General features: G+C 40.8%; 2 protein-coding genes and 1 long non-coding RNA gene across 7 annotated transcripts in view; 2 read left to right on the top strand and 1 right to left on the bottom strand.

Annotated features, from left to right (window-relative positions):
- Positions 1-4,057, top strand: part of LOC112231741 (SLAM family member 5) — a 12,526-nt gene extending 8,469 nt beyond the window's left edge. Inside the window, exons 2-6 of one of the 4 annotated variants that reach the window (XM_024398496.2) lie at positions 499-816; positions 904-1,185; positions 1,306-1,419; positions 1,820-1,890; positions 2,856-4,057. In XM_024398496.2, the coding sequence (XP_024254264.1) occupies positions 499-816; positions 904-1,185; positions 1,306-1,419; positions 1,820-1,890; positions 2,856-2,975 (905 nt within the window). In that variant the 3' untranslated portion in view covers positions 2,976-4,057. Of the gene's footprint in view, positions 1-498; positions 817-903; positions 1,186-1,305; positions 1,424-1,819; positions 1,891-2,855 lie in introns of all 4 variants that reach the window. The other 3 variants (XM_042311841.1, XM_024398498.2, XM_024398497.2) reach the window with 3 other exon arrangements.
- Positions 4,058-4,325: 268 nt separating this feature from the next.
- On the top strand, positions 4,326-8,192 carry LOC112231767. 2 transcript variants are annotated; one of them, XR_002950514.2, is made up of 3 exons: positions 4,326-4,367; positions 5,994-6,167; positions 6,445-8,192. It is a non-coding gene; the product is annotated as an uncharacterized LOC112231767 (long non-coding RNA). The 2 variants fall into 2 exon arrangements; XR_002950513.2 differs by having other exon boundaries at positions 4,329-4,367; positions 5,966-6,167.
- A 10,558-nt stretch (positions 8,193-18,750) lies between these two features.
- On the bottom strand, positions 18,751-54,568 carry LOC112231755 (leucine-rich repeats and immunoglobulin-like domains protein 1). Its single transcript, XM_024398517.2, has 4 exons — positions 54,257-54,568; positions 20,359-20,679; positions 19,689-19,964; positions 18,751-19,557 (listed from the first exon to the last, which is right to left on the bottom strand). The coding sequence occupies exons 1-4, from the start codon at positions 54,300-54,302 to the stop codon at positions 19,433-19,435; spliced, it is 768 nt and encodes a 255-aa protein (XP_024254285.1). The 5' UTR covers positions 54,303-54,568; the 3' UTR covers positions 18,751-19,432.
- Positions 54,569-72,089: the final 17,521 nt, after the last annotated feature.

The following is a 72,089-nucleotide window of genomic DNA, read 5'->3' as shown; positions in this document are numbered from 1 at the left end:
TTGAAATGTTCCTCTGACCCTGAAATTCAAAGGATTCCATCTTGGCTATTTGAGAGGCTGTAGTGGAACGTTATGTTACTTGGTAATGAAATATCTCTGTAAAGTCATGTGCTTTTTCAGTGATATCCTTGACTTTTATTTGGGGGGGGGGGAACTTTCCTCAATCAGAGAATGCATTTCCATGTGAACTTAATTTCGGACAAATATTCAACTACTATTAATTATTTCCTGACCCCAACGATCACATTAGACCTGTAAATAACTAAGAAGGACTTTGATACTCAAGTCAGTAGTGTCATTCCAGATGACTACCATATAGACGTGCAGAAAACATGAACTAATGATTGAATGCCATTGTCATCTTCAGTGCAGTCTGACATCAGATCACTATATCATATGGATGCAGTTACTGACATGTTAAACACTTATCCAGGTATTGTGAGATTTAGTGTGCGACTGCAGTCATTGTGTTAATATTTAGTCTCTCTCTTTCCACAGTTCTCTGTGCTTCCCAGCAAACAGTCCAGTCTGAGATTCAGCAGGTGAAAGGCATCGTGGGACAGTCTTTCTCTTTTCAAGAGAGGGTGATCAAGTCTGGCAATTTACTTTATGGAGAACTTGGCAGTATTGCAAATGTGTACCCTGGTAAACGAAGCAAAATCACCCTTGAGAAGAGATTTGAAAACCGCCTCCGCTTGAACAATGTTACAAGATACTTCACTCTGTCAGCCCTTCAGATTGACGATGCTGGGGTTTATACTGTGGAGAATACAGATGAAGGGAAAAAAATAAAAACATTTGAGCTCACTGTATACAGTAAGTGTTTTTGTATCTGTGTGTTGTATATTTCGAAAACATTTAATATAGGTTCCAATTTCAATTTATTTGTATTTTTTCTTCTAGATGTTGTTTCCAAACCTCAGGTGACAGAGTGTAACAGCAGCTCCTGTAGTGTGGTGTGTTCTGTGGACAATGAAAAAGAGGTGACCTTGACCTTGTACAGGGGAGAGGAAATACTAAACCAAACCAGCAGTCCTGACCTCACCACCGATCTCTCTCTCCGTTTGGAGGTAGAGGGAAAGAACTACAACTCCGCCTACAGCTGTGTGGCTTCCAACCCTGTCAGCAATGAGACAGTTCTTGTCCCAAAATGTTGCAGTGAAGATGGTCGTGCTAATGATGCAGGTAAGACACATTTTGAATTAAAACCATCCAGAAAATAGCAATTACCAAGTGAAAGTGAAGTGTAGTTGAGCTCATTCAAAACATATTTTACAAAAATAATTTCCTTGTGCTTTATTTCAGACAGTGATGGGATGACTCTGGGTATGGTTATTGCTGTAATCTGCGTTTTGGTTGCCTCTGGGCTGGTTGGACTTGCAATCTATCTAAAGAAGAGTAGAAATGAACACTCACAAGGCAGGTATTTATCTTTTACAGGCGTGAGGTCCCTCCCCAAAGTCAAAACATGCATAGCCTTTAAAAAATGTTTTTTACAATCAAGGGTAGTGTTTTGGAAAAGGTAGGAAATGTTTGCTTGAACCCAGGATGCAGGTCAAATAAAGTGTCGTATCTTCCACACTTCCTCTGCTTGGTCAGACAGTGTCATTATCCCAGACAACTTCTCGAAATGTTGAAAAAGCAGAAGGCACACACACTCTCTGACAATGATCACTTGAATAGCTTGGCTTATCTGACACCAAAATAGCTCCTGAGTGTTTACAGAACCTGTCCAGGGGGGTGAGCATATGTATGTCTCTGTCAGTTAGTCACACCTCCCCTTAGGCCTATATTTACTTTCCTTAATTTGTCTTCTTAGATTCAGCTGGAAGAGTGCAGGTTGACATTGAGTATACAGAGATAACTCCTAAAAAACGAACAGATAACCAGGTTAGTAAAAATGTTACAGGCTGATTGACAATACAGCAGCCCTCATGTCTACAACTGTTGGCTTTATCTCTGTGTCAGTGGGTTAATGTGGTCTTGAGTTGCACAGACCACCTGAGTTTGATACCCGGCCTGATTTCGTTGCAACCAGTATTGCCCATTTGGTTGCACAATGAGAAGCCACACGGCGCATATGGTGTACCGGAGCGCCAAGTCTAGGTCCAAAAGACTTCTTAACAGCTTCTACCCCCAAGCCATAAAACTCCTGAACAGCTAATCAAATGCCGACCCAGACTATTTGCATTGCCCCCCACACCCCTCCCCTATTTTACACAGCTGCTACTCCCTGTTTATTATCTATGCATAGTCACTTTAACTCTACCTACATATACTGTACATACTACCTCAATCCTCGACTAATCAGCACATTGACTCTGTACCGGTACACCCCCTGTTTATAGCCCCGCTATTGTTATTTCACTGCTGCTCTTTAATTATTTGTAACTTTTTTACTTAACACTTATTTTTCTTAAAACTGCATTGTTGGTTAAGGGCTTGTACAGTAAGTAAGCATTTCACTGTAAGGTCTACTACACCTGTCGTATTCGGCGCATGTGACAAATAACATTTGATTTGATTAGCAATTCCTTTGATCTTCATGTAGTCTTCTACAGTATTTGCAAAGTCTGTAGAATTTTAAAGTTAGGCTTAGTGATTCCTTCCACTAGCTTTAGGAAAGGTTCTAGATGTGTTGTGTTGACTGTTGAGTTCCGTACTGCAGAACAATGAGAGTAGACCTAGAGATCGTCAGGCTTGTCCCGTTTCCTTCCTCTGGCACAAAGTTTATAATAAAGAAGCATAAGATCCTTTTTTAAACATTTTTACTTTCCTAACCTCTTATCTCCCCACTCTCTGCCCCTTCTTTCCCTGTCCCTCCCTCCCCTACCTACCCCCTTCTCCTTGCCTAGGAGGAGCGAACAGATATACCAGAATTGGAGTGGCGTAGAGACAACCCTAAGCTGACATCAGTTTATGATACACTCCTGTTACATCGCATGGCTGCCAGCGGGGATGTTGACACAGCATGAAAGAGACAAATGTGAAGTCAATAGGATAACTCACATCATGTAGGGGACAGTATATCATGAAGAGGACATTGAAACAAAACTAAAGTAAAAAATGATTCACCCAGAAAACCTTTTAGAGGCACAGTTGTTATGGGAGAAAAATCCCCTGGAACTGTTGTTCTGATATTAGAATTTCAGGCTTCCTTTGTAGGTCATTCTCACAAACCTGTCAAATAGAGACCTCGATGACATTCACTGATAAGGACCAATTCAATAGCTATCCATTGAGTTAGTAGCAGGATATCCTTCTTTTCAAGTGCCTTTTTCCCCAAATCTCAATGTATAGGTTAAAACAAATGAAACATATCTTTGAATACAATTCACTAGTGTGTTTGCTATGCTACTGCTGGACCAACGCTTATTTTCAGTATGGTCTGTTCTGTTGATTAAAATGTAGGTGCCTCCCCTGTATCTTTTTATAGCTGGTCATTGTTTAGCTTGCCAGTGGATAGCAGCTGTGTACATCATATAAAAAGAGCAGGCGTTTGAGATAAAGCCACCTACTCCTTAGAAGCTAAGGCTGTTAGGCTGCTTTAGAAACAAAAGGTCCATAGATAAAATGTTTTCTTTTCACCGTGTATGTTGTATTGAAATATTTCTGAGGGATAGATCTTGATTTAATTAAATTGTAGCTCTTAATTAGCTTGTTTAGTTTATTATGATGGACCATTTATTGGTTGTCCTTATCTATGAAGCACATCCTTCCTTAAGAATACAATAACTCCCTCCTGCAGACTCTGTAGACTCTCCTTCTATCAGAGCATGTTGTGCTCCACCTACATTATTGCAGCCTTTGTATATATCTGTGCGAGCACAGGTTACTGTGACCCGAAAATACCAAATCTGTTGATACCATAGTGAGTTGTTGCACTGTAGGCATTGTTATACTTCTCTATTTCAGAGTAGTTACTGAGACTGAATATGAATATGTAATTCACGTTTCACTATTTTAAAATAATCTCTTCACTTATTCAAACTGATGAAAATAAACATGTTGTACTGAGCTTCAATATATTAAATCAAAAACTTACCAATACATTTCATTTATAGTCATAAAATGTGTATATTTCCTGATGTTTTTCAGTCATCAATACATCAATGCCCATGCTTGAAATATATTAATGTTTTACATACTCTAGCACAACTCAAAATATGATGGTAGATTACTCCATTCCCCATTTATGTTTTTGTTGTCATTTAAATCTATGTAAACAAATAATGTATTGCTTCAGAAACTACCTGCCCTCCAGGACACCTACACCACCCGATGTCACAGAAAGGCCAAAAAGATCATCAAGGACAACAACCACCTGAGCCACTGCCTGTTCACCCCGCTATCATCCAGAAGGCGAGGTCAGTACAGGTACATCAAAGCTGGGACCAAGAGACTGGTTAAACAGCTTCTATCTCAAAGACATCAGACTGTTAAACAGCCATCACTAACATTGAGTAGCTGCTGCCAACATACTGACTCAAATCTCTAACCACTTTAATAATAAAAAATTGGATGTAATAAATGTATCGCTAGTCACTTTAAACAATGCCACTTCATACAATGTTTACATACCCTACATTACTCATCTCATATGTATATACTGTACTCTATACCATCTACTGCAACTTGTCTATGCCGTTTGGCCATCGCTCATCCATATATTTATATGTACATATTCTAATTCATTCCTTTACTCTTGTGTGTATTAGGTAGTTGGTGTGAAATTGTTAGATATTACTGCATGGTTGGAACTAGAAGCACAAGCATTTCGCTACACTCGCATTAACATCTGCTAACCATATGTATGTGAGCAATAACATTAGATTTGATTGACAAGATGGTCAAGTGACCACTTTTCTTCTTCATTGGCTGATTGCTTCAATCTCATAGGAATCCTCACCCAGTTGACTACCCTAAAGTGGTTGAAGCCATCATTGGCAATGTCCATGCTGAAACAGGTTATATCAATGATGAGTCCTCTATCTCTATGACAACAGGCACAACTTGGATAAACTCATTTTTTTTCAAAGTTGCTCAAATGCCACGTGTGTCCACTTCTGTGCATTCATAACAACTTAACCATTCTAAACTTAACCAAACTTCTATTGAATCAAGTAAGTCTCACGTAGCAAATTAGCAATTACGTTTTTTGTTGACCCTCATGAACCTCAATACAAAATGTTCTCACTTCATGGGCTTATTTTTGTGGAGAGATTTTGCGGGCAGAGTAAATCCTCTAGTGCAATTAAAATAAATTCCACTCAGTTATAAAACATGAGAGTTTCATTGAATCTGACAGGTCACACTTCCAAATACCAAAAAAATATGTAACTTTTCTCTGGAAACAATGTTCATATACTCTTTTAACCTCAGTGCTTGGAATAGCCAATTATATTTCCACCAAATTTGATCTCTTCTTTTTGAAGCCCTCAAGCCAGGATCAACTTGTGGGTTAAACTAATGTATTCTGGGAAATGTAATATTTCCCCCATATTGAACGAAATGTAAGTGATTAGTTAAGTTATTGGAATATTCACATGCTGGTTTTGTTAACCTTGATCATAAATTTTATTGTTTCAACAAAATTTTATGTGCATGTCTATAACAACACGTTTGATGTTTTGTGAACAAGTATACAGCTAATATAGAATAGAAGAGACATTTTCATTTCACTGAATTCAATTCTATTTCCTTAAATTTAATTCCATATCCTGTTTACTACTTCAATTGGAATTCAATTCAAATTCAATAATTTTATTGGAATTTATCAGACATTCTCAATTCAATTCTGAATTGAGCCCAACCCTGTTTCCTATGGAAGATTGACAGTATCATTTAAAACAACTGAAATTCCCATTAGGGTCAGCATTCTCTGATGTGACACTCCAACCATCTTTTGAGGTACCATTTGAAGGTTTGCATTTCTATTGTGTTCTCATTTTACTACATTTAACAGACAACATGACTCCCACCCTGTATTCAAGAGAATGCTGATTTGAGGCCAACCCCGCTGTGTATCTCTTCCGGGAGGAAATCACAAGTGTACCCCAGACCAACGCCACAGATTGTGACATCAGACTGCGAAGGAGAATTCTGGCCAACAGGGGGCGACCTTGCCACCGAGGGAGAACATACAGCCGTTACTCAGAGGAGCAAGTGTAAGTACTATCTCTTCATGATTTTCATATGCCTGGAATTATATACTGAATCTACTTCCTATTGACATTTATTCTGTAGCTCATCTCACTGTGCACACAACATTTAGAGCTAAGTTCACTAGATACTAGATACGATTTAGTTTGTCAGAATGTTTCTCTCTTGTAGGCATGCATACATAAATTCCTAAACAATCTAATCTGTATTTATTCTCTCTCTCTCTCTCTCTCTCTCTCTCTCTCTCTCTCTCTCTCTCTCTCTCTCTCTCTCTCTCAGCAGTAGGAGTCAGGGAGAAACTCCAATCAGAGCTGAGAGAGAAGTGCGCGTCATTGTGTGATGGAACCCCAGCAGGACAAGAGGTGCGGAGCCCACTCCTATGTGGAACTCCTCATCACCGAAGGCAACATCCAATGGCACAACGATATGCTGCCACGCGAACCGTAAGGTCACCATCAGATATGCCCACTGCTAATGAGGAAGCAACGATCAAGCTTGACAATATCTTCAAACCACTGATATCTCTGGATTGGCCTCAAGTAAAAAACGTCCTGATGAAGGGACCCGCAGGCTCAGGGAAGATGGCAATTGTCCAGAAGTTTGTCTTTAACTGGGCCGAGGACAGAGCCAATCAGGAAGTTGACTCCTTGTTTGTCTTTCCCTTCAGTGAACTCAATTGGCTAATGGACCGGAGCTTCAGTCTGAGTGGCCTCATCTGCCACTTTCACTCGTCCATGACGTCGAGAACGAGAACCCTGGTCTGGATCTGAGTCGGTCTAAAGTGGACTTCATCTTGGACGGTTTGGACCAATTCAACCTTCCCCTGGACTTTGAAAGCATATCAGTGGAGTCTGACATCAATAAGGAGATGCCTTTGCCCATCCTCCTAGCGAACCTCATCTGGTGTCAGCTGCTTCTTCCCTCCGCCTACGTCTGGGTGATCACCAGGACTCCCCATCGACGTCCTCCCCCAACAACAGTGCTTGACAGAGATAAGGGGCTTTGACAAAACCCAGAAGAGGGAGTTCTTTAGAAAGAGGTTTGGCGATCAGAGTCTGGTGCACAAAGCTATCTCCCTAGTCATGAAAGCTATTGCCCTAGAGTCATCACGGAACCTCTGCATCCTGTATCAAACACCGTTGTGCTGTGAGATGTTGGCGGCCATTTTGGAAAACACTGAGGCGGGAGTGTGTGTCGAGATAGACACTCTGACGCAACTATACACTCACTTTTTGCTTGTTCATATCGGTTTGAAGAACGATCGAAATGGTGAACACTCAGAATCAATCAGAGAGGTTGTTCGTAAGCTTGGGATGCTGGCTTTTCTACAACTGGAAAGAGGAAGCATCATATTCAGCGTGAGTGATGTGATGGAACATGGAATCGACGTCTCCAAAAGTTCCATATTCCACAGGTTGTGTAGGCTGCTCATAGCAGGGTGTGAGATGTACCTGGAGGAAATGTACCACTTTGCGTACACAGGCATTCAAGACTACCTAGCTGCCCTGCACGTGTTTCTCACCTACACAAATAAAAGGAGAAACCTACTACTCCAACCTACTACACTCTTTGATCAATTGAAAGGGACGTTCAGGAGAGCAACCCTTTTAGACCTCCACAGATGCTCCGTGGACAGGGTTTTACGGAACACGCACGGAACTTATGACCTCTTCCTCTGCTTCCTCCTTGGCCTTTCAACAACACCCAACCAGACTCTCTTAGATCTAGCATGTCTAGGGAAAGGTTTAAAGGTCACAGGCTATAAAGGTGATCACAGAGATCACGGCGGAATACATTAAGCAGGCGATCAAGTCTGAGCCTTACCTTCAGACCACTGTGGCACTTTTCCGCAGTCTGCGGGAGCTAGGGGACGCCTCACTGGGCAGGGAGGTCCGACGCTACCTGACCTCCGAGTCCCGGTGGGAGTCTCTCGATGTGCAAAACTGATAGAGACATACCCCAAGCAACTTACAGCTGTAATCGCAGCAAAAGGTGGCGCTACAAAGTATTAACTTAAGGGGGCTGAATAATTTTGCACGCCCAATTTTTCAGTTTTTGATTTGTTAAAAAAGTTTGAAATATCCAATAAATGTCGTTCCACTTCATGATTGTGTCCCACTTGTTGTTGATTCTTCACAAAAAATTACAGTTTTATATCTTTATGTTTGAAGCCTGAAATGTGGCAAAAGGTCGCAAAGTTCAAGGGGGCCGAATACTTTCGCAAGGCACTGTATATCCAAAATGTCCATTTATTTGGCGCGTTTCATCCAGAGAAAAACAGCTTCCAATTTGCGAAAAGTCACTACAAAATATCTCAAAAGTTACCTGTAAACTTTGCCAAAACATTTCAAAATACTTTTGGAATACAACTTTAGGTATTTTTAAATGTTAATAATCGATCAAATTGAAGACTGGTCTATCTGTTTTCAATAGAGGACGAGAGGAAACTAATGCTACTTTTCAAGTCTTGGCCAACTCTCAACAGCGTTACCCTTTTCCAGGATGGTTGTACTTCTTCATTGCACAAAGGAATAACCTCAACAAATTCCAAAGATTGGTGACATCCGGTGGAAGTGGTAGGACCTGCAAACAAGTGCCTAAGAAATATCGTTTCCCCATGAGAACTCGTTGAACAGACAGTGACCTCAAAAATAAATAATTCTGAATGGTTAGTCCTGCTACATAAGTTATGTTATACTCACAGACATGATTCAAACAGTTTTAGAAACTTCAGAGTGTTTTCTATCCAAATCTACTAATAATATGCATATCTTATGTTCTTGGCATGAGTAGCAGGAAGTTGAAATTGGGCACGCTATTTATCCAAAAGTGGAAATGCTGCCCCCTATCCCAAAGAGGTTTTAAAGAGATGTATAGGTACATTAGGAGGGTAGGTTTGGGTGTTTTATGTGTAGAGAGAGAAAAAGTGATGATTGCAATCCATGTTTATGCCTGAGTAGTGGGTAGTAGTGTCTACTGAAAAATCTTAAAATCAATCAATTAATCAATTCTTCAAACAAACAAACGTTATTTGCTTAGAGCAGGGCTGTCCAACCCTATTCCTAGAGTGCTACCGTCCTGTAGGTTCTCACTCCAACCCTCATCTAGCGCACCTGATTCTAATAATTAGCTGCTTGAACAGCTGAATCGGGTTGGTTACATCTGGGGTTGGAGTGAAAACCTACAGGAGGGTAGCTCTGTAGGAACAGGGTAGGACAGCCCTGGCTTAGACCTTTGTACAAACTGACTTGCCGTTCACATGGCAGAAGTCATAGCGCAGTTGAGATTGGACATAGTGCCAATAGACTCCAGGTAGAAGTGCCATGTCAGAGCCCCTCTCCATTTGTTAGGTACCTTCTTTACTGCCACCACCCTGAACAGCTCGTAGGGTGGGACCAGCACATTGAGGCCTGAAGAGGAGCAACAGTGGCGTGAGTGCGAGCGGGGCAGCAGGTGCCTGTGGCACGTCCGGATGGTCAGGTCAAAGCTGGAGCTGTACCGCCGCGTGGACGACAGGACAAAGTGCCCGGTGCGCACCTGATCCCCCACCTCCCCTCGCAAGTTGTCCCTGCGCCCGCTGTCAGCATACACCAGCAGGCAGCCTTTCCCATTGTGCTCCAACTCTGCCTCCGCCTCCTCCCGACCAATCAGGAGCCGGTCAGCAGGAAGTGGAGGGAGGGACTTGAACAGGAAGCACCAGCGGTAAACATTTGCATTAGGGCCCAGAGATCTGGCCTCCACGTCGAAGATCAAAGGGAAGGTGCGGTTGTTTGTGTAGAGGGTCAGCGCTGTGACATGGAGCTCAGTGAGGTTCGCCACAGTCATCTTGCAGTGTTCAGCTTGTGACTAGTTGGTGGAGAAAGAGGGGCTGGCCTGGCGTTCTCTTGTCAGCAGGTCGCCTGTGGTGATGTCCCCCCTCATCTCCTCCCTGCACGCTGGTTAGCTGCCGTCCACCGAGCTCGGTTCTACGTTCAACTGCTCCGCGTCACAGCGGCACTGGCACTGCTGAGGACAGCTATACAGTGTTAGAAGCATTCTGGCACTACTGAGGACAGCTATACAGTCTTACAATAATTCTGGTACTGCCGAGGAGAGCTATACAGTGTTAGAATTATTGTGCCACTGCTGAGGACAGCGATTCAGTGTTAGCATAAATACCATATGTGGCTACCTACATAAAGCTCTGGCTTCCTGTAAATTGTGTCACAAATATATTCAAATATTATGTACAACTGGGGTCCCCCACCTCTGCACTGTTGACTGTAGTGAACATTGTTGCCAAGAGCAACAGGACTCCTGCCAAGTATTTCATAGTAATGCAGGTTGACAGCAAAACAACCTGTTGATAGAATGTTGAAAAATAATCACTAAGTTCCTAATACTGGTATTTTTACAATTAAGCAACATGACTGATGAATCTTGGTCAGTCAGTCATAACTGCTAGAACCTGAAGTTGGTCATCTAATGTGGAGTTGAAACACAAACGAATGTGTACATAATTCAATTCACTTTCAAATTCATTTTTAAAAACATTGATAAAGATTGTGTTTTCTGATTGTTATCCATTGGGGTGGTTTGTGTCTGTGCCAGCAAGTGTGTGTTCTTACTGGATCTCTGTCCTCTCTTTGTCCAAACCTATTTCCAGATAGTTTTAGCTAACAGTCTAGGTCTATCCTGTTAAGTCCAGCTCTGAGACAAACAGCTTCACAGAAATCACCTTACAGTAAATTAATGATCTAAGCTTGTTCTGGGTCGAACTCTAGTGTAGAATACCCACAGATACAAACTCTGTCTTGAAGCTAACCTCCTTCACTGGGTGCATCTCAATAGTCCTCAGTGGCTTCCTCTCCTCTGCTTCAAATACACTGATCTGAAACATGGGACAGGTGAAAGCAATATTGTGGATGTATTTGCTCTCAGCAGTTCTGTTTTTTACCCACATTAATTCAGATTAAGGAAAGGAAACTATTGAGATTCAACTACTGTTTGACCCAGCGTGCACTGACCCTCAACTTCCACCCATGAATTGGCCAATATCACCCACACTCACTCTTTCCAAATCCTTGTGAGTTGGTTTTCAAAAGGCCATAACAAATACACTGTACATGCCATAACTTAATTGATATAACTTTTGAAATCATGGGGGTATTTTATATGGTGACAGACTTACAAATACATATATGCAACCCCCCCAAAATTGCAGCAGCAAATTAACAGTAAATGCATTAAACGAATGGGCCATTCTTGATACACCCTGGAAAATGTTGAGCGTGAAAAACCCAGCAGCGATGTACAAAAACACAATCCATTGTCTCAATTGTCTCAAGGCTTAAAAATCCTTCTTTAACCTGTCCACCCCCTTCATCTACACTGATTGAAATGGATTTAACAGGTGACATCAATAAGGGATCATAGCTTTCACCTGGATTTACCTGGTCAGGCTAAGTAATTTTTTGTACACTCAGTGTATGTGTGTAATATTATCACATCTGACATTAACTTAATTACTGTTTAAAGGTTGTGCATTTAACTTGTAGATACTACATTAGCTATAATATTTAAAAAATGCACTACTAATTGCCATTCTATTAAATCAATGAAATCAGAATTAAATGTACTGATGTTAATTATTGAAACTGTTAAAAACCTCTTGGAACTACCACTCCCGGATCCGGGAGAATTGTCATCAACTGACACTAATTAGCATAACGCAACAGACAAAAAATATTACTAGAAAATATTCATATTCATGAAATCACAAGTGAAATATATTGAAATGCAGCTTAGCCTTTTGTTAATCACCCTGTCATCTCAGATTTTGAAATGATGCTTTACAGCCAAAGCAAGACAAGCATTTGTGTAAGTTTATCGATAGCCTAGCATAGCATTATGCCTAGCTAGCAGCAGGCAGCTTGGTCACGAAAATCAGAAAAGCAATCAAGTTAAAGAGTTTACCTTTGATGAGCTTCGGATGGTTTCACTTACAAGACTCCCAGTTAGATAGCAAATGTTCCTTTTTTCCATAAAGATTATTTTTGTAGCCAAAATAGCTCCGTTTGTTCTTCACCTTTGGCTGAGAAATCGACCGGAAATTGCGATCACGACAACGCCGGAAAATATTCCAAATTAGATCCATAATATCGACAGAAACATGGCAAACGTTTTTTATAATCAATCCTCAAGGGGTTTTTCAAATATCTATTCGATTATATATCAACCGGGTCAGTTGGCTTCTTAGTAGGAGCGAGAGAAACAATGGCCACATTTGTCTATTACGCACAAATCACTCTGAGAGCCACCAGGTGACCACTTACGCAATGTTGTCGCTCACACTCATTTTTCAAAATAAAAGCCTGAAACTATGTCTTGTGACACTAGACACATTAGGGAAGCCATAGAAAAAGGAATCTGGTTGATATCCCTTTCACTGCTCAATAGGAACGCATAGGAATGCAGAGGTTTCTAAATAAGAGTCACTTCCTGATTGGATTTTTCTCAGGCTTTCGCCTGCAATATCAGTTCTGTTATACTCACAGACAATATTTTTACAGTTTTGGAAACTTTAGAGTGTTTTCTATCCTAAGCTGTCAATTATATCCACAATCATCTCCTTAGTTTTGTTGGCGTTGAGTGTGAGGTTATTTTCCTGACACCACACTCCGAGGGCCCTCACCTCCTCCCTGTAGGCCGTCTTGTCGTTGTTGGTAATCAAGCCTACCACTGTTGTGTCATTGTTACCTACCCTCACCACCTGGGGGCGGCCCGTCAGGAAGTCCAGAACCCAGTTGCACAGGGCGGGGTCGAGACCCAGGGTCTCAAGCTTGATGACGAATTTGGAGGGTACTATGGTGTTAAATGCTGAGCTGTAGTCGATGAACAGCATTCTCACATAGGTATTCCTCTTGTCCAGATGGGTTAGGGCAGTGTGCAGTGTGGTTGAGATTGCATCGTCTGTGGACCTATTTGGGCGGTAAGCAAATTGGAGTGAGTCTAGGGTGTCAGGTAGGGTGGAGGTGATATGGTCCATGACTAGTCTCTCAAAGCACTTCATGATGACGGAGGTGAGTGCTACGGGGCGGTAGTCATTTAGCTCAGTTACCTTAGCTTTCTTGGGAACAGGAACAATGGTGGCCCTTTTGAAGCATGTGGGAACAGCAGACTGGGATAGGGATCTGTCCTCCCCTACTCCCATTTCCATGAAATTATTTGGTTCCAATTCAAAAGGAATTTGTTTTGTGTGAAATGTGTCATTACTACGTAGAAAGACAACGTATAATGATTTTGAACATGATTCTGATTGATTTATAAAACTTTGCAGCATTTCATACATACTTAACAGGTCAACAAAAAACAGGACAACAAAGTCAAGGTATTGGAGTGGCTATCGCAAAGCCCTGACCTCAATCCCATAGAAAATATGTGGGCAGAACTGAAAAAGTGTGTGCGAGCATGGAGGCCTACAGATCTGACTCAGTTTCTCCAGCTCTGTCAGGAGGAATGGGCCAAAATTCACCCAACTTATTGTGTGAATCTTGTGGAAGGCTATCTGAAATGTTTGACCCAAGTTAAACCATTTAAAGGCAATGCTACCAAATACTATTTGAGTGTATGTAAACTTCTGACCCACTGGGAATGTGATGAAATAAGTAAAAGCTGAAATAAATCATTCTCTCTACCATTATTCTTTCATTTCACATTCTTTAAAAAAAGTGGAGAGCCTAACTGACCTAAGACAGGGAATATTTTACTCAGATTAAATGTCAGGAATTGTGAAAAACTGAGTTTAAATATTTTTGCCTAAGGTGTATGTAAACTTCCACCTTCAACTGTATATATATATATTTTTATTTTTATTCAGCAGGCTGTAACACAACATAATGTGGAATAGTCAAGGGGTTTTAGTACATTCTGAAGGCACTGTATGCTCTTCAGGAGGTGATGATATTACAACCAAACAATTCAATAAATGTTTACAATCCCTTAAAAGTTATGCAGTTGTCAACGGTTTTAGCAGAGCTGTGGTCTCCTCGCCCCGCAGCAGGGAAATCGAACACTCTGCACTCTATTGTGACGTCTTATTGATAACGACCTACAGAAAAATATAGAAATGAAATAGCATAGAGTGCAACAACTCACTATGGTGTCGACAGATTTCGTTTTTTCAGACCATAGCAATCTAAACCAAAGTATTGGCACCCTCGGCAAAGATGTAAAAAAAGAATCTGTATGAAATAAATAATACAAATATTGAGCTGTATTTGTATTTTATACAAATACAATTTCTCAGAGAAAGAGATTTTGTTTATCAAGTCAAAAACATTTTTCAAAAATGAAAATGGTCAAAACCCTTCAATATCTCACCTTGCAAGGATAACGGCCCTGATCCATTTTCTAAAATGTTTTGTCTGGAGACTGAGATGGCCATTGCACAATATTGATTGTGGTCAGTTTATCATTTCTTTGTGGATTTTGATGTGTGCTTGAGGTTATTGTCTTGCTGGAAGATCCACTTGTGGCCAAGTGTCAGCCTTATTGCAGACGCAAGCAGGTTTTTGGCAAAAATGTATTTGAACTGGGTAAAGTCCATGATGCCGTTGACCTTAGCAATGGCCACAGGTGCAGGGGAAGCAATTAATATCCCCATTACCAGGGCCGTAACCAGGGTCTGAGTTTTGGTGATGACAGGAATAAGGGAAATGTCCCCCCTGCCCCCGCAGGATTTTTTTTGGGAAAGTTAAAGCTCATTTACTGCATTTCTATACAATAAAATACACTTTAAAATGCTATTTGGAGAACAGCAAAAACAAGCAAAAGTGATCCTAGCCATTATCACCTTGGCTGCTGTGAATTCATTCACCTGAGTTGATCAACAGACCATAGGTGAAGGCAAGGATGGGCCTTGGTGGGCCAGGTCCACCCAATCAGATTGAGAGAAAAAAATAAAAACTATTGTCAGTGTTCCAAATGAGACATTATTTATCTTTTTACCTAAACACAATACTTAGGCAGGAGCTCACGGTAACTGAGTACCGGCACCTCACATTTTCCTCTACTTGACTTCCTGCACCTCTTCTCTGTCTGCATTAACAAAGACAACACACAGGTCTTTCCATCATTGTATGATTTTTGTGTTCAAATGAACTCAAGCTTACGGACCATGTCAAATGTGATATAGCGAAACATCTGAGTGAGTTGGGTGTGCAATTACGCAGCTACTTTCCCGAAATGGTTGACACAAACAACTGGATTCGTTATCCCTTTCATGCCCTGCCTCCAGTCCAGTTACCGATATCTGAACAAGAGAGCCTCATCGAAGTTGCAACAAGCGGTTCTGTGAACATTGAATTTAAATCAGAAGCCACTGCCAGATTTCTGGATTGGGCTGCGCTCAGAATATTCTACCTTGGCAAATCTCGCTGTTAAGACACTGATGCCCTTTGCAACCACATGCCTATGTGAGAGTGGATTCTTGGCCCTCACTAGCATGAAAACTAATTACAGGCACAGACTGTGTGTGGAAAATGATTTAAGACTGAGACTCTCCAATACAGCCCAACATTGCAGAATTATGTGCATCCTTTCAAGCACACCCTTCTCAGTTATTCACAATTTTCGATGAACAAATACAGTTTATGTAATATGGCTAAATAAAGAGCAAAATTATTGATTATTATTGTATGTTCCCTGGTCCTATGAGAGCTCTTTGTCACTTCCCACGAGGCGGGTTGCGACAAAAACTCACACTTTTTAATTTAAAAAAAATTAAACATATGTTTAATAAATGTATCGTATAGTTTGTGTGTGGCAGACTTACAATGATGGCAAAAAACAACATTTGCGAGTGCAAGAGTAGGTACCCAGCTGGAGGTTGAATGTTTGAAGGGGTACGGGGCTATAAAAAGTTTGGTAACCACTACAGTAGGGTATTCTGTATGCTATGCTTTTATGATAATTAAAATATGATTAGAGTGCCAACATTTTGGTCCACCTACATTTAATATAATGTTATACCTCTGAAAAGGGGGAAATATGAGAAATGATTCACACTGACAAGTAGCATCAACAGTGTATTACATTGTTAGAACTGTAATGTTTGCATTTTGACAGTGTTTTAATGTAAACCTATAGGGAAGATAAGTAATGTGGAGATGTACAGATCTTCATTTTTTAAGTTCCTAACTTGTACAGATTTTCTCAGGCCCCACGTAGAGCCCCAACCTCAAGTTTGGGAACCAATGTACTAACTTCTCTCTGCCTACTTCCTCTCTCTCTCCCTCTGTGTCCTCTGCTTCCTCCTGCATGCATTGCAGCCTGCCTCAGCCTCACCACTGAGCGCTACATCAATATTTGTATTCTACTCTCTGTACGAGAGAGTATAGTATCTTCATCCATGCCTCTCATCTTTGTTGTGTGGTGTTGTGTGGGTGAAAAACAAATACAATACATTACATACTTAGTGTACCTCACATAATACAACACAGAAGCATACAAGGTAATGTAAACTGCAAACAGTTGAAGAAGCAGCAGATATTCTTCCTGGTGTCCACAAGTTCAAGTATATAATTGTATAATTTCACAGTGAAATTCTCTCCAATAGAAGGTGCTCTTGACCAATCTAAGCTCAGGTTCATCATAATACAACAAGTCCACTAAGCCCTCGTCTCAAGGGAGATTTATACAATAGTGTATTAAGCTCAGGGCTGATGGCAATAAAGGATAATGGATTTATCTTCCCTTCCTCATCTCCTGGGCCTCCATCTTCACAGGGTGTAGTGATGTTGACTGTGATGGTCTGTTTACCCTCTACCTCCAGAGGGAGTGAAAGTGCTTACTCACAGAAATATTCAGATTTATAAGATTACACACCGGTTTCCCTTTATAAATCACAATCAAATTGAAATTTGGCGCACGTGAGTGAGCGTCGTGTCCAACCCTTTTTAACGCCCATATTTGTCTAATTCTTCCATTCGCCAAATCTTCCAACAGTGCCGAAGCAGCCATTGTGAGTCATTACACATTGTAATTGCATGCCTTTTAAATACCCACCCATTTGAGTGTCAAAGCTACTCAATTGCGTAACATCTTCAGGTGTGGTAATTACCCTGATTGTAACGGACAATGACAGGGCTATTATCACATTGACAGTTCTGCGCAAAGAACATGTGAAAACAATATGAAATTGTGCACTCGTATCTTCCCACCTGAGGCATGGAAAACGGCATCAGTTCAAATGCAATTTGTCCTACTGTTCACCTTATTATTTATGAGAATACATTTCATAACATGCAAAGTATTGTTTAATAATTACAGGTCCAATTAAATTTGATTCCCGATTAAACTGTAGAACACATTTGAGGGGGTCTTTTGTAAAAACAGATATCTCCATTTGTATTTATTATCCCAAATCATGTTTTTTTTGTGTGCACTCCAGGGAACCCTTCATATATAATACGTGAGAGGTAATATTTCAATTTATTTTACACAATGGTATCAATTTCAAAGCCTTTCCCGAGTTTCATCATTCTGCCATCAAAGTCGCAGTTTCTAATTTCTCCAGTTTATGTGCGTACGTATGGGTCAAAGTGTCCGTGGAGGACCGCACATCCTCCCGTCAAGTTTGTTTTCTATAAATCCCAAAGTTTGCTTAGAAAGTGGTGTACATCTTCTTTTGTACTTTCGCAACGTTTATAAAAAGGCCCCAGGTCTGTTGAGATCTCACATGCACCTGTAAGGTCCTAACCGTTAGGACCTGCTATAGAGGGCTTAACTTAACTTGGTATGTAGGCCCATGTTGTGTCTTGAATATCATTGATATGTTTGACTGTTATTTGATCAAATAATTACATGCCACGTTCATTATGCGATTAAATTAACAATATAACAATTAAGTAGTAATCTGGTGCCCCACAGGAAAAGTTTTTTAACGAGTTACTATCTCCTAACTAAACTCTAAAGATATAATTACATTTTACATCAGTCACAGTCAATTCATTAATTCTTATTTACCTTCAGTCTCATTCTGAATGTCGCAAAACTCTGCACAAACCCTAGTCTCCATGATGAATCAGCGATACACCAATTGGCTTAATAATTTATTTACTGACTAACTAAATAATCACACATTATGACATAAAACACACACACAGGATAGATTATACATTAGTTACTAACACAATGCAATGACAGGTCCCTAGTGGACTAACCCGATATGACAGCTTGGTAGACAATGGAAATGGGTGGCGACAGATAAAGAGCGGGAATGACAGAGTGGGAGAGACAGAGTGGGAGAGAGAGTGGGAGAGACAGAGTGGGATAATTGTACATACATGTGGAAAATAACCCCATGGTAAATATGGATATTTAGCACCCTAACGTTCGCTCATTCTGATCTAGAAATGCAATGTACATATTTACGCTTGCATGTCTTTGGGGTCTCTGTTGAAATCGCCGGTCCATCTGTGGAGAGTAGTTTGAAGGAAGTCTCTGGTTTGTCCACCAGAGATCAAAGTCTCAAAGTCTCTCATAGTTGAAGCTTGTTCAGCGGGCTCTGTTCGTTAGAATAGAGGAAATAGATCTTTGTCTCTTGTCTTCGGTCGAGTTTACTAGACTATTTTATATATACAGCTGCAGACTGTGAATGTGTAGTCTTTATCTTCTTCACTGTTAAAAGTTTCAGAGTTTCTAACCATTTCGTACCTTTCAGCTAACGCTAGCCGTGTACTGGTCTTGTAGAGTCTAACCATTTGTGACGTCCGGCTTACCGTCCACCTGCTTGGTCTAATGTACATTTTGTTAGGAGGGGTTTTATGCACCCTGGTAAAAGGGGGCGTTCCATAATGCCGACGTAATGTCTGTGCTCACGTGGGTGTGGTCACTGACAGGGTATAACTTTTATATGAAACACATTTCTCATTTAGAAGGCTGACATCACATTTCCTCTTCTCACAAATAGTTTCATATTTAATCCTGTAAGTTCCACAACATTTGGATGTAAATCTGACAACTGGTAAATATACGCATTCAGAGATACAGTTATGTTGTCATACCATCCTTAATGAGATCCCAAAACAACAACAGATATTGGTCTGAGACAATGCAACTGTCTGACCAAGCAGAGGAAGTGAGGAAGATACACCACTTCATTTGACCTGCATCTGTTGTTCAGGCAAACATTTCCTACATTTATAAAACACTATCAATGGTAATTAATAAACGTTGTGCACAACATGTTTTGACTTTGACAAGGAGAATGACCTCACCCCATTAAAACCTAAATACCTGCATGTGAGTGTCCGTTTCTCCTCTTAAGATATATTGCAAGACCAACAAGTCCTGAAGCAACCAAAACGCAGATTACAGCAATAATAAGAGAACCTCGAGTCCTCTCATCACCATCTAATAAAAAAATTTAATTAAAACATTGCGTTTCATAAAATGAGCTCTACCATACTTATTGTTTCATATAGAAGTTGGTATTGTCTGGATGTCTGCAATATAACATTTTAATATTGTACATGTTTTTTTACCTTTCACCTTAGAGGGATCACGCTCTATACAGGAATGTGGAACAACAGCGGTCTCCTTGCTGACTGGGTTGGCAGCCTCACATCTGTAAGAGTCTCTGTTCTGTTCATCCAACTTGAGAGGTATAGAGAGGGTGATGTGGTCAGGGCTGCTGGTCTGGTTGAGTATCTCCCCTCCTTTGTACCAGGACAGGGTCACCTCTCTCCCGTTCTCCACAGAACACACAACACTACAGGAGATGTTATCGTGAACAGTCACCTGAGGTTTGGACAGAACATCTGGAAGGCAAAATGAAATATGAATTAGTGAAATGGAATTTCTTTTAAGTGGCAAAGAGCAGTTAAATCACTTTTTGGACATATAAATTAATGATATGGAATCATTGAGTCTTGATGAATACAACTTAACGCCACATGAGCTTGATTTACACCAGTGTTTGTAAACAAAGAAATTGCAAACAAAAGCTATGGTCTCATAACATGGTTAAAACCATACTTTTTATATAACGGCAGATCAGGCCTTGCATCCATAGCTCTATGAGTTTGGGGGTGGTTTAATTTCTCCAGGCCCTCTGCTTTTTAACCAAACCAATAAAGTGACCACTTTAGTGTTGTTTCTACTGCTTGATTGCAGCTGTAATGATTTTGTCATTTACAGCACACACACACTTACAGTACACAGTCAGCTGAAATGTATGTCTCATCTTCTCTTCAGCATCTCCATTCTCCACAGTATAAACCCCAGAATCGTCTATTTGTAGGTCTGACAAAGTGAAGACTCCCGTAACATTGTTCCAGTGAAGGCGGTTTTTAAATCTCTTCTCAAGGTTTGTATTACTTTGTTTACCAGGGTACACCTGTGCAATATTGCCAAGGTCTCCATAAAGTAAATTTCCAGATGTCAACACCCTTTCTGGAAAATAGAAAAACGTTCCCACGATGCCTTTCACCTGCCGAGTCTCTGGCTGTTCTGAATGCTGGGCTGAGCAGAGTACTGTGGAGAGAAAGAGACACCCAACATCAAAGCATTGACTTAAATATCATAGTTCTCTAACATACTGTCGCAACTTAGTTTCTCGATTGCTTGAGAATGTCCAAACAGAAGTCACTTTTCCCCCAAATTTTTTTTTACATGCAGCCCCAAGCTGAAACACGTTTAACGTAGACACAGGGAGTCCGGAAGCAAATGCAGTTAATTAACAAAGCACATGGAACAATACAAAGAGAAGCATAAAAATATGGAAACAGGAACAATATTGCCTGGTGAGTGATGACAACAGAGTGCTATATACAGGGGAAGTAGTCAGGGAGGTGATGAAGTACCAGGTGTGCCTAATGAGGCGCAGGTCTGCGTAATAATTTGCCAGGACTGGTGGTTAGTATTCCGGTGATGCCAGCGCAGGAGTAGACATGACAACGCTGGCCAAAACAATTTGCAATAAAGCATTAAGACCAGCGGCAGTCTTAGCATGTAAATCTTGGTGGGGCAAAATGTTATGCAAGACCCTAATGTACACAATACATTAATGACACTATAAATGGCAACAAGTGGGGCACACAAACTATTAGGGCCTACATAAAGCCGTCCCATCAGCAGAGCTCTCTTTTCAGCACCATGGATTGAATCCTTACCATTGCTACACCTGGCTATCAGCGAAACAATTCAGCCTGCTTTACTGCCTTTAAAAAAAAACATAGCTGGTATGGCTAACTTCCCTAAACAAATTTGGTTTCTATTGACAATTGAGATGCACAAACTATGACATAAGGGAACGATAATGGATATGAGGCATTCCATAATATCAATAGACAAAGAGCGAGCGATGACGGACATAGTCAATATAACTGTTCAGCACTTTTGAAATGTACAGCAACAATTCCTAACAATGGGCTGCTTTTACAGTATTTACCCTGTACACCAAGTAAGAACTGTAGGATAAATAAAGGGGCATAAAGACAATGAAACATCCTACAATATTAGATTGACATCTCAAAAACAGGTTACATGTGCAGCACCACCAGGTCAGAACAGTAACCTTAAGCAAAATGAAGAGGTGAAAAAAAACCAAATTATTAGGGTGAACACCTTACTACACTTAGTATAACTTTGTGTACTGTAGCCATCTCCCTTACATATTACAATTTATGCAGCAGCATACAAGACATTTTTGGACTCCTTGGCTTGTGATGTGCTCACTGAAACATGAATGTGGCACAGTGGTTTCATCATCAGTCTGGCATTCTCTGGATTTATGGTGGGAACTCAGGAAGAATTTTTTTTATCAGCCACTCCATTGAATAGCAGGCTAATGTTATCGGTTGCTTTGCACTGCACCACTGATTCCTTCCAAACGACTCATTGTATAAGGGCACAGGGTGAAACCGATGCATACAAGGGAGGCAGATGGTTTGAGTCTGATATTTACTATAATCCAAGGGGCAGGCCAGAGAATGGTCACAGACAGGCAAAATATCATAACGAGGTACAGAGTGGCAGGCAGGCTCAGAGTCAAGGCAGGCAAGCTCAGAGTCAAAGGTCAAAAACGGGAGGACTAGCAAAAGAGCGATTGTCACGTCCTGACCTTAGTTCCTGTTTTACATCTCTATTTTGGTTTGGTCAGGTGAGGTGTGAGTTGGGGTGGGCATTCTATGTTTTTCATTCTTGTTTTGTTCTGTGTGTTGTATGTCTGTGTTTGGCCTGGTATGGTTCCCAATCAGAGGCAGCTGTCAATCGTTGTCTCTGATTGAGAACCATACTTAGGTAGCCTGTTCCCACCTGTGTTTGTGGGTAGTTATTTTTAGTTTAGTGTGTGTTGCACCTGACGGAGCTGTTTCGGTTGTTCTTTTGTTGCTTGTTTGATAGTGTTCAGTTTTACCATTAAAATGATGAACTCTTACCACACTGCACCTTGGTCCTCACCTACTTCCATAAACAGCCGTTACAGCGATTAGAAAAAGGAGCAAAGAAAAACACGCTGGTTGACAAGACAAACTGGCAACAGACAAACAGGGAACATCGGAATAAATACCCAGGGACTATTGGGGAAAACGGGTGACACCTTGAGGTGGGTGGTGACAATCACAAAAACAGGTGAACCAGATCAGGGCGTGACACATTGTTGAATTTGGGATTTCCAACTTGTGTAATCTTTGTCCAATAGCCGATGAGCACCGATATGTTTTATCTATAATTTATCTTCATTATTTCTCTTAATATGACAATTAGGATTTTACAGATTGTCTCCTTGATTTGATGACTGCTAGCTAAGATTTTGAAAGTAAGATGTTGACATGATCAGTCCAATCCAAGCCACTGTAGATAAAATTACGTCAAATCAAGTTCTGTGACCAATGACCTTGAGCCTTCTGGAAGGGGACTTGTAATCTAAGTCTATGGCAGGACCCAAATGGCTCACATTCTTGATGTCTACTCTTACTAAAGGTGGGTGACGTAGTGTCCCCATGAGTGACAGAACACTGAGCCAATCATGGTCAAATGCTCCTATTTTCTGCTGGCCTTCCCCACCAAAGCACTGAGCTAGGCTGAAACACATGCATTTTGGAGATTCCTATTTGTACGTAACTTTATTAACTCAATATACATTTTTTACACTTTTTGCAAACTGATGTGACATGTATTAATACAAAAATAATATGCAAAAAGGCAACCCCCACACAAAAAAAAAATCTGTAAAAATATTTTTTTCAAAAATATGGGGCTCCTGAATGACGGGTCGCTACTGATTAAGACTCAACATGAACTATTCGAAATAAAATCAACAACCTCAACACGTATTATCTAATGAAAAGTTCACTCACTCGTCACACAAAGGCGCAATAAATGCTGACTACAACTATCAATATACCCTTACATGGTTAACCCTCTTTCATATTTCTGTGACATTTGTTAATATAATTATACTATGCACCATAAGACAACTAAACATACAACAGCATGGGCTGTATTATTTTTTCCTGAAATAATTTGACCAAAAATGACCAATGCAGAAAGAATGTCACTCAAGAACATGAATATCCAGACTCTAATATTTTATTTGACCTTTTTCCATGTTGTCCTTCACAAATTCAATGATGCTGTACAGTATATACAGAGAATAAAAATAAAATAAACCTAGCTAACAAATCACTGCAAAAACAAAGAAATTCAACAACATAAATACAGTATACCACATTCATCTCCATTCGTTCTTGTCGATCAGTCCACATGTTTTCTTCAACATCACCCTGGTTGTTTTCCCTTGCAATGCAGAGAAGAAATAGCCTTGTATCTTTATACCTCTCCTCTTCCTCGGTCCATTCTTGCAAACAGCAATTCAGAGGTGAGTGACCTCTTTAACGCATGAATAAGGACGGATTGCTGATTGAACAATTGTGCAAAACAGTTTTGCACACGTGTAGACCAGGTTCACATTAATTCATTTATATCAGCTGTGACCAAATGTTTTAATTTTGTTTGACCTGATTTACTCAACTGAATTTTGCCTGTTGAGATTTGTGTTTACTGTTTTGCAAAAAATAGCTTAGTATTTGTTGAAAGCCTTTACAGTTTTGCAAGGAATAACTGTTTTGCTCATTAGGTTATGATGTAGATAATTGTCATTAAAAGTGTCTTAGCAATCGAGAAACTGTAAAGGCCTGATGTGATATTGACGGATAGGAAAGAAATGGCAGGACTGGTAGTTCTATGAATATGTTTGCGCACACTTATAGGAGAACCATTTTGGGTTCTATGTAGAGCCTCCTGTGGTAAGGGTTCCCTGAAACCGAAAACGGTTCTTCTAGACAGCACCTTTAAAAAAAAAAAAGTGTACACACTGAAATTAAGTTCACATGGAAATAAAGACTCTCAGCAGATTCTTCTTCTGCTGTTAATGGCACAATCACTGAAATGCCATCATTGTAAAAAAAAAAATCACAATCCTTTATTACTTTATTTTTGTGTATCTTCATGGGAAATCCCATTGAAATCAAAACCTATCCAAAACCTATTTTGCAAGAGAGCCCTGCATGTACACAAATTATACAAAATGTACAACCTGAAGGCACAAAAGTGCCTTTTCAAACTCAGGAGGCTGAAATAATTTGGTTTGTCACCGAAAACCCGCACTAACTTTTACAGGTTCACAATTGAGAGCATCCTGTTGGGCTGTATCACCGCCTGGTACGGCAATTGCACCGCCCACAACCGCAGGGCTTTCCAGAGGGTGGTGCGGTCTGCACAACGCATCACAGGGGGGCAAACGACCTGCCCTCCAGGACACCTGATGTCACAGGGAGGCAAAAAAGATCATCAAGGACAATAACCAACCGAGCCACTGCCTGTTCACCCTGCTTCCATCCAGAAGGTGAGGTCAGTACAGGTGCATCAAAGCTGGGACAGACAAACTTGATGATTGAGTTGGAGGCGTGCATGGCCACGCAGTCGTGGGTGAACAGGGAGTACAGGAGAGGGCTCAGAATGCACCCTTGTGGAGCCCCAGTGTTGAGGATCAGTGGGGTGGAGATGTTGTTACCTACTCTCACCACCTGGGGGCGGCACGTCAGGAACTCCAGTACCCAGTTGCACAGGGCGGGGTCGAGACCCAGGGTCTCGAGCTTGATGACAAGTTGAGGGTACTATGGTGTTAAATGCTGAGCTGTAGTCGATGAACAGCATTCTCACGTAGGTATTCCTCTTGTCCAGATGGGTTAGGGCATTGTGCAGTGTTGTTACGATTGCGTTGTCTGTGGACCTATTGGGGCGGTAAGTAAATTGGAGTGGGTCTAGGGTGTCAGGTAGGGTGGAGGTGAAATGGTCCTTGACTAGTCTCTCAAAGCGCTTCATGATGACAGAAGTGAGTGCTACGGGGCAGTAGTTATTTAGCTCAGTTACCTTAGCTTTCTTGGGAACAGGAACAATGGTGGCCCTCTTGAAGCATGAGGGGACAGCAGACTGGGATAAGGATTGATTGAATATGTTCGTAAACATACCAGCCAGCTGGTCTGCGCATGCTCTGAGGACGCAGCTGGGGATGCCGTCTGGGCCTGCAGCCTTGCGAGGGTTAACACATTCAAATGTTTTACTCACGTCGGCTGCAGTGAAGGAGAGTCTGCAGGTTTTGGTAGTGTGCCGTGTCAGGGGCACTGTATTGCCACTTTAATAAATGGAACACTAGTTTAATTACTTTAGATATTACCTGTTAGATACTGCTGCACGGTCGAATCTAGAAGCATAAGCATTTTGCTACACTCGCAATAACATCTGCTAACCATGTGTATGTGACCAACACAATTTGATTTGAATTAAAGGTATACAAAGGCACCAGAGCATCATGGTGCAGAGAGCTCTGCAGATCATTCAATACATGGGGCGCAAATGTATTTCATGCAGATTTACCTAATTCTGTAGTGATCAATGGGACATCTATGGGACATTAGGATACGTACCTTATAGATAAGGGCAGGAAAGGGTGCTCTCGAGCGGCTAGATTTTCTTCTGCTTCTTGTGATGTATTGTTGTCTCTACCTTCTTGCCCTTTGTGCTGTTGTCTGTGCCCAATCATGTTTGTACCATGGTTTGTGCTGCTAACATGTTGTGTTGCTACCATGTTGTTGTCATGTTGTGTTGCTACTATGCTATGTGGTTGTCTAACATCTCTCTTTATTTAGTGTTGTGGTATCTCTTGTAATGATGTGTGTTTTGTCCTATATTTGTATGTTTAATTTTTATTTATCCCAGCCCCAGTCCCGTCAAGAGGCCTTTTGCCTTCTAGTACTGTAGGCCGTTATTGTAAATAAGAATTTCTTCTTAACTGACTTGCCTAGTTAAATAAAAGGTCAAATAAAAATAGCATCGAGGTCCGGTAACTCGTAGGTCTGTAATTGAACAATGAGGTAAGGTATGACAGAAGTTTGCACAAGAGGGCTTTATAAACAAAAAGAGAGCAGTGTATTGATCTACAAGACTTAGGTGAGGGCCAGCTTACTTTCTGATATGGAATGTAATGATTTGTAATGAACCCGTCACCCATAATACAGCGAAGTGTGCTATTCTAAACTGCATCTAATGGTTTCAGTGTAGTGGTAGTTGCATTCATATAAACGGTGTCACCGTAGTCTAGTAATTGCAGGAAAGTTGACTGAATTATCTGCTTTCTGCTGTTCAAGGAGAGGCATGATCTATTACAAAAAAGAAGCCCATTTTTATTCTCAACTTCTTAACTAACTCATCCATATTCTTTTTAAAATATAACGTTTTGGCAATACAGATGCCCAGATATTTATAAGCGAGACACGATCAACACGGGCACTATCCAATGTACATATGCATATATCATAAGATACATTTTTAGGTGAATTGGAAAACATCACGAACTTGGTTTTAAATTCAAAAAGTGTTCATTTCAGTTCAACAAAGGCAGATCACAGCTCTGAAAAAGTCTGGTTAACAGTGGGGTAATAAATAGCATGCAAAAAATTGTCATCTGCATACAGGCGTATGTTAATTTTTTGCAGATAGACAATTATTTACATAACCAGTAAAAATGACAGAATCTAAAATCAACCCCTGTGGGACACCTTTCGTAATATCAAGGAAACACGATTTAACAATATCAGACAACACTGTGTCCTCTGTCAGGTAGATTATAAACCAGAGCTGCAGGAAAATGTGTGTTGAGACAGCATGCCCAAGTAGTTTTCAATCTGGTGTGGCGGCGCCGCCACATCGATTGCGTTTATACATACAGTTGAAGTTGGAAACCTTAGCCAAATACATTTAATCTTAGTTTCACAATTTCTGATATTTAATCCTAGTAAGAATTCCCTGTTTTAGGTCAGTTAGGATCACCACTTTATTTTAAGAATGTGAAAATGTCTTTCATCACATTCCCAGTGAGTCAGACTTTTATATACACTCATTTAGTATTTGGTAGCATTGCCTTTGAATTGTTTATCTTGGGTCAAACGTTTCGGGTAGCCGTCCAGAAGCTTCCCACAATAGGTTGGGTGAATTTTGGCCCATTACTCCTGACAGAGCTGGTGTAACTGAGTCAGGTGTATAGGCCTCCTTGCTCGCACATGCTTTTTCAGTACTACCCACGAATATTCTATATGTTTGGGGTCAGAGCTTTGTGATGGCCACTCCAATACCTTGACTTTGTTGTCCTTAAGCCATTTTGCCACAAATTTGGATGTATGCTTGGGGTCATTGTCTATTTGGAAGACCCATTTGTGACCAAGCTTTAACTTCTTGACTGATGTCTTGAGATGTTGCTTCACTATATCCACAATTTTCCATCCTCATGATAGCATCTATTTTGTGAAGTGCACCAGTCCCTCCTGCAGCAAAGCACCCCCACAACATGATGCTGCCACCACCGTGCTTCACGGTTGGGATGGTGTTCCTTGGCTTGCAAGCATCCCCCTCTTTCCTCCAAACATAAGCATGGTCATTATAGCCAAACAGTTCTATTTTGTTTCATCAGACTAGAGGACATTTCTCCAAAAAGTACGATCTTTGTCCCCATGTGCAGTTGCAAACTGTAGTCTGGCTTTTTCTATGGCGTGCAAATGATGTCACTTAACCTATCAGATGTTTCCAAAGCCATGACATGATTTTCTGGAATTTTCCACGCTGTTTAAAGGCAAAGTCAACTTAGTGTATGTAAACTTCTGACCCACTGGAATTGTGATACAGTTAATTTTTTGTCTGTAAACAATTGGAAACATTACTTGTGTCATGCACAAAGTAGATGTCCTAACCGACTTACTAAAACTATAGTTTGTTGACAATACATGTGGAGAGGTTGAAAAATTAGTTTTAATAAACTTCCGATTTCAATTGTAGTTCTCTAGTTGCCTCTTTGATCACGTCCTGTACATTTCAGATTTTCCAGATATATACTCAGCCATTTGTAGGTGTTTAGTTCTGTATTGCCTGAATTGTAAAGTTGTTAAACTTGGGTATTTGAATTGGGTAGCTGGAATTGAACCAGTCACTGATATTGGGTAAATGAGGGACGTCTGTTGAAATCAGAAGAAGGGTTGCATACAAAATGCTGTGCAGGCCTGGCTGGCTGGCTGCCTAAGCACGGAGTACACAAAGCATTGCACCCCCCCTCACCCTTTTGCCCTCAGAACAGCCTCAATTTGTTGGGCATGGCCTCTACAAGGTGTCAAAAGCTTTCCACGGGGATGCTGGCCCATGTTGACTCCAATGCGTCCCACAGTTGTGTCAAGTTGGTTGGATGTACTTTCGGTGGTGGACCATTCTTTATACGCACGGGAAACTGCCAGGCCCAGCCAATCAGAATGAGTTTTCCCCCGCAAAATACCTTTAATACAGACAGAAATGGTGCCGGAGAAAAAGGCTGACGTTTTACACGTCCCAAACCGATTTGTGTTTCTTTGTTCGTTTATTTGGGTTGTTTGTAACTTATTTTGTACATAATGTTGCCTTCTGGACATCAGGACTGCGATTACTTACCACGGACTGGCAGAATCCTTTTTTTCCTTTAACGAGTCTGACGAGCCTTACGCAAATGATATACTGCTTTCTCGGGAACAGGCCCAGATCCCTGTGATTTGCGTGAAGAGGAAATGGGGCCAGAGGGCAGCCTGCTTTCTGAGAATACGTAGGCGATCAAATAAACCCCCAATTCCTTCCATTTTGTGAGCAAACGTGCAATCTTTGGAGAATAAAATCGATGACCTACTGGTTGGTTATACGCTGTACTGGCAAGATAGGACAGCAATGTCTGGTAAGACAAGGGGCGGCAGTCTATGTATTTTTGTAAATAACAGCTGGTGCACGATATCTATGGAAGTCTGGAGCTATTGCTCGCCTGAGGTAGAGTATCTCATGATAAGCTGTAGACCACACTATCTACCTAGAGTTTTCATCTATTTTTCGTAGCTGTTCACATACCACCACAGACTGGGGCTGGCACTAAGGCAGCATTGAATGAGCTCTATTGCGCCAGAAGCAAACAAGAAAACGCTCACCAGGAGGCGGCGCTCCTAGTAACCAGGGAATTTACTGCAGGGAAAGTTAAATCCGTTTTACAAAATTTCTATCATGTTAAATGTGCAACCAGAGGGAAATAAACTCTGGACCACCTTTACTCCACACACAGAGTGTCACGACTTCTGCCGGAGTCGTTGCCTCTCCTTGTTCGGGCGGTGCTCGGCGTTCGACGTCACCGGTCTTCTAGCCATCATTGATCCTTTTTTCATTTTCCATTGGTGTTGTCTTGTCTTCCCACACACCTGTTGTCAATCCCATTCATTACCTGTTGTGTATTTAACCCTCTGTTTCCCCTCATGTCTTTGTCAGAGATTGTTATTGTCAGTGTAGTGTGATTGTTTGTATAGGTGCGCGTCGGGTCCTCGTACCCATGTGTTGTGTTTATGTACATAGAGTGTTGTGGAGCATACTCCGTGGACTTTATTAAAAGACTCCATTTTACACTCCATTTGACTCTCCTGCGCCTGACTTCCCTGCCACCTATTACACCTATGCATGACACAGAGACACATACAGAGCTCTCCCTCGCCCTCCATTTGGCAAATCCGACCATAATTCTATCCTCCTGAGTCCTGCTTACAAGCAAAAATTAAAGCAGGTAGCACCAGTAACTAGATCAATAAAAAAGTGGTCAGATGAAGCAGATGCTAAGCTACAGGACTCTTGCTAGCACAGACTGGAATATGTTACAGGATTCCTCCGAGGGCATTTAAGAGTACACCACATAAGTCATTGGCTTCATCAAAAAGTGCATTGATGACGTCGTCCCCACAGTATCCGTATGTACATTCCCCAACCAGAAACCATGGATACAGACATCTGTACTGAGCTAAAGGCTAGAGCTGCCACTTTCAAGGAGCGGGACTCTAACCCGGAAGCTTATAAGATATCCCGCTATGCCCTCTGACAAACCAAAACACAGGCAAAGGGTCAATACAGGACTAAGATCAAATCGTACTACACCGGCTCTGACGCTCGTCGGATGTGGCACGGCTTGCAAACCAATACAGGCTACAAATGGGAAGCACAGCCGAGAGCTGCCCAGTGGCACGAGCCTAACAGACTAAATTACTTATATGCTCACTTCCAGGCAAATAACACTGAAATATACATGAGAGCACCAGCTGTTCTGGAAGACTGCCTGGACAAAAGGAACACCTATGTGAGAATGCTATTCATTGACTACAGCTCAGTGTTCAACGCCATAGTGCCCTCAAAGCTCATTAATAAGCTAAGGACCTTGGGACTAAACACCTCCCTCTGCAACTGGATCCTGGCCGCCCCGCAGGTGATAATGGTATGTAACAACACATCGCATGCTCAGTCCCCTCCTGTACTCCCTGTTCACTCATGACTGCACGACCAGGCACGACTCCAACACCATCATTAAGTTTGCAGATGGCACAACCGTGATCACCGACAACAACGAGACAGCCTATAGGGAGGAGGTCAGAGACCTGGCCGTGTGGTGCCAGGATATACACCTCTCGCTCAACGTGATCAAGACAAAAGGAGATGATTGTGGACTACAGTAAAAAGAGGACTGAGCACGCCCCATTCTAATTGATGGACTGCAGTGGAGCAGGTTGAGAGCTTCAAGTTCCTTGGTGTCCACATCACCAACAAACGAACATGGTTCAAGCACACCAAGACAGTTGTGACGAGGGCATGACAAAAACCTATTCCCCCTCAGGAGACTGAAAAGCTTTGGCATGGGTCCTCAGATCCTCAAAAGGTTCTACAGCTGCACCATCGAGAGCATCCTAAATGGTTGCATCACTGCCTCCGACCGCAAGGCTGTATATAACCTCGCTATTGTTATTTTAATATTATTTTTATTTTGTAAGTATTTTTCTCAAAACTGCATTGTTGGTTAGGGGCTTATAAGTAAGCATTTCACTAAGGTCTACACCTGTTGTATTCGGCGCATGTGACAAACACAATTTGATTTGATGTTGTAGAACTATCCCAAAGATGATCAATAGAAACAGGATGCACTTGAGCTCTATTTTGATTCTCGTAGCAAAGGGCCTGAATACTTATGGAAATCATTGTAAATCGAAGGTAAGATACATTTACTGTAACACAGTTCACTTATCCTGTACGTGTCCCTCAAAAATAGCTGTTTCTGTCTAACTTATTCTGTGTGCATTCATCCTCTCACTTCATATTCTCCAGAGAATCTTTGAATGTTGATGGAGCAGAGATCAATGTTAGTGAGAGAAAGTAGGTTGGTTGAAATTGAAACCAAATGGGCTAGTAACCCAACACTGTTTGGAAGCCTTTGGAATCTCCCTGATATAAAGCTTGTCTGCGGGTGACTGAACTCAGGAATACGTTTGGGAGGAGCAGCCAGATCGTGGGAGGGTTTGGGGCCTGTATGGGGTAACCAGAGATCCGTGTGCGTATGTTGTGTCAGCTAACTCAGCCAGGTGAAACCTTGAAGATTATACTTGTTAGGGGTGGGTGGGATAAACAAGCTGTGTGGGTGGATGAAATGTTCCTTGGCAAAGATCATCAACTGTTTTAACGTTTAAATTCATAATTTACCCTGGCCACAATCAGACATACAGTGCTGGGGGCCCCAGGACCGAGTTTGGGAAACCCTCCTCTAGATGAGAGAATGATATTGCAGCTTATCTATTGATCATATTTTCAAACAGCCTATGAAATATGATGCAATAGATAGTTTTCCATTCTATCTGAAGGCCTGCGTATCAGGCCAGGGTATTATGTAGATTACAATGAAGGTTACTGAATGTTAATGTCCATCAGAGAGAGTGGTAAATGATAGTTCATGTGTCAAGACAAATAAATGCAGTTCAAAAGAAAATGCTATAAAAAGTCCAGCTGCTACATCTTTTCAATACTGTATTTGAAAGTTATTACACATGTTTCCTCTATCAGATCAGAGTAGCATGCCTCTTTCTGTAAGCATGGTGTGGTCCTGATAGAAATGTGTTGTATAGAACTGTACAGACACCTCTTCTGTACATCACTCTGCAAGGTTCTTTGAATAAGGCCCTGATGTTAGTCTCAACAACAGCCTTGTTGTTGCTATATCTCAAGTAAAGCCACACAAATACATGTATCAAAATGAACGTGTCAACATACATGGATTCCATCAACCCCCACAATACACCCATATTGTCTGTCTGTGTGTGTGCGTGTGCATGTACGCCTCTATCGCCATCTATGTCAGCATATGGTTATTACTTATTTGTTCTCTCTGAGGTCAGTAACCTATGTGTCAGTCGCTGTCATTCTCACTTGCTTATATGGGAGATGTGGTACCTCCCTCTATCTCCGCAAATTGGATGCAGTCTATTGGAGTGCCATCCGTTTTGTCACCAAGCCCCATATACCACCCACCACTGTGACCTGTATGCTCTAATCGGCTGGCCCTCGCTACATATTCGTCGCCAGACCCACTGGCTCCAGGTCATCTTTAAGTCTTTGCTAGGTAAAGCTCTGCCTTACCTCAGCTAACTGGTCACGATAACACCCACCCGTTGCACACGCTCCAGCAGGTATATCTCACTGGTCATCCCCAAAGCAAACACCTCTTTTGGCCGCCTTTCCTTCCAGTTCTCTGCTGCCAGTGACTGGTACGAATTGCAAAAATCACTTAAGCTGGAGACTTATATTTCCCTCACTAACTTTAAACATCAGCTATCTGAGCAGCTAACCGATCGTTGCAGCTGTACATAGCCCATCTGTAAATAGCCCATTCAATCTACCTACCTCATCCCCATATTGTTTTTATTTACTTTTTTGCATACCAGTATTTCTACTTGCACATCATCATCTGCACATCTATCACTCCAGTGTGAATTTGCTAAATTGTAATTACTTCGCTACTATGGCCTATTTATTGCCTTACTTCCTAGACTTTCTTTTTTTCTATTGTGTTATTGACTGTACGCTTGTTTATTCCATGTGTAACTTTGTGTTGTTGTTTGTGTGGCACTGCTTTGCTTTATCTTGGCCAGGTTGTAGTTGTAAATGAGAACTTGTTCTCAACTATCCTACCTGGTTAAATAATGGTGAAATAAAAATAAATAAATATAAAAGCTCTGCACAGGTTCTCTCAAGCAAGAGAGCTGACACCAGAAATCATGCTCTCAGTCCCCTGCACCTACATTAGCAGACACTTACTCACAGTAAGTGCCTACAACTATAGTACAGTAGGTATGACAACATACAGTATCACAATCATTCCAAAATAACCACCATTAGCAAGTTCTGTGCTAGTAAAATATGTGCTAGTAAGCTAGTCAAATTATAGACCCCTGTGCCTAACTTTCAAGCTTAGTTTCCCCTGCTTTGAAAGGAAAATGAACAGAACTAAATGGCGGACAATGTTCTGGGGTCGGGGCAATAGGACGGCCACCCGCTACATATAAGCAGAATTTGCTTGAATCGTGTGGTAATAATGGTTTGCCAGGCTTAGCCCGAAACTGGAAAGTGTGTGGTTGCCATGCACAGGCAGTAGGGCAGACGGATGGGGTCTTAGTGTTTGAAATGTGTGAAAGTTTAAAGCAATCTTCCACTTGCTGTGAAATACATAACGACAAGCTCTCCAATAGCATCTTAATTGAAACCTGTACTGCAAGATCATTCTCTCATACCCCCTTTTTGTTAAAATGGGCTTATGATGAATGATGTTTATGGAGATGTGTAGTGAGGGTCTCTGTCTCTAAGCGAGACCGGATGTGGAGGAGCAACAGAGAGTATAGATGGAGGCATAGAGAAATATACACCATCTGACTAATAGCATCAACCACATGACCAAGGTGACAAACACCAAAAAACTGTTCAAACTAGATCCATTGAAAGTGTTAACATGTGGGGTTCTCAGTAGACCTATTGCCAAATGTAGTGTTGAATTATATAGATGTTAACCTTTTGAGGAAATGGTAAGTGCTTTAATTGTCTCTTTCCCATGGTGGAGGGGGGGGAGGGGATAAACCCTGCGATACGGGGAACAAAATAAGAGGAACAACTGAAAAGTGGAAATTAGAAAACAGGAAAAAGGAATACACATGCAAGATGCACAAAAGCCCTTTTCACACTGAACTGGAGGAAAGAATGCGGCAGTGTTGAATACTATCGTCTAAAAGGGGTTGGACTTTTAACGAAATCCACAAAGAAGGAAGTGGTACAGTGATCGTCTGGCGGTCAGTGAGTGTGAGCAAAACAGATGGCTAAAAAGTTGTGGGAAGCAGACATTACACACTACGTGTTGCTGTATAGTGCTCCCAAAAGTCCCTCAGAGCACAGCTCATCCTCTCTCTCGTAGTCCATAAAGTGCTTTAGGCTATAGCAGGAGCAACATATAGAATACAAAGGCAAAAAAAATGATAGAGAACTGTTATCAAGTGACACTGCTGTCCCCAAGCAAGAAATTAGAAACGGCTTATTCCTGGGAAAACAGAAGAGAGAACCACATAAGTCACATACTGCCCAAGAGAGGTTACCACGCAACCCTAGCATCAAAGATGGTTGCAAACTGTATAAGACTGAATGGTTGCATCCCTATAATCCTTATAATCCTTTCTATAATCTCTCTTTTCTACCGAAGTGTGCACTTGTTAATTTCCCACCATGGATTTAAAAGGAAATGACTGGTTTAGCCCTACACCAATCCAAAGCATTTACATTTGTGGGCAGTAGTAAACAAGTGCACACTTCAGGAAGTAGGAGATATTATTTGGAGGCATAATTACTCACATGACAGTGAATGGTCACTATAGCTCTGAAGTGTGTTCTCCTGTTATCCTCCGTCAGATCAGACCACAGACAGTCTCATGAGGCTTTATTCAGGCTGCTCTCCCTTTGTTAGCTTAGCATCGAATGCAGAGTTAGATGTCCTTTTGCAAGAATGTTCACTTCCAGCACAGGCAGTAGTCCCCGTCAATACAGGACCAGGGGTTTACTAATGACGTCTTACTTTCAACCCAATCTGCGTTACTTTGCTAGCAATGTTTACCGGAATACGCAGTAATATAAAGAAATACTTGCCGTGGTCTACCCACGCTACTGAAATGCGAGCAATAGAGAGACAATGCTTTGCTTCGGCCCACAAATATATATTGCAAATTTCTTAAAATCGTCTGGCCCAATATGTCCCAGCTCTTAGAAATTCAGTAATTCACCCTACACCGATCCTTACTCAGTACGCAACCCTGGAGGCAATCCTCTTAGTATCTTGTTTAAATGAAAACACACACAACAACAATAATCCTGCCCACAGCGTTTATTGGTGTATAACGTAATCTGCTACACATTTCATATAGACTGAATTCAACAGCAATGTCTAAATCTGTTTTAGGTTCCTCACACGGGGGCTCCAATATGTCATGACGAAACTTTCATTAATCTGATGACTAATTTATTTAATCCACTAACTATGTTTAATTGTTACCCGATTAAATGAATCATGTATAACAATTAACTCATTAGGAATTTGCGGCACCACGGAAGTTGTTTAACGAGTTACCGTCTCCCGAATTCAACTCTAGAAGATATAAGTTATATATCGATAAGTCACTTAATCATTACCTCATATCAGTCTCATTTTAAACAGTCGTAACTTTCTCGGATCATTCCGTACCACCCAAATTGGTTTAATTATTTATTTACTAGATAAATAATAACACAAAATACATATACACACTTACATGAGACAAAGGTCCCTAGTGGACTGTCAAGATATGAAGGCTTATTACAACATAACATTAGATGGAGAGGGGAAGAGAGATAGAGACAAAGGGACATTTATCGTGGATACATTCTAGGACTGTCCTCACATTAATCATATACAGTTAAAGTCGGAAGTTAACATACACTTAGGTGGGAGTCATTAAAAACTCGTTTTTCAACCACTCCACAAATTTCTTGTTAACAAACTATAGTTTTGACAAGTCGGTTAGGACATCTACTTTCTTTGTGCATGACACAAGTAATTTTTCCAACAATTGTTAACAGACAGATTATTTCACTAATAATTCACTGATTCACAATTCCAGTGGGTCCGAAGTTTACATACACTAAATTGACTGTGCCTTTAAACAGCTTGGAAAATTCCAGAAAATGGTGCCATGGCTTTAGAAGCTTCTGATAGACCAATTGACATTAGTTTTATACATCAACGCACTGATCATTTCCCACATTTAGATGTTAGAAATATTGTTCCAAAGTTCACTTTTTGGACGTTAAGAGTTTTTGAACAAAGACATTCCTTTGGTTCATACTTGAGTGCCAGAGAGTCCTATGCTACATAAAATGTATGACTCCCCCTCTTCTGTGGGTGAGAGAGGGCCTGATTATTTGCCAAGCTGATCTCAGCCACTGGATCCTCACGTGTAGTCATGACAATGTAAAGCTTTTTGCTTTCATGAAGAAAAAATAAATAAATAATTATATATATATGTGTGTTCTTCAGAAGGTTTTTGTGGGGCATTCAATGTGTTTTACAATTGGAACAGGTTACTCCAGTATATCTCTAGTGATAGATTGATAAAGCCATCACCTGCTGCACCTGCTGCTCCAGAATCAAACAGCCTATGAAATATGATGCAATCCATAAACAGAATGGAAAACTGCCTGAAGGCCCATAATAAAGAATCAGGTCAGGGGATTGTGTACATTCAAAATGAAGGTTACTGAATGTTAATATCCATGGAGAGAGAATGGTAAACGGTAGTTGTGTCAAGACAAATGCTGTAAAAACACCTGGCAGGATGGGGCCATTGGCTCACGCTGCTTACGCCAAATCCATACTCTGCCATCAGCATGACGCAACACGAACTGGGATTCGTCAGACCAGGTGATGTTTTTCCACTCTTCAGTTGTCCAGTGTTGGTGATTGTGTGTCCCTTTAGCCGCTTGTTTTTAACTGATAGGAGTGGAACCTAGTGTGGTCATCTGCTGCATGTTCCGAGATGCCATTCTGCACACCACTGTTGTCCTGCGCTGTTACTTGCCTGTTTGTGGCCCGCCTGTTAGCTTGCACAAGTCTTGTTATTCTCATTTGACCTCTCATCAACGAGCTGTTTTTGCACACAGGACTGCCACTGATAGATGTTTTTTGTTTGTCGCACCATTTTTGGTAAAGCCTAGACACTGTCATGCATGAAAAGCCAAGGAGCCAGGCCGTTTCAGAGATACTGGGAGCAGCGATCTGGCACCGATGATCATACCACACTCAGTCGCTTATGTCACTCATGTTGCCCATTCTAATTGTCGATCAAACACTAACGGAGTCTCTCGATGTCTGTCTGCCTGCTTTATATAGCAAGCCATGTGACTGTAGGAGCAAACCATTTTCATGAAGAGGATGGTGTACCAAATAAACTGGCCACTGAGTGTACATGTTTCTAAATGAACACATGTCAACATACATGGATTCCATCAACCTCCACAACACCCCCATATTATTGTGCACATGTGTGTCTGTGTGCTTCTCTATCGCCATCTATGACAGCGTGTGATTATCGCTTCTCTTCTTCCCTGTGAACAGTTCAAAATCAAATCAAGTTCAGTATATGTATTCACTTTTATTTTTACTTGCTTATAGGAGAGATGTGGTACCAACCTCCACATCTCTGTATAGTTATTTTCCCGCAAGATAGCTCACCTAACAAACCATGCTCTCCATTACCTGCACCCATATGTCATCTACATTTGTCATTTAAACAGAGCAATGTAAGACAACCAACCACACAGTATCACAATCATTTTAAAATAGCCAGGTTCTGTGTTAGTAAAATAACAGTAAAATTAAAGACTTGTACGCCTAACCTTTAACCTTAGTTTAACCTGTACAGAAAGGGAAATGAACAGAACAAAAACAATGGCCAATGTTCTGAGGTTAGAGGCAATAGGACGGCCACCTGCAGCACACAGCCAGCATTCGCTAACACTGAACCCAAACTGGCTGCGCAGTGTGGCATCGTGCATACATTTATTTTGTCCCCCTACACCAAAAGCGATCACTACACGCAGGTTAAAATATCAAAACAAACTCTGAACCAATGACAATTTGGGGACAGGTCGAAAAGCATTAAATATGTATGGCAATTTAGCTAGTTAGATTGCACTTGCTAGCAAATTTGTCCTATTTAGCTAGCTTGCTGTTGCTAGCTAATTTGTTCTGAGATATAAACATTGAGTTGTTATTTTACCTGAAAAGTACAAGGTCCTCTACCTTTAATCCACACATAAAAACGGCCAACCAAATCATTTCTAGTCATCTCTCCTCCTTCCAGCGTTTTTCATCTTTGAACTTATATGGTGATCGCATCTAAACTTTCATAGTATTACCACGACCACCTGCAAAACAGTTAGTCTTTCAATTACCCACGTCGGTATAACCAATTAGGAGATGGCACGTGGGTACCTGCTTCTATAAACCAATGAGGAGATGGGAGAGGCAGGACTTTCCGCGCGATCTGCGTCAGAAATAAAAAGGAGTTCTATTTTAGCCCTTGGCATCGCAGACGCTCGTTGGCGCGCGCGAGCAGTGTGGGTGCAATAATGGAATAACATGGATTTCTACATTTATTTTGTGACGCTCGCACACGCGACGTGTCCGGTCTGGTCAGCATGTTAGATGTTTCATGTCCTTTATGACTTCCAACTGTTACCTGTTTACGCAGGCAGCCCAATTCTGATATGTTGCCCAATTATTGATCAGAATATGGTTGTCTGTGAAAAACGCAGCTTTAGTGTTTGACACGTGTGAAGGCTTCAGGCTATCTTCCACTTGCTGTGAACTACACAACAACAAGCTCAACAATAGCATCTTAATGGAAATACATACTGCAAGAGCATTTGCTTATAAGCCAGTTTTTAGATACAAATGAGTATGATGAACTAAATTTATTTCAGCTCATGGAGATGAGGGTCTTTGTGTGTATTTTTCAATGTTGTACCTTACTTTGCAAGAAGTGGGCTGATAAAAATGCAACTTAATTGTTGTTGTTTCCATCCTAACATGTGTCGACTACAGCGGTGACCTGATCCTGGTGCTCCAGCTCAGAAAATTACATGTCCACCAAAAAAACAGCTTTTGTACAGATCTGACATTTATTAATTTCATTATGACTGTTATATGATTGAGTAGAGTTCATTGCACATACATACTGTATAGCACTGGTATTTATTTGTCAGTTGCATGCTGTGTGTATGTCTTTACTGTGATTTTCGATGTGTATTTTTTCATTGTGCTTGATGAAAATGCGATGTCATTAACATGTTTGAAAACCGTAATTAGTAGTATGTAAACAAGTAAATTAGTCAAATCGTCGCACCACATCCACTCCCTGAAATGTGGACTGCCAAACCTGTTGATCTCATGGGCATGTTAAAACGTGTGGATGAATGCTTTTATGTAGGTTTGTCCTACCTGTATCTCCGCTCTAGAGAGTCTCTGTTATGTTCTCCACTATTTACCAAACTGCATTAAAGCCTGATAAGAACACTACAGAAACCTTCCTAACCATATTGGACATAAGTGTCATAGTCATTAACTTATTCACTTTATTTTAACTTAGCGTATGTATTTGACACTATTGTATTTCAACCAGATACAGCATACAACTAACAGCATTCTGTAATTGATGCAGGGTTAAGATGTGGGTTTAGCAGAGAGGAATGTTCAACTCCATGAATTACAGAGAAAACTCTTTGGGAATGATCAGATAGGAGTAGTGATAAGACAATGAAAAAGCACACATAACAGGTAAGGTCAGACAGGGAAGGCATAGTTAGTAGTGTTGACCCTCCCTCCCTGTCTGCCATACTCTTTCTCTTTGCTCTTGTTTTCCAAATTAGGATGCAGGTGGGCTTAGCCGGGAGGGTTGTCAGCAATATGGGACACACCTGCAGTGTTGCCAACTTAGCGACTCAGTCGCTTACTCACCTTGTCCACTGTGTGTGTGCCTCTCAGTGACATAAGCTAAACATCTAGCTGGCTAGCTCATCATCTCTCAGTCTAAACTGCACACTCAAAAATACAGGAAGGAGTGGGAATCAAACCCTGAATTCAAAGGCTGGTTGAAGCCGTTTATTGGAGATGATACATGGGCATACTGCCTGTATTGGAAGGCTGATTTCTACGCCAAACTTAGTGATGTCATGTGTTTTTTTTACAACTGAAAAACATACTCAAAAGGCAAAGCCTTAACTGTTCCACCCAAAACAAGCTACCATTTATGGTTTTAAAAAAACGACTCTGCAAAAAAGGTTGAGGCCACCATGGCATTAGCTATCGCTGAACACTGTTCCATGCTGGCATGTGATCACATTGGAGAAGCATGTAGAGCTGCTTTCTCAGACTCCACTGCTGCTACCCACTTCAAAATGTACAGGACAAAGTGCACAGAAATGATTAACTTGCTCAGGATTGGGGGATCCCCTGTGGGATCCAGTTGAGCTAATGTCGGCTAATGCGATTAGCATGAGGTTGTAAGTAACACGTAGATTTCCCAGGACATAGACATATCTGATATTGTCAGAAAGCTTAACTTCTTCTTAATCTAACTGCACTGTCCAATTTACAGTAGCTATTACAGTGAAATAATACCATGCTATTGGTTGAGGAGAGTGCACAATTTTGAACATAAAGTTATTAATAAACAAATTAGGCACATTTGGGCAGTCTTGATACACCATTTTGAACAGAAATGCAATGGACTTTGGATCAGTCTAAAACGTTGCACATACACTGCTGCCATCTAGTGGCCAATATCTAAATTGCACCTGGGCTGGAATAATACATTTGGGCCTTTCTCCTTTCTCTTGCAAGAGGATGGTACAAAAAAAAAGTTATTTTTCTTTGTACAACCTTTTACCAGATCTAATGTGTTATATTATCCTACATTCGTTTTACATTTCCATAAACTTCAGTGTTTCCTTTCAAATGGTACAAAGAAAATACATACCCTTGCTTCAGGGCCTGAGCTACAGGCAGTTAGATTTGGGGATGTCATTGGGGGGGGGGAATAGGGAAAAAAAAGGATCCAATCCTTAGTACAATGCAATACGCAATACAGATTATATGAAAGATTCAAACATGATTAAATGTTTCTTTATACACAAATACCCCAGTTTAGTTCATAACATATGAGAAAGTGCAGACATACAGCTTTTTCAAATCAGCTGCACTGTTTGAAGGCAGGGAAAGACACTGATCTTACTTCAGGTCTGTTTGGTGTTCTCTCACTAATGGGGAAGGTTAATTTTTTCAGGAATATCATCAGATCAGAGTGATTTAGTGTTGTTAGATACAATGGTTTTGGCAGTGTGAGGTTGAACTGCCACATTGGTAAGCAGCTGCTCTTGTGATCTTGTTATGAAGCCACACCTGTCCAACTCGTAAGAAGTTCAGAACGAGAAAGTGTAGGCTATATATAAAAATAATGACACTCAAAATGAAAATTATGAAATTAAATAATGAGATTTCTATCAGCCTTATGGAGATGTAGATTACATCTCACATTATAGTTTTCGAAATTGTAAACAAGGCTGCATGGGATTTCTCTTAAAGTATCAATGCAGCCGTTTTATCTCAATATCAAATCATTGGTTACAATTTAAAATGTTTTAAAAAATGACAAAAATAGATCATTTGTAAAGAGCAATTTCTCAAGCAATAATTTTGCTAGGACTATGTGGTAGTGGTCTTAGTGGGGAGGGGATACCTGAAAATGAGTTATTGGCAGAGGTTTGGGACTCTTTCTTATTGGTCAGTTAACTAATTTACCAGACAGGCCAAAACTTCATCCCACCAAAATAAGCTGAAATGTCAGTCTTTTCAAACAGCTCTTGTACTAAAAGAGCATTAACATCAGTTGTGACCTGATTCAGGAAACTAGGCGTATATGTCAAGTCACGTCTTCACAGGATTTTTTTTATTTTTATCAACAAAAATTTGGGGCAGAAATGGCTTCTGTAACATGTGAACTTTAATGTGCCTTAATAACAAGCTTGTATGCCATCTGTAAACACGAACACAATGGTTAAATAATGAGCCTTGTTGGTTAAACCACAGAAAAAAGTTATCAACCTTCCCACTAGCCATGATTGGCTGAGATAATGAGTGGGCTGGACATGCAGAGAGATGAGTTTGGATTGGTCTGCCATATAGCAAGGTTCTGTTTATTTGAGCTGGTCAGTATGTGTAGGTAATCCTATCTAATGCGACTTTTTAAAAATCTATCGCATAGTAAAACTGCATAAGTGTTGCTCTCCAGTTTCTGGAGAAGCCGAGTTTTGAAATCAGTGGAATGATAGCTAAGTATGATAGCTATAGAGATGGAGAAAACAACTGTCTCCGGATTACATCTTGAAACTAAGGGAAACCATGGCATCCGTGACCGGGAGAGGCGTCCATCCTCGATGTACATGGGTAAGATAGTATAGCTAGCTACATTTTCAGATATTACACATTTACATTTTTAACAGAAAGTTGTTTTCATTTCAAGTTAAAGTGTACTGCTAGCATGCTAAGCTAACATTAGCTGGCTGACTCGCTAGCTAACGGTACAGTCATGATCTTATTATTCGTGTCTCAGAGCCATTTGCTTTGCTAGTTATGTTAGCTAGCTAACATTAAACCTGGTTGGTTAGCTACCTGCAGATTCATGCAGGATAGTAACGTCATGAGTTGGGGTTATGATTAATGTTCTACCTAGCTTGCTAGCTACATGTCTTAACAAAATACTCCACTGTGCAAGTAACCATTTCAATAGAATGTCACTGCGACAACTGTTGATAGAAGTAGCTGGTAAAGTCGATCTGGCTATCTACTCTTATTTCAGAGCACTCTCATCTGAGTGTGCCAGAACGCAGAATAGCTGACAAATTTACGAACCCTTAACACCCGTTGAATATTGCTGCTGTCAGTAAACGCTGGGAAAAAAAGTGTAAATTTTTGCCAGCAGCACAGTTGCAATCACCGACGCTCTGGATAACATAAAAACAGCCTAACCAGCTCTGCTAAGGCAAGTAAAATGGTCAGTGAGCTGTTCTGTCATTTGTGTCTGGAAGTAGCTAGCAAGCTAGCCAACATTAGCCAGTTAGCTTGGGTGCTTGACTGTTGTTGTTAGGACAGAATGCTCAGATCAACCCTTAAAGAGATGGATGGGGCAAAAGCATAAGAGGGTGTGAATGATGCTGAATGGGTGTAGACAAAGAAGAGCTCTCCAGTAGGTACCAAAATATTCAAAGGCCATTTTCTCAAAAGTGAGGTTAGAAGTTTATCAACTTTCAAAGAATAATTACTTTCCCATTGTTCCTCAAATGCAGTGTATGATATACCATTTTGTAGCTCTGTGTCTCTGCTTTTATCCAATGTTAAAAACACAATTTCAAATTTTGCTACATAAGACCGAATCAAGGCGGTCGGTCACATATGTCATTTACATAATTATTGCACGTTCCGTTTCAGTGGCAATTGGTGGGGCAAATTCAACTTATTTTTTAGATGCATGCCAGCAAAGCCACTACAGAACACCACACCAAACAATACATTAATTGCACTATAACAGTGACAAACGGAGCCCACGAACTGTTAGGGCCTACATAAATCTGTCCCAACAGCAGAACTTTCTTTTCAACCCCATGGCAGCGAAACAGTTAATTCAGCCTCATTTACTGCCTTTAAAAAAAACAGCTGATATGGCTGACTTTCTCAAACAAATGTGTTTTCTACTGACAATTGAAATGTACAAACTATGGCAAAAGGGAACGATGAGCAGATAAGAGGCAATCCGTAATTTCGATTAAGACATTAATGAGCAAGCTAAGACGGACGTAGTCAATATAACTATTTGTTCATCACTTTTGAAATGTCTAGCGACAGAATTCAGAACATGGGTCATCCTTACAGTATTCTCCCTGTACACCAAGTCAGAACTGTAGGATAAATAAAAGAGACATAAGCAGACAATGAAAGCTCTTACAATATTTGATTGATGGGGGGTGTCATTTTGGGGGGTATGTGCTCAAACTAAACAAATTGCACCCCCACAGACTCTTGGGCAATTATTACAAGAAGAGGGGAAGGCAATTTAATCTGATGAGTAAATAATTTAGCAAAACTGTTTTGAACTGGAATAGGCACACAATTCCAGTCAAAATAGAAGACTGTCAGAAATACCATTACTATATCCAACCCAACTCCATTTGTTGCCACTATCATATATCACAGTGGTTTTCAAACTTTTTGATCCACTACCACCAAAAAGTAGTGTTGCAAAACTTGGGACCCGCGCGCAAGTCCATGTATGTGTGAACACTAAATCATGCGCACAAAATCGCTGCGCAAATGTAGCTTGTCATTACAGCATAAAGGTTGATGCATTTTCAAAACGCCAGATACAGAAATAAACAGTTTTACACCTGCATTTGGAGCAGAAATTAATTCATTTTAGGATCCAATTTCAACTAGGAGTGCTCCTTGCCAGCCGGGTAGCCCTGTTCTTCCACAAACATCATAATAAATTCACCAGAATATGTTGCATCTTCATCCCATAATATTATACATACAATATAGCCAGCAGCCACCCAAACTCACAGCACACACGTTACCTAACCACGACCAACCCCGATGTAATGGATTAGTAATTATTGGTAGATTACATTGCCACAACATTAGGGAAGGTCATGTCATGACATTACAAATCCATTTGTTGGGGTTGGTTGCGGTTATGTAATATGTTTGCTGGACTAGGCCCATCTGAAATATGAAACTGATAAATCTGATCGCCAGGTAGCCTATTAGTGTTCTGGCAAAAATATCTCCCTCGTAGTTTTTTAAACTGTATTTTATATGTATAAACTATTCTTTTGTCAGGCGAAAATGGAGGAAATTGCCACATCCGACGAGCATCAGCTCCTGTTGTCTGTTTTTCCCAAGAGGTCAAAGGTTCACCAATACATTCTTACATGCCAAACCCACATCCTCACACAATGACTGCAGAGTGCTATGTGTTAGTATCAAGCAGGTCACCCATGACACAAATCAGTATTTGAAGTCCATCCATCACTCGGTCTAATTTCCAAGTATAATGACATCCTGTCCAGTCCATTATGTGGTACAAAATAGAAACAATGCTGTATTAACAAAGCTTTCTCTCAAGCTTTTAGTAGCCACTATCAGAGTCAATAAGATTTTCAGAGGACTGGGGAAACAAAACAACAAGTCCAAACCTGTTCATAAGATGAACAGGATCAGGCAGTCAGTTGATGTTTGCTGTCTTTTGAAAGTACATGTATTACCTTTGTGTACATGCAAAACATTTTCAAATATTGGTACAATCAAATGCAGTATGTGCATAATGGGCGGTAGGTATTTTGACTTGAGATCTACAATGACTTCAGAAAGTATTGAAACCTCTTGCCCTTTTTCCCCATTTTGGTGTTTTACAGCCTGGATTTATAATGGATTTAATTGAGATTGTGTGTCACTCACCTACACACAATACCCCATAATGTCAAAGTGGCATTATGTTTTTAGAAATATGCCTTGGAGCATGGTGAAGTTATTAATTACACGTTGGATGGTGTATCAATACACACAGTCACAATAAAGATACAGGCGACCTTCCTAACTCAGTTACCGGAGAGGAAGGAAAACACTGGTGACTTTAAAACAGTGACAGTTTAATGTGATAGGAGAAAATTGAGGATAGGTCAACAACATTGTAGTTACTCTACAATGCTAACCTAAACGATACAGTGAAAAGAAGGTAGCCTGTACAGAATAAAAAATATTCCAAAACATGCATCCTGTTTGCAAAAAGGCATTAAAGACGAACTGCAAAAAATTTTTTGCAAACAAATTAAATTCATGTCCTGAATGCAAAGTGTTACGATTGGGGCAAATCCAACACAACACATCACTACCACTCTTCATATTTTCAAGCATGGTGGTGGCTTCAATGTGTTATGGGTATGTTTGTCATCGGCAAGGACTAGAGCGATTTTTGGGGGATAAAAATAAATGGAATAGAGCTAAGCACAGGCAAAATCTTAGAGGAAAACCTGGTTGACTCAAGGGTGTGAATACTAATGTAAATTAGATATTTCTGCATTTAATTGTCAGTACTTTTTTTTAGATTTCTAAAAATATGTTTTCACTTTGTCATTATGGAGGTTTTGTGTGTAGCTGGATGAGAGGAAAATAAATGTAATCCATTTTTAATTCAGGCTGTAATACAACAAAATGTGGAATAAATCAACGGGTCAAGGGGCGGCAGGTAGCCTAGTGTTTCGAGGATTGGGCCAGTAACCGAAAGGTTGCTGGATCGAATCCCTGAGCTGACAAGGTAAAAATGTCGTTCTGCACCTGAACAAGGCAGTTAACCCACTGTTCCCCGGTAGGCGTCATTGTAAATAAGAATTTGTTCTTAACTGACTTGCCTAGTTAAATTTTAAAAAGTAGGAACTTCAATTTCCATTAAAATCTCCCTTTTACATCAATTAATGGTTTACCCAAAAGTAAGAGTTGCATCTGCAGATCTCAAGTCAGAACACTGCCATGTCTATACTCCAGCAAGTATGGTCAAGTTTTTAATGGTAAACTATAAGTAAATACCAGACATAAGACAGATTGTAATTAATGTCTAATTAATAAAAAGTGTCAGGTGTGTGCAGTACATTTTAAGCCTAGCATCACTCCTCTCATCCACAAAAAGGTATAACATTGGGAAATGGCTCATTCTCGGGTTGGCCAAAACATTGTTAATAGGTTGAATGAGCCTGATTACACGATAACGTACAAGTCTCTACACGATCATTTTGTGGGTGTAGTCTGATATCACAGATGAAGGTGATGACATAACAGGATAAAAAATGCATTATAATATGGGTGGCCAAACCTAGTCCAGAGAGCCAAACCTAGTCCAGAGAGAGAGCCAAACCTAGTCCAGAGAGCCAAACCTAGTCCAGAGAGCAGCAGCCGGCAGGCTTTGTTCCAGTGAATCACTAACAAACTGATTCAAACAATTAACTTATTATGGTCTTCATTCAAAAGAACCATTCATTCAGTTGAGCTGGAACAAAAGCATGCATGAACTTCAGCCCTAGCAGACCATGGATTGGCCACCTTTGGTGATGTACTCACCATGGGTTCTATAATCAACTCTATATTCTAAGATGTCAAACACATTTGTGTTCTTTCATTTGCAAGAGTGCATATGTGTAAACTGTAGTACGAGTTACACAAATATTGTAGAACAACCAATGAAGTTGTGAAATCTAGTTCAGTTGGGAAGAACGTCAACCCAGTATGCCTGCTTTGCCAACCCACACCACTTGTAAGCTAATAACCAGACATTAGATTTCATAATGTGAAGAAGCAGGCCTACACTAGCCTCATATAACCATCCTGATCTTACAATGCGTTTCGCTACAAAGATAGTGAAACACTTTGTAAAGCTTGCGAGATCAGGATGGTTATACCAGGCTAGGCCTATACCCCAAGCACATGCCGAGTTGTTCTGAAAAGCCGAAAATGTTGTTTACAAAAATGTAAATGTTAAAAAGAAATGGAAGCTCACATAATACGGATTGCAGCTTCAGTTACAGTAATGCAGCAATGTGATTAGCAACTGACAGAAGTCAGGACCGTAATGGACAGTTTTGAGCATTGAAATGCCATAGACCTAATAAGGCAATATTATGAACAATGACTATGGTCATCTTCAGTGGGTTGTCTAATGCGAACACCTGAGTAAACAGTTTCTTCAACCCTCTGAGGCATCTGCACTATCATGTCCTCCCTGCAAAAAAATAACAAAGTAGTTCTTTACTTTAACACTTAAAGCAAAAAAAACATTACGTATAATACTAACTGACATTACACATTTCTTTTTCTTAGTGTTCCGTTTTTCCTTGTGTCAGCTGTGGTCTTTTCTGGACAATGTGGTTCCTAATTTTACCAAGTGGACAATGTGTGTTGTGTGTGTGTGTGTGTGTGTGTGTGTGTGTGTGTGTGTGTGTATATATATATATATATATATATATATATATATATATATATATATATATATATATATATATATAGTTCGAGAGAAGATAAAAAGGAGGGACATACTGAACTCCTACAAGCATGCCTTCTTCCATTTACTTAGTGTAGGCTACATACACTAAACATAAATACATACAGTTGAAGTCTGTTATGTTGGAGTCATTAAAAATCGTTCTTCAACCACTCCACAAATTTCTTGTTAACAAACTGTATTATTGGCAAGTCGGTTAGGACATCTACTTTGTGCATGACACAAGTCATTTTTCCAACAATTGTTTACAGACAGATTATTTCACTAAATCACAATTCCAGTGGGTCAGAAGTTTACATACACCAAGTTGACTGCCTTTAAACAGCTTGGAATTCCAGAAAATTATGTCATGGCTTTAGAAGCTCCTGATTGACTCAAATGATGTCAATTAGCCTATTGGAGGTGTACCTGTGGAAGTATTTCAAGGCCTACCTTCAAACTCTGTGCCTCTTTGCTTGACATCATGGGAAAATCAAAAGACATCAGCCAACACCTCAGAAATAAAATTGTAGACCTCCACAAATCTGGTTCATCCTTGAGAGCAATTTCAAAATACCTGAAGGTACCACGTTAATCTGTACAAACAATAGTACGCAAGTATAAACCCCATGGGACAATGAAGCAGTCATACCGCTCAGGAAGGAGATGTGTTCTGTCTCCTAGAGATGAACGTACTCTGGTGCAAAAAGTACAAATCAATCCAAGAACAACAGCAAAGGACCTTGTGAAGATGCTGGAGGAAACGGGTACAAAGTATCTATATCCACAGTAAAACGAGTCCTATATCGACATAACCTGAAAGGTCGCTCAGCAAGGAAGAAGCCACTGCTCCAAAACCACCATAAAAAAGCCAGACTATGGTTTGCAACTGCACATGGGGATAAAGATCGTACTTTTTGGAGAAATGTCCTCTGGTCTGATGAAACAAAAATAGAACGGTTTGGCCATACTGATTATCGTTATGTTTGGAGGAAAAAGGGGGATGCTTGCAAGCTGAAGAATAGCATCCCAACCGTGAAACACGGGGGTGGCAGCATCATGTTGTGGGGGTGCTTTGGAGTCTGCAATCATTGCCCAAATCGGGATTCGCCTGCAGTTTTCCTTAGTCCACCAACAGCAGCCAGGGACCGTCAACATGGTGACAAATCAAATGTTTTCAATTTCAATAGCTCTTTAACCATTACTTCTAAAACTTTCGAAACTGGTTCTAGCTAACCCGATGGCAGAGACACATTGTACACACTTTTTGTTGATTTACATCTCACACTATTTTAAATTATTTATTTAAACATTTTAAATTCAACAGCTCATTATGAACCTGAACACACAGTGGGCCTACACATTGCTCACACTTTTGTTTGTCCATTTGCATCTCATGAGATTTTACGATAATTTTCTAAAGTTTCAAATTTCAAAAGCTCCTTAGTCTCATGACCTACTACCCTCAAGCTACTTTCAGAATATTTACCGACTAGCCTTATATATTGCACACCCTTATGTTTGTCCATTTTCATCTTGCATGATTTCACATGAATTTTCAATGTTTTTCAAGCTTTCTAATTTCAATAGCTGCTTGGTCATGTGACCAACCGGACTCAACCAAGGTTCAGAATGTCCACGGACTGGCGGAGACGGGCGCGAGGCGTCCAGTGCGGTAACGAGACTGTTCCCGGAGGAACGGGCGGGAGCCCCGGGGAGAGTTATCTTTTCTTTGTGATGGCAGGGAGCCCTGGAATGGGTTTGCCAGAGAGGGGCCCAAGCCTTGGAAAGCGTTGCGGTTCCGGCGGTGTCTGGTGAGTTCTCATTGGCCCTTGAAAATCCGGGGGAGATGGTGTAAATCTTGCGCCGGGCTGTAGCCATATCCGCAGCAGGTCTCCAAGGTGAACAGCCACTGGCATGTTAGAACAATGTAGGAAAGGAAAGTCACATCCTAAACTTCGCAATAAGGATTGGATCAAAGGGCTGGGTCGGTTAGGCTGGGGTGTGAAGCGGGAATCGAGTCACAGCTGGGGAGCAGTCGCTCCTTCGCCATCCTCTCGCCACTGGCTAGGAGACAAATTGTCTCTAGCATGTTAGGACAGTGGGGGTAAGGGAGATAACAAGGTAACCTTCTAGCAGGGCTCTTCCAATCCCTCCCTGTATGTCACCTGTTTTCAGGTGTCACTAACGATGCAAACCAAACGGCAGTTACCTCGGTACAAGTCCGTACGCAAAGAGTCCTGCAGATGGTGACGGCTGTTGATCGTTAACGGAAGGCGGCAGTCGGTCCTGGAATATGGGGCTTTCGGTCAAGCATGAAAATGTGAGGGCGGTTCCACCAGACTCAATGATTTGCTGCGGGACTCTTGTAAGTGAATCCTGACCTTGACAGAAAGCCAATCAGAGAATGATGGCTTGAACACATGCCTGGCTTTGGCTAGGAGGGGGGAGTTAAGTCCTGGAAGACAGCTGATGAAAGTGTACTACTGGCATCAGTCTGATCACAGAGGGTATGTGGTGAAACGTTTAAACACACGTCCCCCGTATACTTATCTAACTCTAAATTGTGAAAGTTTGAAACCAAAGCTGGCCTCGGCTGGACCCGTTAACAGTGGAGCACTAAATGGAGATGGTATGTGCTTAGTGGTTATAGACACTGCCAGGTCTCAGGTCTGCCTGCGGGACTCTATACATTCTATGTGGGAGCTCTCCTCTATGCTCCTCAGAGCATTTAGTGGAGATGGCATGTGCCTTACCATTTGCTGACACTACCAGGCCTTAGGCTTACCTGAGTGTGGGACACCACACATTGTAGGTGGCGAGGTCTCCTCTACGCTCACTAGACTCGAGGCGGAGACTAAACCCATTGGCCCCGCGGTGATATGGAATTGCATGGATCTGACTCATGCCCTACAATGTGGGGAGAGGTATCTATAGCTTTTCTGAGGAGGGAGGCCTACATTTATGTGGGTAGTACCATCCATGCCAATTGATTTGCTGTGGACCCATAAAACAGACGGAAGAAGCCTAGGTTCCCACCGGGCACAGATCACTGAATGTCAACTTTGATGAAATTCAAAGGAGCGTATCCACCTGTTGCGTTTGCACTCAAATCACCCAAGAACATTTGGTGTATGTGCTTGGCTGAGGAGCCAATAGTGCGAAGCTACCATCTGTGGAACTATGACTGAATGCCTCTAAGTCAGAATCCCCCATAAATGTAACGATACTGTAGCGCCACGGATCTTCGGTTGGCCTGGGATAGCCTGCCTCTTTTGGCAGGTGAGATGAACCATTCGTGATGATGTTGGGGTGCGGCCGGATGAGTTGCCGCCCCTCTCCTAATGGGCATAGCATGTTTGTGGGGAACCTGGTTCTAAACCACTCGTAGACGACCTGATTCTGGGTCAGGGTTTCGTAAGTAGAAGAGCAGCTCACTCGCTGCGATCTATTGAAAGTCAGCCCTCGATCCAAGCTTTTGTTGTGACGAAAGGAGTCTTCCTCCACCATCCTCATTCTTTACTTAGGGGTTACCAGGTGCACGCAGAAGAGCAAGACAAAGAGTGTGAGAGAGCCCCGGCAGGCGGGTAGATGGAGATGGATTGGTTAGGGGGCTAGGTGATGGCCGCCCATCCAACCAGGCCCGTCCTCTGGTGTGACTGTCAGGTTGGGACTCGCTATGGAAGTCAAAGGGTCACCAGGTGCACAAGCAGGCCTCCATACAAGACTCGGGGGCTAGGGGCAGCACTCAAGCCATAGAGGTTGGAGTGGGGACTTAGTCTCTGAGCTGGAAAAAAAAGTGGGCGGGTCACCAGGTGCACAGAGCCTGTTTCGGGTTACCAAGTGCACGTGGTTCCTGACAGCCGGAATATAGACATCTTAGTGTCCGGGGAGGGGTGCCTGATGGGCAAGGTTATGGAGCTGGCTGAGCCCCTCCCGGTACACGGTGATAGATGATGCCCAGTGAGAGGGGTGTTGACCGGGTAGGGAAAATAGGTGTGGAGGCCTAGAGATCTGTAGTTCCAGGGAGTAAGCTATACACTCTCAGGCCTAGGGAGAGGGCAGGCATGCGGGCAGGGAGTGTAGGCTTAGAGGCCTGGAGTCAGAGGTCCCCAGGTCAATGGGGGCCTGCCTGGAGGTCAGGAAGGCTCCAGGAGGAAGGCCCAAGTGAATAGGTGTGTGAGTGGCACTGTCCTTCAGGGGGGCAGAGCAGGCAAATTCATGTCAAATTGTGTGAGATGAAGATGTGCAAATTAAAGGGTGTGCAATATAGGATAGTCAGTGGACATTCTGAACCTTGGTTGAGGTCAGTAGGTCACATGACCAAGGAGCTATTGAAATTCTAAAGTTTACAAAATTAATGTAAAAACATGTGAGATGAAAATGGACAAACTAAAGGGTGTGCAATGTGTAAGCCCACTGAATGTACATTCTGAACTGTGTTTGAGGTCAGTAGGTCACTTGACCAAGGAGCTATTGAAATTAGAATGTAAAAAAAGTTTGTACTTTGTTTGCGCTCTCTAACTAATTAAACTCTGGAACTAAGGAATGTTGCTCACATTTCCAATTGTTTATTAGCCTTGGAAAGTGAATTAATGTCAAAATCGTGAAAATAAGACCTGTGCAATGTTGTGCACAATTTTTCCAACATCATGACACTTATTTGGAGTCTGTGGCCTAAGTGGTTTGAAAGCTATTGAGGTTTGAAAGCCCAAATATCTGGCGAATATCCAACCTGAAACTGTCTTTACCTTGGTCCTAAGTTAGTAGGCTAAATAGGGCATACAAAACAAAAGAAAAGAGATGGCTACAGACTACATGGGGGCAAAAGCGCACTCTGATAAATTATAATGAGGTAATCAGTCAGCACAAGTTATGTCGCATCTTCATGTGACTGACTGCTTCTATATACATTTTTTAAAGTATTTCAATAAGGCATCATACAAATTGACACATTTTGATCGTATGATAAGTCATAGGCTATATGAGTAATTTAGTCTACATTCAAATGACACCAATTATTTTTTGGAATGCTTTTTACAATTTGCTGATAGCCCATGTTTGGTTAGCCTGTTCAGGTATTACATTGAAACTCCGTGTCATCTGGTATCATAACTGGCTATTTCCCCCTGGCAGTGAGAGCTGTTCAGTGGTGTGTTCTGTGGACATCGGGAGAGATGTGACTCTGTCGTGGTACGGTAGAGAGGAGAAACTGAACCAGACTAACAGCACTGTTCTCACCCACAACCTCTTTCCCAGGAAATGGCAGGTTTTGATACCAGAGCTGTATACTTTTGGTGCGACTTTATTCGTGGGGAATGGTGTTCAAAAAGGACAAGGACTATAGGCTAAACAATAGATTGACAACGAATTAAATGTATAAATGAATAACAGTAGGTCTAAAAGGCTAGCCTGCACATTGAGAAGACATGCCTGTATATTACAACAGTAACAAACACCAACACAAAGTACTTCAACATGAATAGCCTACTTACCGATGATGAAACGTACTGATATTCCCAAATATTGAAGCGTTGTCATTTTCGAGTTCACTATTGCTGTAACTTCAATAGGTCTCTTCACAGCCGCTTTATTTGCACCACTGTTTCGTCCTTGTTTTGATTACTTGTGACAGTGTGCCAACCTGGGCGATACTCGGTTTGGTCTAGCGGTATTGCGGCGCTGAGGGGTTGTCTGGTGATGTAGATGCAAAGTAAACTGTAGTAGTGGGGCAATTGCCACATCCTGGTCCCGGTGTCCCAAAAGTCCAAAACATTTCATTTATATGGCCTTCATAAGGAACATCTTTAAATCTCCGAGCTGTTTCCCAAAGCAATCTTTATTAATGTTGCACTTGAAAAAGCTCGTAATCTAACGCTGATAAATAGTCCAAAGTGGACTACAAATAAAGTTGCCACGGTCTTTGCAAACCAGCGATGTATAAAAAGATGCTTCAAATTAAAACCGAGATGACTGCATTAAAATATTAAGTACAGTGGGAGAATAATATTCAAATGTATTTCATGTTCAATCAATTGAGTTATATTTTGATACTTGTAGGTTGTAATATATTGAGACAAATTACAGACATGATGTATAGCCTAACGTGAAATGATTTGCAGCCATAAGTGAAAATATATTTCTTGGAGCAATTTGTCCTAATTTGTCCTGGGATATAAACATAGAGTTGTTTCGGGTAAAATACCAACTCAATGTTTATATACCAGGACAAATTAGCAAGCAAGTGCTAGCTAAATTGCCATAAATGTGTAATGCTTTTCGACCTTTCTCCAAATCAGTGTTGCCAACTTCTCATTAAGGAAAGTAGCTATTGGCTGTCCTAAAAGTCGCTAGAAGTTGCTAAATGACGTCAACACCTACTTTGCATAATTGACCATGTAATTGTGATGGACACAGAATGAGAGAGGAATAAATATGTTTAGAACTACAAATGAGCAAGTTACAAAGAGTGAATAAGAACACACAGCGAATAATAACCAGATATTTGAGGCCATACTCTTCCTTCAGAACATTATGGACCCCATTGTTAATCCCCATCATATCAGAGGCATTAACAGTCCCTATCCCCAGGAGTTTCTCTTTTTTAAGACAACACTTCGAGGAAAGCCACAACAGCACGGGCTATAGATTTGGCATCTCCTCCCTCCAACTCAACAAGCCCAAGAAATGTTGATACAATTGTCTGCTTGGTGTCACTAAAGTACCTTATCACAACCCTCAGGTACTTAGAAACACTTACATCCGTGGACTCATCGAGGAGGAGGCTGAAACGCTGGTCACCCACATCTGCCATCAACCTTGGTGCTAGAACACCATTAATAATTTTTGTGCACTTTGAAGTGGGTAGCAGTAGTGGAGTCTGAGAAAGCAACTCTACATGCTCCTCCAATGTGATCACATACCAGCATGGAACAGTGTTCAGCGATAGCTAATACCATGGTGGCCTCAGCCTTTTTTGAAGAGCAATGTAATTGTTTCAGAGCCTGTTTTCATATTTTAACCTGCATGTCGTGATCGCGTTTGGTGTGGGGGGACAAAATAAAATGTATGCATGATGGTGCATGTGCGCAGCCAGTTTGGGTTCCTAGCTTGGAGCAGCAAGCAAGCTAGCCTCCATCAGGGTGCTCTGCTGTCCCCCCACTAGGTGTCACTTGTGCCATCATTTGGGTTGTGTCCTTGTTTTTATTAATTGTGACAGTGTACCAACCTGTGTGCTACCAGTATTGCGGCGCTGAGGATTTGTTGTCCTTGTGACTTGCTTTGGGGTTCGGAGACCGTGCCTACACCGCAAGATCAGGAGACTGTATGCTTTGCTCTAGCTGGCTTGCAGTTCTCCCCTGAGACCGAGGTGTAGTGAGGCGCACCATGTTTAACGATACTCCTACTAAGGTTTGAACAAAGAATTTAAGATGCCTTTGGGAATCCGGGCCCTGGCTGCTGTGGAAATTGACCCACTACTACAGTTTACTTTGTGTGTGTACTTCATCTGGCTGAGTCAACCTTTAAACCTAACCTATGACCTGACCCATCACCTTATGCATTACTGCCTCAGAAAGGCAAGAAGTGACATCAACAAAAACTATACAACACATAAATGCCTGTCTTTCTGTCCCCAACACTAAAACTTAAAATAAATATACAAAGTAGTGTTTCTATAAAACTTAAACTAAATAAAAACTGGTCAAGTGGGTCTGAAAACTAACTGAAACTAAACTGAATATCAAATATGAATCTATTATAAAAACACAAAATACACAGTATGATTTGTGCCATTTGACTTTGCTACTGAACAAAGATTATTTTGGGGAGCTGTGAATGCGGAGGTAAATACATTGACAGGGAGAGAGGGGCAGTCTGTCACTCTACACACTGGACTACAGGCTGATAAGATATTTTGGTTCTTTGGTCCAGTCATTCCAAACACCTCAATAGTTGAGAGTCAGCTCATCAGAGGAGAGAACATCACAGAATTCAAAGGAAGATTCCCAGGCAGACTACAGCTGGACAGAGAAACTGGATCTCACCCTCTACAACTCTGGAGTTTATCAGCTAAACATTTACACACAAAACATCTCAGAAATTCAATCTTACTGTCTATGGTGAGTGTTGGTTTAATATATTTATATATTTTTTTCAGTGTTTCATGTGAGGCCCAATGCAGTCATTGATGGCCAAACAGTTATGTTTGATGTGACACAACACATTACACAGTGCCTGTAATATTCACCACCCTTTGACTTTTCACATTTTGTTGTGTTACAAAGTGGGATTGAAATGAATTTAGACTAATATGATTTTGTTTGTGATTGATCTACACAAAATACTCCATAATGTCAAAGTGAAAAGAAAACTCTATAAAATGTTCAAACCCTTTGTTAGGACAAGCCTAAAATAGTTCAGTTGTAATATTGGCCTAACAAATCACATACTCTGTGAAATATATGATTTTTGAATGACTTACTCTGTACCTGATAGGCTGAAGGTCCCTCAGTCGAGTAGTGAATTTCAAGCACAGATTCATCCACAAAGACCAGGGAGATTTGCAAGTGCCTCGTTAAATCCATCCCATTTTGTAGCACATTAACATACTTATAGGCAATATAATATATTATTAATAGTATTATTTAATAGGCTATATTGTAATGCTAGACAAGTTGTAGTTTTTTTTCACTCACTTTGGCACATTCTTCACGTGTTAAGTGTATTTTCAAAACTCTTGGTACAACACTTGTAATGCCCCTTGTCTTATGTTCTGAACATTTGATTGAGGATTCACTGGATGTCAACATCTTTCACCCCTGAGTTATTCATGAAAAAGCATGAGAACATTTTTTTTTAAATTCAACAATATATCAGCTAATGATATAGGCTCACCATTTAGTAATCTTAACATTTAATCTAATAGCACAAAATACATCATACAGTTTTCAAAACTGATCTTTTTGATGTGCTGAATAGAAGGAATAAGAGGGTAAATACCATTTTCCATAAAGTTTTTAGCTATGTACCAGTTCAAGTTTACTGCAAATCTTCTTTTTTTATTAAACTTTAGGGCATGTTGAGAAAAAAATGTCAGTCTTACAGAAACAGTATCCTTATACAGTACATAAGTAGAAGAAATCGTCAGATATAGGAGTATTGTGGCATGTATTGTAAAACAGAAGCCTACATTAAACACTATTGATGTAGTGTACTGTATGCCATTTCTGCCCCAAGCAACATTGCACATTATCAACTTTTCTATGTGACTTGTTACTCTAACTGCTACAGTATCATCAGCTAAAATCATCAGCTTACAGTGTACCCCAAACAACAAAGATGAGACATTTAGGAAGATACTATCCTGTCATCCCAACAGCAGCCTTGGTGGTGTTCCCAGGAATCTTTGCAGTGTCATTCAGCATAGGGAGAGGCCTTAAATTCCTTGCTCCAGCCCTTCAATCTGTTTCTCCCTCCTGTCTGTATCTCCTCTGGAAAAAGTCAAAGGGTCTGAATACTTTTTGAAGGCACTCTATGTATATGATAGTGTGTTTAGACATTGACAGTAAATTAATAGAAAAGGTATGTACAGAATAAAGTATATACAGTTGAATTTGGAAGTTTACATACACTTATTTTGGAGTCATTAAAACTTGTTTGTTTTTCAACCAGTCCACAAATTTCTTGTTAACAAACTATATTTTTCATAAGTCGGTTAGGACATCTACGTCACGGCTTTAGAAGCTTCTGATAGGCTAATTGACATCATTTGAGTCAATTGGAGGTGTACCTGTGGATATATTTCAAGGCCTACCTTCAATCTCAGTGAGTCTTTGCTTGACATCACGGGAAAATCAAAAGAAAAATCAGCCAAAACCTCAGGAAAAAAATGACAGGCCACAAGTCTGGTTCATCCTTGGGAGCAATTTCCAAACGCCTGAAGGTACCACGTTCATCTGTACAAACAATAGTACACAAGTACAAACACCATGGGACCACACAGCCGTCATATCGCTCAGGAAGGAGACGCGTTCTGTCTCCTAGAGATGAACATACAAAATCAATCCCAGAACAACAGCAAAGGACCTTGTGAAGACGCTGGAAGAAACAGGTACAAAGTATCTATATCCACATAACCTGAAAGGCCGCTCAGCAAGGAAGAAGCCACTGTTCCAAAGCCGCCATAAAAAAGCCAGACTACGGTTTGCAACTGCACATGTCGACAAATATTGTACTTTTTGGAGAAATGTCCTCTGGTCTGATGAAACAAAAACATAACCGTTTGGCCATAATGACCATAGTTATCTTTGGATGAAAAAGGGGGAGACTTGCAAGCTGAAGAACACCATCCAACCGTGAAGCATGGGGGTGGAAGCATCATGGTGGTGCTTTGCTGCAGGAGGGACTGGTGCACTTCACAAAATAGATGGCGACACGAGGAAGGAAAATTACATGGATATTTGGAAGCAACATCTCAAGACATCAGTCAAGAAGTTAAAGCTTGGTTGCAAATGGGTCTTCCAAATGGACAATGACCCAAGCATGCTTCTAAAGTTGTGGCAAAATGGCTTAAGGACAACAGAGTCAAGGTATTGGAGTGGCCATCTCAAAGCCCTGACCTCAATCCTATCAAAGATTTGTGGGAAGAACTGAAAAAGCGTGTGCGAGCAAGTAGGCCTACAGTCCTGACTCAGTTACACCAGATCTGTCAGGAGGAATGGGCCAAAATTCACCCAACATATTGTGGGAAGCTTGTGGAAGGCTACCCAACACGTTTGACCCAAGTTAAACAATTTTAAAGGCAATGCTAAGAAATACTATTTGAGTGTATGTAAGCTTCTGACCCACAGGGAATATGAAGAAAGAAATTATAGCTGAAATAAATCATTCTCTCTACTGTTATGACATTTCACATTCTTAAAATAAAGTGGTGATCCTAACTGACTTAATACAGGGAAATTTTACTTGGATTAAATGTCAGGAATTGTGAAAAACTGAGTTTAATATATTTGGCTAAGGTGTATGTTAATTTTCTGACTTCAACTGTACATATGTTTACGTATGCAAACATTAATGTGACCAGTGTTCAAAGACACTGTACACAGGGAAGCAGTCTCTAAGGTGCAGGGTAGAGTAATGGGTCGTAGCCGGCTGGTAACAGCGACTCAGTTCAGGTTGGAGGCCGGCTAGAGGTGACTATTTAACAGTCTGATGGCCTGGGGATAATAGTTGTTTTTCATTCTCTCGGTCACAGCTTTGATGCACCTGTACTGTCTTCACCTTCTAGGTGGTAGCAGGGTGAACATGCTGTGGCTCAGGTGACTGAGATCCTTGATATAATCTTCTTGGTTTTCCTATGATACCAGTTGCTGTAGATGTCCTTGAGGATAGGCAGTAAACTGGGATCTGGTGTTTGGAGGGTGTTTAGTTGTAAACCCAATGTAAGTGATTTAATACACAAATTAAGTGCTAAACCTACATATATGTGTTTTTACTAAGTGTGTTGTAAAAAAACTTGTGTTTCATTGTATGTAAAAGGAAGCATCAAACCCCAACTCTGTTTCTTATTCAGTCAATGGTTAAAACTTCTTTGGGCTCATTGGGACACTAACGTCCCACCTCGACAACATCTGGTGAAATTGCAGAGCGCCAAATTCAAATGACAAAAATAGTAATAAACAATCATGAAAATACAGGTGTTATACATCGGTTAACAAGTCACATAATAACTTGCATGGACTCACTATGTGTTGCAATAATAGTGTAGTGTTTAACATGATTATCATGATTTTCTGTAATGTTCCTCAGTCTAGCAGTGAATTTCAAATACAAATTCAGCCACAAAGACCATGGAGGTTTTACAATGCCTCAAAGACAACCACCTATTGGTAGATGGCAAAATAAATAATATGATACTGAATATCCCTTTGAGCATTTTGATGTTGTTAATTACACTTTGGATGGTATATCAATACACCAGTCACTACAAAGAAACAGGCGTCTTTTCTTACTCAGTTGCCAGAGAGGAAGGAAACCGCTCAGGGTTTTCATGGTTAGGCAAAGGGTGACTTTTAAACAGTTAGTTTAATGGCTGAAAAGAGAAAATTCAGGATGGATTAGCAACATCGTAGTTACCCAATAGACAGTGAAAAGGAAGCCTGTACATAATGAAAACATTCCAAAACATGCATCCTCAAAACAACACTAAAGTGTTACTGCAACAAACAAAAAAATTGTGGTAAAGCAATTCACTGAATACAAAGTGTTATTGGATTTGCCCTAAAAACGGTATAAAACACATTACTGAGAAACATATTTTCAAGCATGTTGTTGGCTGCATCAGGTTTTGGGTATGCTCGTAACCGTTAAGGACTGGGGAGTTTTTCAGGATGAATGGAAATGGAATGGAGCTAAGCACAGGCACAATCCTAGAGTAAAACCTGGTTCAGTCTGCTTTCTACCAGACACTACAAGATTAATTCACATTTCAGCAGGACAATAACATAAAACACAAGGCCAAATCTACACTGGAGTTCCTTACCAAGAAGACAGTGAATGTTCCTGAGTATGCGAGTTACAGTTTCGACTTAAAATTTGTAAAACCTGAAAATGGTTGTTTAGCAAGATTTTTGATAAGAGTAATGGACAATTACTGCACAACGCAGGTGTGGAAAGTTCTTAGAGACTTACCCAGAAAGACTCACAGCTGTAATCTCTGACAAAGGTGCTTCGACAAAGTATTGACTCAGGGGTGTGAATCCTTATAGTACCAGTCTAAAGTTCAGACACACCTACTCATTCCAGAGTTTTCCTTTATTTTGACTATTTCCTGCACTGTAGAATAATAGTGAATACAAAAACTATGAAACAGAGAATCACTATGGAATCATGTAGCAACCAAAAAAAGTATTAAACAAATCAAAATATATTTTATATTTGAGATTCTTCAAAGTAGCCACCCTTGATGACAGCGTTGCACACTCTTGGCATTCTCTCAACCAGCTTTTTGAGAGTCACCTGGAATACATTTCAATTAACAGGTGTGCCTTGTTAAACATTAATTTGTGGAATAAATGTTCTTCTTAATGCATTTGAACCAATCAGTTGTGTTGTGACAAGGTAGGGGTGGTATGCAGAAGAAAGCCCTATTTGGTAAAAGACCAAGTCCATATTATGGCAGGAACAGCTCAAAAATGCAAAGAGAAATTACAGTCCATCATTACTTTTAAACATGAGGGTCAATCAATCTGGGAAATTTCTAAATCGTTGATAGTTTCTTCAAGTGCAGTCACAAAAACCATCAAGTGCCATGATGGAACTGGCTCTCATGAGGACCTCCACAGGAAAGGACGACCCAGAGTTACCTCTGCTGCAGAGGATACGTTCATTAGAGTTACCAGCCTCAGCTTCTCAGTGTTCAAGTAACAGACACATCAACATCAACTGTTCAGAGGAGAATGCTTGAATCAGCCGAATTGCTGCAAAGAAACCACTAGTAAAGGACACCTATGAGAAGACTTGCTTGGGCCAAGAAACACGAGCAATGGACATTAGACCAGTGAAAATCTGTCCTTTGGTCTGATGAGTTGAAATGAGATTTTTGATTCCAACCGCCGTGTCTTTGTGAGACGCAGAGTAGATGAACAAATTTTCTCTGCATGTGTAGTTCCCACCCTGAAGCATGGAGGAGGTGCTTTGCTGGTGATTTATTTAGAATTCAAGGTGTACTTAACTAGCATGGCTACCACAGCATTCTGCAGCGATACGCCATCCTATCTGGTTTGCGCTTAGTGGGACTATCATTTGTTTTTCAACAGGACAATGATCCAACATACCTCTAGGCTGTGTAAGGGCGATTTGACCAAGAAGGGCAGTGATGGAGTGCTGCATTAGATGACCTGGCATCCACAATCACCCGACCTCAAGCCAATTGAGATGGTTTGGGATGAGTTGGACTGCAGAGTGATGGAAATGCAGCCAGCAAGTGCTCAGCACATGTGGGAAATCCTTCAAGACTGTTGTAAAAGCACTCCAGGTGAAGCTGGTTGAGAGAATGCCAAGAGTGTGCAAACCTGTCATCAAGGCAAAGGGTGGCTACTTTAAAGAATCTCAAATATAAAGTATTTTTGGTTACTACATGATTCCATGTGTTATTTCATAGTTTCTACAATGTAGAAACTAGTAAAAATAATGAAAACCCTTGAATGAGTAGGTGTGTGCAAACTTGACTGGTATCATATGTACATTACATAGGACCAGGGGAAGCAATTAATATCCCCAATACCATGGCCGTAACCAGGGTCTGAGTTTTGGTGATGACAGGAATAAGGGAAATGTCCCCCCCTGCCCACGCAGGAATTTTTTGGGAAAGTTAAAGCTCATTTACTGCATTTCTATACAATAAAAAAATATATATATATGTATTTGGAGAACAGCAAAAACAAGAAATTATCCTAGCCATTATCACCTTGACTGCTGTCAGTTTATTCACCTGAGTTGATCAACAGACCATAGGTGAAGGCAAGGATGGGCCTTGGTGGGCCAGGTCCACCCAATCAGATTGAGAGAGAAAAATAAAAACTATTGTCAGTGTTCCAAACGGGACATTATTTAGCTTTTTACCTAAACACAATACTTAGGCAGGAGCTCACCGGAACTGAGTACCAGCACCTCATATTTTCCTCTACTAAGAGTTCCTGCACCTCTTCTCTGACTGCATTAACAAGGACAACACACAGGTCTTTCCATCATTGTATGATTTCTTGTGTGCAAATGATCACAAGCTTACGGACCATGTCAAATGTGATATAGCGAAGCATTTGAGTGAGTTGGGTGCGCAATTACGCAGCTACTTTCCCGAAACAAATCCAGTTGTTTTTGTCACCCGTTATCTCTTTCATGCCCTGCCTCCAGCCCACTTACAGATATCTGAACAAGAGAGCCTCATCGAAATTGCAACAAGCGGTTCTGTGAACATTGAATTTAAATCAAATCAAATTTATTTATATAGCCCTTCGTACATCAGCTGATATCTCAAAGTGCTGTACAGAAACCCAGCCTAAAACCCCAAACAGCAAGCAATGCAGGTGTAGAAGCACGGTGGCTAGGAAAAACTCCCTAGAAAGGCCAAAACCTAGGAAGAAACCTAGAGAGGAACCAGGCTATGTGGGGTGGCCAGTCCTCTTCTGGCTGTGCCGGGTGGAGATTATAACAGAACATGGCCAAGATGTTCAAATGTTCATAAATGACCAGCATGGTCGAATAATAATAAGGCAGAACAGTTGAAACTGGAGCAGCAGCACAGTCAGGTGGAAGTTGAAACTGGAGCAGCAGCATGGCCAGGTGGACTGGGGACAGCAAGGAGTCATCATGTCAGGTAGTCCTGGGGCATGGTCCTAGGGCTCAGGTCAGTTGAAACTGGAACAGCAGCATGGCCAGGTGGACTGGGGACAGCAAGGAGTCATCATGTCAGGTAGTCCTGGGGCATGGTCCTAGGGCTCAGGTCCTCTGAGAGAGAGAAAGAAAGAGAGAAGGAGAGAATTAGAGAACGCACACAGGACACCGAATAGGACAGGAGAAGTACTCCAGATATAACAAACTGACCCCAGCCCCCTGACACATAAACTACTGCAGCATAAATACTGGAGGCTGAGACAGGAGGGGTCAGGAGACACTGTGGCCCCATCCGAGGTCAAATCAGAAGCCACTGCCAGATTTCTGGATTGGGCTGCGCTCAGAGTATCCTGCCTTGGTAAATCGTGCTGTTAAGACACTGATGCCCTTGCAAACACATACCTATGTGAGAGTGGATTCTCGGCCCTCAGTAGCATGACAACTAAATACAGGCACAGACTGTGTGGAAAATGATTTACGACTGAGACTCTCCAATACAACCCAACATTCCAGAATTGTGTGCATTCTTTCAAGCACACCCTTCTCAGTTATTCACAATTTTCAATGAACAAAACATTTTATATGTAATATGGCTAAATAAAGAGAAATTATTGATTATTATTATTATAAGTTCCCTGGTCCTATAAGAGCTCTTTGTCACTTCCCACGAGCCGGGTTTTGACAAAAACTCACTCATTCTTATGTTTAATAAATGTACAGTATCGTGTGTGTGGCAGACTTACAATGATGGCAAAAAAACACATTTGCGAGTGTGCTGACCCTGGTGCTAGAGGGGGTACCCAGCTGGAGGTTGAATGTTTGAAGGGGTACGGGGCTATAAAAGGTTTGGTAACCACTACAGTAGGGTATTCTGTATGCTATGCTTTTATGATAATTAAAATGATTTGAGTGCCAACATTTTGGTCCACCTACATTTTATATGTTATACCTCTGAAAAGGGGGAAATATGAGAAATGATTCACACTGACACGTAGCATCAGCAGCGTATTACATTGTTAGAACTGTAATGTTTGCATTTTGATAGCGTTTTAATGTAAACCTATAGGGAAGATAGGCCATGTGGAAATGTACAGATTGAAACATATCTTAATTTTTTAAGTTCCTAACTTAGTTCCCACAGAGCCCCGACCTCAAGTTTGGGAACCAAGGTACTAACTTCTCTCTGCTTACTTCCTCCCTCCACTTTGTGTCCTCTGCTTCCTCCTGCATGCATTGCAGCCTGCCTCAGCCTCACCACTGAGAGCTACTTCAATGTTTGTCTCAGTATTCTACTCTCTGTAAAGTAAAGTTATTAGAACTTAGTAGGGTATTTCGTTGCTCCTGCTGAGGTGGGCTCCTTTTAATGTTAGCTTCTTACTTCATCCTTCTAGCTGGCTAAGTAATACTAGCCAGCGCCATTCAACATTACTGCAATACAAGTATCTGGAAGCAGCTAGCCATCTGACTGAAATATCTATGAGTGACTATTAACCAGTTGTGCACTCCAGAGGAGGTTTTAGGAAGAGCTATAGGAGGACGGGCTCATTGTAATGGCTGGGATGGAATTAGTGGAACTGAGACAAACACTTTGTTTCCATGTACCATTCCATTTCATGGCCCCCTCATCCTATAGCTCCTTCCACTAGCCTCCTCTGGTGCATTCATTCCCCGAGAGTCGGTTTTTTATTATTTCGGGGATGTCTGTGGACACAGCAAGAGTTGCGGGACAGTTTTAAAATGACCTTTTGTCCTTTTAAGAACATGTGCAAAGATTCCTAGGTACACCACAAAGGCTGCTGGGATAAGAGTATAGTATCTTCATCCATGCCTCTCATCTTTGTTGTGTGGTGTTGTGTGGGTGAAAAACAAATACAATGCATTACATACTTAGTGTACCTCACATAATACAACACAGAAGCATACAAGGTAATGTAAACTGCAAACCGTTGAAGAAGCAGCAGATATTCTTCCTGGTGTCCACAAGCTCAAGTATATAATTGTATAAGTTCACAGTGAAATTCTAAACTTTCTCCAATAGAAGGTGCTCTTGACCAATCTAAACTCAGATTCATCACAATACAACAAGTATACTAAGCCATTGTCTCAAGAGAGATGTATACAATAGTGTATTGAGCTCAGGGCTGATGGCAATAAAGGATAATTATTTATCTTAGTGATTGATGGTCTGTTTAGTGACAGGGATGGCAGCCTACCCGCTGTAAATTGAGTTGTAATGTTCTCTCTCTACCTCCAGGGGGAGTGAGAGGTTGGTGGTGAGATCTGGGGCGTCATTTATAAAACTGTGCGGACGATTCACGTCAAAAGGTGGCGTACAGACGAAACAGAAAGTGCTTACTCGGAAAAATATTCGGATTTATAAGAGTGCGCGCACACACACACACACACACACGTCCCACACCGGTTTCACTTTATAAATCACAATCAAATTGACATTTGGCGCACGTGAGCGCGCGTCATGTCCCACCCGTTTAACGCCCACATTTGTCTAATTCTTCCATTTGCCAAATCTTACAACAGTGCCGAAGCAGCCATTGTGCGTCATTACACATTGTAATTGCATGCCTTTTTATATCCACCCATTTGATTGTCAAAGCTACTCAATTGCGTAACACCTTCAGGTGTGGTAATTCCCTGATTGTAACTGACAATGACAGGGCTATTATCACATTGACAGTTCTGCGCAACGACCATGTGATAACAATTTATAAAACTGTGCACTCGTATCTTCCAGCCTGAGGCATCGAAAACAGCATCAGTTTAAACGCAATTTGTCCTACTGTTCACCTCATTATTTATGATAATACATTTAATAACATGCAGGCATTGTTTAATAATTACAGATCCAATAAACTTTGATTCCCGATTAGTGGGTTCTTTTGCAAAAACAGATATATCCATTGATATTTATTATCCTAAATCATGTTTTTCTGCACTCCAGGGAACCCTTCATATATAATATGTGAGAGCGATTTATTTTACACAATGGTATCAATTTCAAAGCGTTTCTCGAGTTTCATCCTTCTGCCATCAAAGTCGCAGTTTCTAATTTCTCCAGTTTATGTGCATAGGTATGGGTCAAAGTGTCCGTGGAGGACCGCACATTCTCCCGTCAAGTTTGTTTTCTATAAATTCCAAAGTTTGCTTAGAAAGTGGTGTACATCTTCTTTTGTACCTACGCAATGTTTATAAATGAGGCCCCGGGTCTGTTGAGATCTCACATGCACCTGTAAGGTCCTAACCGTTAGGACATGCTATAGAGGGCTTAACTTAACTTAGTATGTAGGCCCATGTTGTGTCTTGACTATCATTGATATGTTTGACTGTTATTTGATCAAATAATTACATGCCATGTTCATTAAGCGATTAAATTAATAGTATAAAAATGAATTAAGTAGTAATCTGGGGCACCACAGGAAAAGTTTTTTAACGAGTTACTATCTCCTAACTAAACTCTAAAGATATAAATATGTCTTACATCAGTCACAGTCAATTCATTAATTCTTATTTACCTTCAGTCTCATTCTGAATGTCGCAAAACTCTTGGAAATCTGCACGAACCCTAGTCTCCATGATGAATCAGCGATACACCAATTGGCTTAATTATTTATTTACTGACTAACTAAATAATCACACAGAATGACATAAACACACACACAGGATAGATTATACATTGGTTACTAACATAATGCAATGATAGGTCCCTAGTGGACTAACCCGATATGACGACTTGGTAGACAATGGAAAGGGGTGGGGACAGTTAAAGAGCGGGAGAGACAGAGAGTGGGCTTATTGTACATACATGTGGACCATCGTAAATGTGGATATTTAGCACCCTAACAACCGCTCATTCGGATTTAGAAATGCAATGTACATATTTACGCTTGCATGTCTCTGTGGTCTCTGTTGAAATCACCGGTCCATCTGTGGAGAGTAGTTCGACGGAAGTCTCTGGTTTGTCCACCAGAGATCAAATTATTTCGTAGTTGTAGCTTGTTCAGCGGGCTCTGTTCGTTAGAATAGAGTGGTGAGAGGTTCTTTGTCTCTTGTCTTCGGTCAAGTTTACTAGACTATTTTATATATACAGCTGCAGACTGTGAATGTGTAGACTTTATCTTCTTCACTGTTGAAAGTTTCAGAGTTTCTAACCATTTTGTACCTTTCAGCTAACGCTAGCCGTGTACTGGTCTTGTAGAGTCTAACCATTTGTGACGTCCTGCTTATCGTCCACCTGCTTGGTCTAATGTACATTTTGTTAGGAGGGGTTTTATGCACTCTGGTAAAAGTTCCATGGTTCCATAATGCCGACATAATGTCTGTGCTCACTGACTGGGTATAACTTTTATATGATAAACAATTCTCATTTAGAAGGCTAACATCACATTTCGTCTTTTCACAAATAGTTTCATATTTAATCCTGTGAGTTCCACAACATTTGGGTGTAAACCTGACAACTGTTAAATATACACATGCAGAGATACAGTTATGCTGTCATACCATCCTTAATGAGATCCCAAAACAACAACTGATTTGACATAATTGTTCTTTAAGTACCCACGGACCATTCCAACTGTTTGGATTATAGACATATTATTTCATTATCCAATCTTGGATGTCACAAACTGCTGTAACAAAGGGATGTTTAACTTCCCTTCTTCCAGAATGGGAGAGAGAGAGTTCCTGCAGGTATTTACGACCATCATAAAATGGCCAACTTCACCCCTCTCTCCCTCTGTGGGAGAGGGCGCTGTAAAATAAATAAATAGTTCATTTCGTCAATCAAGTAATATTTAAATAATGATCTAGTTATGCTGATATAAGAATGATGGTGCAGAGGTTGAGTAGATACAGACTTTAATTTAAATTAATTTAATTGCAACATAGATGTTTCCTACTATTTTAACTACAGGTTGTTGGTTTATTGTATTGAAACAATGTGTTGTATTTGCATCACTGCAAGCCATTCCACTCTTATGTTGGAGAGAGAAAGATAGAGGTAAATAGGGTATTAAATAGAGCTCTTTCATGGGAGAAGGAAGGGTTGTGTTCTGCACAATATCTCTAACATGGTCTCAGGGGAATTTGTAAGACTACTATATAAATATGTTCCCAACCATTTAGTATGATACATTACTTTATGCTACATTACATTACATTATGATTGGAATAGCTTGTGTACATTATCAGGAGGACGGTATCATAGTTCTTACGAATTGGATGATGTAAATGATCATACAGCTTGGAGGATATACGGCACATTCGGGAAGTATTCAGACCCCTTGACTTTTTCCACATTTTGTCATGTTACAGCCTTATTCTAAAATTGATTAAATCATTTTTTTCCTCTTCAATCTACACACAATACCCCATAATGACAGGTTCAGGAATTTTTGCAATTGCAAAAAAAAAACAGGTTTAGGAATTTTTGCAAATGGAAAACAGGATTAGGAATTTTTGCAAATGCAAAACAAATTATAGAAGGCCAGCAACCCGGAGTCGCCTCTTCACCGTTGACGTTGAGACTGGTGTTTTGAGGGTACTATTTAATGAAGCTGCCAGTTGAGGACTTGTGAGGTGTCTGCTTCTCAAACTATACACTCTAATTTACTTGTCCTCTTGCTCAGTTGTGCACCGGGGCCTCCCACTCCTCTTTCTATTCTGGTTAGAGCCAGTTTATGCTGTTCTGAGAAGGGAGTAGTGCACAGCGTTGTACGAGATCTTCATTTTCTTGGCAATTTCTCGCATGGAATAGCCTTCATTTCTCAGAACAAGAATAGACTGACAAGTTTCAGAAGAAAGTTCTTTGTTTCTGGCCATTTTGAGCCTGTAATCGAACCCACAAATTCTGATGCTCCAGATACTCAACTAGTCTAAAGAAGGCCAGTTTTATTGCTTCTTTAATCAGGAACAACCATTTTCAGCTGTGCTAACATAATTGCAAAAGGGTTTTCTAATGATCATTTAGCCTTTTAAAATTATAAACTTGGATTAGCTAACAACGTGCCATTGGAACACAGGAGTGATGGTTGCTGATAATGGGCCTCTGTACGCCAATGTAGATATTCCATAAAAACAGCAGTTTCCAGCTACAATAGACATTTACAACATTAACAATGTCTACACTGTATTTCTGATCAATTTGATGCTATTTTAAAGGACACATTTTTTTTTTTCAAAAACAAGGACATTTCTAAGTGACTCCAAACTTTTGAACGGTAGTGTGTATATATATCATTTAGTTAATGAAGCCGCATACAAACATGGTCTCTTTTTTGTTTTCTTGAGTAAGGTTGCTCCAAAATGCAGGTGTTTCAGCCTAGCTCAGTGCTTTCTGTGGTGGTGGGGCAAGCCAGCAAAAAATAGGAGCATTAGCTCAGTGTTCTGTCACTCATGGGGACACTACGCCACCACCAGGTCTAAGTCCGTAGTAAGGGTAGACATTAAACATTTAAGCCTTTTGGGTCCTGCCATAGAGTTACATTATAAGTGCCCTTCCAAGAAGGCTTAAGGTCATTGGCCACAGATAAAATGACATCAAATCACGTTATATGTACAGCAGCTTTGATTGGACTGATCATGTCAACATCTTACTTTCAAAATATTAGCTAGCAGTCATCATCATGAATCAAGTTGACAATCTACTGGCAAATTCTTTTTAATCCTTATGAAGAGAAAGTAATGACTTAATAGAAATTACGTATTGCCTCTTATCCGCTTGTCGTCCCGTTATGCCATAGTTTGTACATCTCAATTGTCAGTAGAAACCACATTTGTTTCAGCAAATCAGCCTTATCAGCTATGTTTTTTCAAAGGCAGTAAATGAGGCTGAATGAACTGTTTCGCTGCCAGACAAGGCTCCGCTGATAGCCAGGTGTAGCAGTGGTAAGGTGTTGGGACTGGAGCCACAACATTGCAAAATCTGAACTTTGTGGAAAAATACATCACATAGATACACAGAATGATAAATGAAGCACTCATGTTTTCTGACCAAATGTGTTTAAACATATAATTGGCATGGCATAATTTACAAGACATGTTTTTATATCAAATATAAATTGGCACAATAATGCATGAGCACAGTCCAAATGTAAAAGCATAGAAAGGTTGGAGAACATTTTGCTGACACATGATTTAAGTTACACTTACAATATACAGTACACTGGCTCAGAGTACAACATAATGTAGTATGTACAGTACAGTATGCTGAATGATAAAAACATTCAACCACTAGATGAGGAAAATACATGAGAAGAAAAACATTGCTTGAAATGTAATAGGATTAGTCATCATTCTTTGAAATTATAAATGTACAGCTGCCTGGCATTAAAAGTAACAGATCAAACGTCCCAAATACACTTAAACTCAATAAATCAAGAAACACACTTCAAAACCACCAAACTATTACAGTGGTCTCTCCTAGACGCCAGAAGTAGGCTCCATTTGGTACTTTATTAGGATCCCCATTAGCTGTTGCAAAGCAGCAGCTTCTCTTCCTGGGGTCCACACAAAACATGCATCATACAGAACATTAATAGACAAGAACAACTCAAGGACAGAACTACATCAATAAAAAGGCACACTAAGCCTACATATCAATACATACACACAAACTATCTAGGTCAAACATTAAAACCAGCATCTGGAGGTACGTTACCAATCTCAAACTCTTGAACGCAACTTTGGCTGCAAAGACTGACAGTTTTCACAGGTATATTGTAGCAATACATTGTTTGTTAACAAAAACTCAAATGACAACAAAAATAAACAGTGGAGTAAACTTGAAACATATTTTGGGTTGTGGTAAGGTAAGAATATTTTTCAAGTTCAGTTGAAGTCGGAAGTTTACATACACTTAGGTTGGAGTCATTAAAACTTATTTTGGAGTCATTAAAACTCGTTTTTTAACCACTCCACAAA

This window comes from Oncorhynchus tshawytscha, linkage group LG34, assembly GCF_018296145.1.
Source record: "Oncorhynchus tshawytscha isolate Ot180627B linkage group LG34, Otsh_v2.0, whole genome shotgun sequence".
Taxonomy (NCBI): domain Eukaryota; kingdom Metazoa; phylum Chordata; class Actinopteri; order Salmoniformes; family Salmonidae; genus Oncorhynchus; species Oncorhynchus tshawytscha.
Note: the sequence above shows the minus strand (reverse complement) of the source record. Positions and strands in the feature narration are given on the sequence as shown.

Excerpts from the sequence above, each read along its gene's own strand:
- LOC112231755 (XM_024398517.2), bottom strand. The coding sequence starts at position 54,302 with ATGACAACGCTTCAATATTTGGGAATATCAGTACGTTTCATCATCG. Across the intron at positions 20,680-54,256 it reads ATCAGTACGTTTCATCATCG|TACTCTGCTCAGCCCAGCAT; the intron begins GTAAGTAGGCTA and ends TTCTCTCCACAG. Across the intron at positions 19,965-20,358 it reads ATTTCAGCTGACTGTGTACT|ATGTTCTGTCCAAACCTCAG; the intron begins GTAAGTGTGTGT and ends TTTGCCTTCCAG.